The sequence below is a fragment of the Bidens hawaiensis genome, unplaced genomic scaffold (genome assembly GCF_021521415.1).
Source record: "Bidens hawaiensis isolate Kalapana, Puna unplaced genomic scaffold, B.hawaiensis_p1.1 tig00027059_1, whole genome shotgun sequence".
NCBI lineage: Eukaryota > Viridiplantae > Streptophyta > Magnoliopsida > Asterales > Asteraceae > Bidens > Bidens hawaiensis.
The window spans coordinates 247,207-310,793 of NW_027494357.1; the positions used below are offsets into that span (position 1 = coordinate 247,207).

Sequence of the window (63,587 nt, forward strand, 5' to 3'; positions counted from 1 at the left end):
CCTAATCATGGAAATTATGCCAACTTGGCCAACGTCTTTGTCCCCTTCAATTCGAATGGTTCGTTTATCAGTGGCTCGAAGTTCGACGATTTTGCTATTGCAAATGATACGAGCATGATTGTTGGATAACCAATCCATACCAAGTACAATGTCAAAACCAGCAAGAGTCATAGGTAGCAATTGAATAGGCAGAACGTAACCTGATAATAAGATTTTACCATTTTCTAGAGCTTCGGAGATTTAACAATTTCACCACTAGTGGTCTCGACGCTTAGAGTTTTATTTAATTTTGTTAAAGGTTCGTTTAATAGACTACAAAAGTTATAATCTATGAAAATTAAATTGGCACCTGAGTCAAACAAAACTATAGCATATGTGTCGTTAACTAGGAACGTACCGGTGATGGTTTCCAGCATGTCGGCAGCTTTCTTTGTATCGAGGACGAAGACTCTTGCGTTGTCTTTCTTTGTTTCATTTCTTTGACCACTTTCACCCGCACCACCGGCAGTGGGTTTGTTCTTGGGGCACTCGAAGCTGAGGTGTCCCATCTCCTTGCAATTGTAGCAAGTCATCATCTTCTTCCAACAATCGGCCATTCCGTGACCGGGTCTGTAACACGAGTTGCAGACAGTTGTGGTTGAAGACGGAGCAAAGTGGCATTTACCCTTGTGATATTTCTTGCACGTCTTACATTGGGTGTAGTTGTAATTGAATCCAGACTTGCGTTGATCTACATATTTGCCCTTGAATCGGGTACTTCCATTCTTCTTGTGATCGTTCGACGGCACGACCTTCTTGTCTTCTTCGTTGTTGCGGATAAGACCGTTTATCAGATAACCAGCCAACTCCATCGCAGAGTCGACGGTTTGTGGAAGGTGAGACCTTACCATGTCGTGGATTTCCCGCGGGAGTCCCCATATGTAGCGTGTTACTTTGCTGGACTCAAGGGTTACCAGCTGGGGCACAAGACGACAGTATTCATGGAACTTTGTGTTGTATTCTCGGAGATTTGTTCCTACGACCCTAAGATTAAGGAATTTCGATTGAATTTGGTTAGTTTCATGCATCGGGCAGAACGTTGCTAGCATCATCTCCTTGAACTCTTCCCACATCAAGTTATATAGAGTTTGCCTTCCCTTGCTCATTATCAACGTATTCCACCACTCCAGAGCCTCACCCTTGAACATTTGGGCCGAATATTGAATCTTCTCTTATTCAGAACACTTACTTATAATCACGATTGACTCCATCTCTTCAAGTCATCTCACAGTCGCAATGGCGGCCTTGTCGCCATATAATTCTTATGGACCAAAATTTTTGAAGTCCTTAAACGAACAGCTTTTGATTTTCATCTTCTTAAATTTCTATTAAACTCTCCTCCAGCATTTGATTCGTGAACACTCACTTCAATATGAGATGGTTTAGCTCGGGATTTCACGGATTTTCGAGATGGTTCAACGGAGTGGGATTGTCTAGTTTGGGTTCTAATTTGAGATTCAGCTCTTACAGCTTCCTTTATCATCTTTTGAATTTGGTTTATATATTTTTTGGGTATTTGCTCTTGTTCTTGGTCTTTTTCTTTATCTTTGTTTGCATGATTTTCTACTTTCTTTCGGGAAGCTTCAGCATTACTTTGGTTCGACATTCTGAAATTTAAATTACATTATTTTCTTAAACAAACATTTTATTCATTATATATCTTTTACACACACACACACACATATATATATATATCATAAAGGATATATGATATTTGTACATTGCATTTATATAAACATCATTACTTGATGTATATATTTCCATATCCACATAAACACATAACATTTCATAACTACTCTTGATTCACTACCGATTCTTCAATCCTTCATGTATTTCTTCACTAACTTGGTCATCGTGTTGCACTTTCGAATAAGCTTATCTCCTATCTTCTTCTTTTTGGCTCCATCAGCAGCTACCTTTTTTCTTAGATCATCAGTCTCGTGCAAGGCCCTATCAAGATGCTCTTCTTGAGATTGTCGAAACTCATTTGGATATCCATATCGAGGTGGCGGATCACGGTACCCCATCATAACGATGTCATAGTTGTTCTTAGGGTATGGTGACGAGGTAACGTCATACGGATAGTTGAAGAATGCTTCAACTGCTTCATTTTGTTGACGGATCTCTTTTGCTTGTTCTTCGACTGGCGGAATCTTCCCTTGATACGGCGGGAAACTTGGTGGTGACTTGTTCTTGAGTTCTTGAAGATATTGCATGTAGGGGTCTACCGATCCATAGCTTGGAATTTTGTGAAAGAATGGTTGTAAACATCCTTGATATGGCGGACAGTCACAACTTGTTGGTTCCTCCATTGGAGTCGTTACCGTTTCATTGATTTCCTCATCAAGTTCTTCCTCGGGGTCTTCCGGATCTTCCTCCTCTTCAGGTCTTCTTCCGCCATCAACTTGGCAGTCTCATTCATTATAGGATGTAGACGACAACTCTCGTATGGTAGCATAACTCTTATCTTCGGCCTTTGAGACGGTCCTTTGTAAGAGTTGGGGTGAGAGTCTACTGAGTTGAAGCAGAAGTTCCAGTATGACATCTTCTTTAGTCGGAGTGGCATTGCATCCAGTCAGATGAATCAGACTCAGGTTCCTCCTTGATTTGCTTGTTGGAGAGAAATGCATATGATGGATGAGGATTGGGATGTTGATATGCCGGGATGTTGGACGGGTGATACGTCGGGATGTCAGACGGATGATACGTCAGGATGTCGGACGGGTGATACATCGGTACGCTTGATGGATGATAACTTGAATGTCTTGGTGCTTCATACTCTTGTATTGGTGGATCATCAGGTATGTTGATTGGTAGTTGCTCAGTTCCAGGGAAGTACACCGGTGTGGGTCGTTCGATTGGGTGATCTTGATTGAAGAAGTCTTCACTCATGTTGTCTTTTGGCATCAGGTCAGGATTTCCAGCTCTTCTTGCTTATTGCATGAATCCTTCGATCACTTTCTTGAAAGACATCTAAGGGTGGTTTAGATTGAGGAGGGATAGAAAAGGTTTACCAGCCTCTCTTATCCCTATTTAAATTTAACAAGTAATAAAAATAAAACTTTCTTATTCACTTTGATCGAAGCTTAGGTATTATTAATTAATACCTAATTCGCTAAGATCGATGACTCTAATACCAACCTGTCACACCCCCATCTCGGCCTGGGCGTGCAACCAACAGTTGGTACCACATTTGTAAATAAATCAGAGTTACGTGTTTAAAGCGGAAGTTATAATTACAAAAACATTATATTTACATAACAAAAGACGGAATTATAAAATACTCGTTAATTGTTTACAAAAATTGCTTGTTCTTATAAAACCACCATTTCAAGGTTTAAAGTTTATCAAAAGGATCTGAGCCATCAGATCGCCTACTTCACTTCATCCTTCCAAGCTTCTAACCTTCATTACCTGTAAAATGTTTATAAAATACGTCAGCAACACATGCTGGTGAATAAGCTGACGCATAAAATATTTTCTTTTACTTGATTACCCCTCGAGACATAACTTAGGTTCGGCCAATCGTGGCTTTGGAAAAATCAGGTTCATAAAACAAAACACAATTATAAACTTAAGTTATACACAAACCCACTCAGCAAACACCGCAGCGTTCGACATTACTTAGGTACCATCAGTATACACATGATCACCCTCACTCGGATGTAACTTAGGTTCGGCCCATCATGGCGGAAGGCTCATGACCAGGTGTGGCGCGGTGTGCCCACCGACTTTTTACCACATATGTAAGGATCCAAACATACGTACACGACAGCCTGACGGCTAGAGATTACTTTTGTTTATGTTGGGATGAGGAAAGTGCTAAGTGAAGGAATCTTCTCAACCTGAAATCGGATAAGTATGGACACCGAGCACACTTAGGCCTCCGAGCAAGCTTTTATTTACCCTGGCAAGGTATTTTGCCTTCTGGGAAAGTTTATCTTCTTGAAGTCTTTTTAAGTGTCAATCCGAGCAGGGTTCACTTTGTCTAGAAAGGTTGTTCTTCAAGCCAAGCAAGATTTGTCTCCTAGCAAACTCTTGGCTAAACCAAGCTAAAGAAACCAAGTATTTTGGAAGATCTAGCGAGGTTTATTATTAATAAATAGTGGTCTGAGCATGCTTGAAGAAAGTTGATAATGAATATCTTAAGGACTTTGTCGAGCAAGGTTCAACTCCGAGCAACCTACAGTGCTACCAGCACAAGTCTATAGTGTTACCAGCAATTTGAGTTTGTTCAATAAATTGTTTAATAACAAAGAGTTGAAGGGATCTCTGAAGAACAAGTTTGCTCGTATGAACATATCGAGCAAAGTTTGCTATGGTCAAGAAGATTGATGTCTGCTAGGTGAATATTTTCTAAGGAAAATATTCTAAGTAAAGTCTACCCGGAGAACTGTTCCGAGCACACTTTGGTTACTAGGTCTGCTCGAAGAAGACAAAAGCTGCAAAGCTTACTCGAAGACCTATTTTACACTTAGAATATTTTGTAATATGTTTTTCTGATTATGTATTATTGATTAGGGTTTCTAGAAGGAATGACAGCTGTCAGGACAGGCCTATAAATAGAATAATTTAGGGCACGCCTAAGAAGAGACGAGAGATACGATTGAGACGGCCTGATAATATTTCTGACTTTGAGTGTGACGGCTGTTCTTTAATACGTACGGACAAAAACATTCCATTTCTGGAACCCTGATTGATTTTCGTTTGTATTAATCTTTCTATAAATGGAAATCTTTGAGTTACAGTTGTGTTTGTTACCTTAGTATTTATCAAGCAACATTTATTGTGTTAGTGTTTCCGTCATTAATACATTATTGTTCTTACCCTAAATAGCAAGTCGTTAACCTTTCTTGTCAACACTTAATCGTGTGGGTTGCGACATTGGTATTGTGATCGATATATATGGGACCGACAGTTTATAATGTTTTAGAGATACGTAATATCATGTAATTCATTTCATCTATTTGACTCGATTAAAAAAGTTTATAAAGTTGGGCGTATTCACCTTTCTTTGAAATGATCAGCTTCAATACATTGATCGGTTCTTCCTTGCTATCTCGCACCTATAGTACAAGTATAAGCTTTTATTAGTACCGGATCTTTAATCCGGCTTAAGACCTCTAGTCTCTTTTGTATAATCTTTACCTCGATTATATTTTCTTTTAAACCTTTAGTTTAAATATTCTTTCTTTCTTTTATAAGTTAAAATCTTTAATTTAACTTATTTACTTTTCTTTTCTTTTACAAGATAAACCTTTTAGTTTTACTTGTTTTACTTTTCTTAAAACACTACGTTTATTCTTCTTTAAGAAACATATACTTTTCTTTTACTTACTATTTAAGAATAATAATAATAACAAACCTAAATAACATTTGTAACAAAGAATCATATTATATTCACATTTCTTTCTTTGTTACATATTCTTTTGTTATTTTTTTTCGAGGTATCGAGTATACCCTTGACTTAGGGTTTTAAGTCTTTATTATTTTTTTATTATTTTATTATGGCATTATGCCTCCTTGGTTGGCTTATAGAAACCCTAATTACTTGAGCACCACTTCGACATCTCTTTGTTTCTCAAGCTTCTTGATCGACACCTTTTCTTTGGCACGCGAATCGAGGCACACCTATCTTCACAGCACGTCGGCACGCTTATCGAGGTGTGTCGTCGGGTCGTCTCGGCCTTTAATATAAGGTCTTCGGTGCTTCGGGATATTGTTGGTTTAATGGCACGGAACAAGAGGAATTGGGCACGGAACAAGAGGTGATCGGCACATTTTTCAAGGTTAGAGAGAGTGATTTTTAAAGAGAGAAAGAGCTGTGTGAAAGTTGGTGTGGTGAATGAGAGGGCTAGAGCCCCTATTTATAGGTTGTTTACGAGGACCCATCGTGATACGCGATGGTCCCATGGACATCGGTCGCGTATCGTGACGTAGGGTGATGATCTGCCATGTAGGCTTGTTACATGGCAGACGCGGTGCCACATGGTGACACGTGGCCAGACATAGTGTCATCCGGTGACACGTGGCGACACGTGCCTCGCTGTCAGAATGTGTCATCGCGATACACGATGGCTTTGGCTCTAAGGCCGTCGCGTATAGCGATCGGCCATGAATTCAGAATTTTCTTTTTGGTCCTTTTACTTAGAAACTTGGCACCTTTGGTCCGAAATTTTTATGATGTTACATGACTAACACAGGTGGGTGTTGGTCGCGTATACAAATTAACTCGTTCATCATCAATGTTGTACACATATGACTACATCAATATACCTTTTCTTCATTATTGATATTAATCAATAATATATTAATTACATTCAATGTTTGGTCATCTTATGGTATTGTGTTATCACTCTGTATATTAAACTAGAAAGGTTTTGTAGAAGTCTCATGCGTCGTATGTGTTTGTTCATGATTTTGGAAGTAATTAGTACAATTACTTTGACTTATATATTAAAAATATTCTTTATGATTATTTTCTGTTAGATAAATTTGCTCACCCCGAAAGCCCGTACAAGTTGATGTGTCAGAAAAATAAAATTAGGCCCTTAAATCAGGGTTGTTACAAATTATATGCTTAAAAGTTGATTCATTTTTTAAAAATAAATCCATTTATCTATTGGTTTTTTGTACATTGCCATATAAATTTATATATTATAAATATATGATTTAAATTTATTTATTTATTTTTTGGTTAATTTAGTAAACTAAACATATACGTGTTAAATTGTAAGGATAGTAATCACTTTCAAATATAATAAAGTTTATCATATTTAGTATCTTATGTTTTTTTTATCAATGATTGCTTCGGGTTTTTTGTGGAACTTAAATTTGATTGTTACGGGTTAAAAGTTGGTAAATATATTGTTTGGTACAAATTAACTACATTTGGCTCAAATTTGTTACGGGTAAAAAATGGTAATCTAAATATTTGTAAAAATCTGAGAATGCAAATAGATTTATCGTCAAACTTGTTACGGGTTCAAAGTTTTGACTTGCAAATGTAAAACAAATAAAAGTTAGAATTTTAAATGTTATTGAGTTTAGAATTTATTTTAATAACATTTTTGAAAATAGTAAAAGATTCGATCTTTTGCACATTGATTATTTTTCCCATGACAATTAAAATTTAAGAAAAAATGACAGACTTCTAACATGTCACCTCCAGGCCTATCAATACTATTATAAAATTAGAAACATTTGTGTCAGCATTAACTTTTCCTTGAATAATGATCAGAATGTTGTATGTGAAGCATGTTGTACAAAATTATGCCCAAGTGAAGCAAAACATTCACAAAGAACGGGTTAACCTGTTTTTTTTTTTTTTTTTTTTTTTTGTCAATTGCCAAAGTTGAGAAGACCCTCAAACTTATCAAAATATTTTTTTACGGTGTAACTCAAAACTATTATTATATGAGAAGTAGTCTTTGAAATTGGTTCATAACTAAATTTATTTATATTATACATATATGATACTGATAATAAATTTTCAATAAATAGAGTACTCTTAGGTATGTTTTTGCACGTGCATTATTTTTTTTATTAAGTTCATTTTTTTTTTGGAAAGATCATTGTGATATAAATAAAATTAGGACAAAATGGCAAAAGACGTCCTTTATGTTTGCATGATTTTTCAATGGACGTCCTTTGGCAAACTTAATGACAGAAAACATACCGAATGTTTTAAATTTCCTTCACTCTAAGTCCTTTAGCACTAACCCAGTTAAATCTTTCCGTTAAATCTGATCATGTGCGAAGCACATGAGGGTAGTTTAGTAATTATTACATATTTATTTAACATTAAATTTAAAAATACAATATAACCATACTACAGGGACAACCAACAATAATTAAGTCTTCAAAGTACCACCCCTGCAAGTTGTTACACCTGTGTTTCCAGAGACACATAATGATCACTAGTTCCGGCTACCGCGGAACCGACGACCACCAAGCACCACCCCCACCACCATACACAACAGCAACCACCACTCACTTGAACCGCTAGAAGCTTTGAAACTGTAGCTCTTCTGTTCAGCGCCATCCCCGACGGCTCTTCTCCGACGACCACAAAAAACGCCATCCCCGACGGCTCTCACTGTTTGAAAACCATCCCTGGCGCCTCTCTTGATTTTGAAAAACCCTAAATTGCAGGTCTTGTGTTTGTCTCCAACCATAGGGTTTCGAAATCTAGGGTTTATAGACGACATCGATTTTTCTTTGGCTTATCTTGTGGGTTTTGACCAATTAGCAGGTAGTGGGAGGTGGTAAGTGGTGATTGTAGTCAGTAATTAGCTGGAGATGGTGCCCAATTTGGGTTTTGACCAGTTTCTTCTCCGAATTTAGATGTTGGTTGCGAATAAAGGGGTAGCGGCTGTCGGCAACAGGTGGTGGCTGGTGATGGTGGTTTTGTACGATCGAGAGAGAAGGAATTTAAGGTGGGTGGTGATGGTGGATGCTTAGAGAGAAAGCGAAAAAGATGCAGCCTTTGTGCGAATTACGATGACGTAGACGGAGGTAGTGGATAGGTCTCTAATGTTTTCCTGATTTGTATTTTCCGGCGAAACTCTGGGTTTTCCAATTTGGTTTTACTAGTTAATATTGGCAACTGAAATGAAATCCTAATCAGTCGACGCTCTTACTATCACCATCTAGATCTGCGGAGGTTTCAAGTAATAGTGGTGGTGGGAACACGGTGGTGATGGTGGTTTTATGTGGTGGTGGTGGTGGTGGCACAAAGCAATGGAGCTATGCAGAAAAAAGAAAGTTCAGATAGAGAGAGAGAGAGGGTTTTTTTATTCTTAATTTTAATAAAATATATTTTAAATTTTAAATAAACATGATAAAAAGACCAATCTACCCTCATGTGTCATGCGCATGATTAGATTTAATGGAAAAATTTAACTGGGTTAGTTCTAAAGGACTTAAAGTGAAGGAAATTTAAAAACATTCGGTATGTTTTCTGTCATTAAGTTTGCCAAAGGACGTCCATTGAAAAATCGTGCAAACATAAAGGACGTCTTTTGCCATTTTGTCTAAAATCAATTTATGTATCATGATACAAACATAAATGTAACACATACATTATGTATTGTTTTATTTGTAAAATAATTATTTATATCGGCCTGCGTGTTAGTGTTATGAAAATAGCGGTATGTAAAAAAAGAAAAACAAATAAATATAAAATTCTGTTAAATAAATCTATAATATATATAAACGAAAACAATAAAATCCTACGTGTCGCGATGTGGTCGTCCCCCGTTTTTTGGAGTCACCTGATTTCCTTGATTTTTAAATGGAGGTTTTGTGACAATCGTCAATTTCAGGTTAACTCCGTTAACTCAACTCCGTCAATTCAAACTTAAGATCACTGAATCTATAACGCACACCTCATTACATTTAAACTAGGGTTTAAATGACGCTTAACACTTACTACATGTGTAGTCTTTCGGGAATTGCACCGAAACGCAAACGAGTTGACGCAAACGATTGGTGAATAAACGAAAAACGTCAAAACAGTAATTATGTGATAATTATGTGTTAGACTTATGTGTTATGTGATAACATGGTTATAAACGTTAACTCAAGATGTAAACAAGTTAGTTTAAGCTAGATAAGTAATACTTAGGAGTGGAGGGGCCAAAGTGTAACATAGATTATTATAAATAATAATAATACAAAACCCTAACTTATTATTCTTCTTCCCCCACAAGTCCCGATCGGAAACCCACCCCCCCCCCCCCTGGCTCCTTGGCTGCCGTCACCTATACACACACATACAACTAGGATTTCAAGCTTTTAATTGAAGATTAAGGTGCTAGGAAGGTATAATTGACTATCCTATGCATCCTTTATACTTGATTTTGATGTTTAATGGGTTAATTGAAAACCCTAGATGGCCGATTTTATGTGTGTATGAAATTAATATGATTGTTGTTGATTTGATGATGATTTGATAACGAGATTGGATATTGTTACATGTTAATTGTTGTGTCTTTGATTTGAGTTCAAACAAAAACCCTAATCATGTATGTAATGTGTAATTGATGTGCATGGATAGTTTTTATGGAGTCTAGAGTGTTATATGAATGCATGATGGTCCATAGATAGTTAATATGTTGAGTTTGGATGCAAACAGTTTCTGGACAGATTGTGTTATTGATGTTTAATTGACTGTAAAGAAGTGTAAATGTGAGAATTGGTTGCGATTATTGATACTACAGTGAACTAGGTTGAGTCTAGTTTCTAAAGAATATAAATTTGTAATTTTTGGACAAGTAAAGGTTAACTTTTATGATTTTACAAAAACGTTATGCAAAGCTGAGTTGTTAGACCTGCTGTTAGGTTGTTTTGTAAATATTATATCTCATGAACTACGAGACCAATTGGGTTGGTTCCACTTCTGGAAGTTGACTTGTTGAGTTAGGAACCTAACCCAAGTGTTCTTGCATTTATTGGATTTTTTCGTTTAACGGGAATTTCAAATAAAATTCTGTTGCGCATGAATTTGACTGTTATGAGTTTGCTATAATGATTTGATGATTGTGAGAAACCTATGTGGAATAAAAATATAATAAAATATGTTCTGGAAACCTAAGACATATATGCTTTTGTGATGATTTTTGGTAAATTAATTGAGATGCTATGATCGGTGAGATAGTACAATCTTTCAAGTAGAATTTCTGTCTCGTTGAAACTAGCTGCTGAATTTTGTGAAAATGCATGAAACATGATACTTGCTATATAGTTGTTATGTTTTGACCAAATTGCCCTTGCGGGGAATAATTGCTAATTGATTGTCATGATTTGACCAAATTGCCCTCATGGGGAATAATGGATAGTTAATTGTTATGTGTTGACCAAATTGCCCTTACGGGGAGTAATTGCTAGTGATGTACTTTATGAATACATGACATGTATATAATTGCTTACACATGTAACGTATCACAAATACATTGGTTAGAGTCACACACGATTCACAAACGAAACACGAAACATGTTATGTGCATAGGTATTATGTGCCGGGTCTAGAGACTCGATAATATTCCGACACTTAGAAGAATCTCTTTATTGTTTTAGAACGCTAAAGAGAGTATTTCTGTGACGCGCATCTTGGTGAATTATTTTGGGAATACTTCGCAAACAGTGAGTTTCACTTTCCTCTTTTAAACTTTTTAAACGCTTTTCACTTGGGGGAGATAACATACTCCGAAACGCATTTAAGATTTTGTTAATATAGATTATATATCACTTGTAAAGACTAAGTGGCAAACGCAATAACTAAAGTCCTTCATAACATCGAACCGGTTAATATTTGGATAATAGCGACTCATTTTTAAGTAGTACTACTGGGTTTGACAAACCCCACCCAACGCTAAACTCGACTGGAGGTCGAGTGGGTGGAATCTTGGCTAAACACATACCATGGTCTGGATGACCTGGTGGCAAGGCAAATGATAAACAGTAAGCTTCGGTGTCGAACACTTAGTGATACTTGTTTTATAGGCTAGCTACCTATAGATATATAATTGACATAACAATATCTGGTAACGCTTAACGCAAAACGCTGTAACGCTTAACGCAAAACGCTGAACGCAAACGCTAAACACTTTATTTTATATAAACTTGTGAACTCACCAACCTTGTGTTGACACTTTTAGTATGTTATTCTCAGGTAGCCGAGGCGGGCGCGCGGTTTAGGAACATGCATTGCTTGAAAAATTTTTAATTATGCAAACTTATTTTAAACTGTTATCATTGGGTTTTAAGTCGTCCTGCGTGACGCAACATTGGTTTCTATGGTTTTACGCTTCCGCATTTAATTACTCGTAAACGTTTTCATGGTTTTGAAACTTTGTTTTTATGGTTAGATTATAACTAATGATTCCGATCCTGTTAGTTCACACCCTCTGACGGTAAAACTCCGTTAGTGGATTTTGAGGGTGTGACAGATTGGTATCAGAGCCATTGGTTATAGCGAACTAGAGGCTGCATGCATACTAGACTATAACCGCGACGACCCATTAGTTATAATGATACGCACTGCATAGATTTGTGTAGTCTTTGATATCCTATCTCTTTACCTCTTTCACTCATACGCGCGCGCATACACGGCTTACCTGTAGAGATGTCGACGCCACCCTCATCATCATCCGATCCGATGACTCATGCTCACGGGAAGGAACCGCAGTTACCTACCGCATCGCCACCCCATGTAGTCCCGGAACTCGAAGCTCCCGCACCGAAGAGGTACCGCTTATCCGGAGGCATGTTCGAAAACGAAGTTATCTGGGATTGGTACCCTAATATGATCAGACGTATGGTCTATCGCGAACAAGTTCCCCCGTTACCTCACCCGAACCACCCTGCTTATCCCAACACCCTACCACCCATAACCGAACCTGTAGAGCGAGTTCTCGCAGCTGTCGTTTATTATTTGGAGCGTGATGTGGGTTACATGCGCTATACGAGAGCCAACGTTTCCGGACTGTTAAAAGACGGAACCGAGACTAAGGAGGAGATTGCCCGCATGGCAGCGGCAATGAAGGAAATGCAAGAGGCTAGTGATCAACAGATGAAGATTATGAGAAAAATGCAAGCCGAGATGATAGACTTGCAAGAGCAACTCCAAGTAGCAAGGACCCGAACCGAGATAGCTTTAGAGCGTTGCGATGTCCTACAAACGCAAATTGCTCAGAACGCAGCGGAACCTGAGGCAGAGCCTGAAGGGGAAACCGAGGAAAATCCCGAGGAGGAACCGGAGGAAGAATCGGCTGAGCCAAAGGCACACTCGAACGTGTCCTCAGGCGACGACATCTTGGGATGATAATACCTAGATGGCTGGAAGAAACGCTGGACACGGACGTGGTAACATCAACCTGACTGCAGCAGAACTCCAAACTCTGCTGAATGACCACGCGGCGGCCGCTCTAGCCGCACATGTCCGAAACCAAGCTGGAGGTCCAAGTGGAACGTGTACCTTCAAGAATTACCTTGACTGCAAGCCCAGTACGTTTAAGGGCACTGAGGGAGCTATAGGCTTCCTGCGTTGGGCTGAGAAGGCCGAGTCGGCATTTGAGATGTGTAATTGTCCCCCTGCCAGTAGGGTCAAATTCGCTGCTGGAACACTTGAGGATTCTGCCCTCACTTGGTGGAATTCAAACGTGCAGATCCTCATCCTCGAACCTCCCACAGCAACAACACTACCGCAAGCCCGAATTCACTCGAAGCTTCAACAATCAGAATCACAACAACAATAACAACGGTAGCGGGCAAGGTTCGAGTGGATATGCTGGGAAATATCCGAAGTGCAATAGGTGCAACTATCATCATGTTGGCCGTGTGACCGTGTCAAGTGTCAAAGATGCGGAGAGATGGGTCACCAGGCGAAGGAATGTAGAGGAGACCTTGCGGCAAAGGGTGCTCCTAAGCCACCTATGACGACGAAGGGATGTTTAGAATGTGGGCAGGAAGGTCATTTCAGGAAAGATTGTCCCAAGCTAAAACAGAACGACAACAACGGAGGTAATGGAAGTGGCAGTAGTGGTGGAAGCAATGGCAAAGGAAGAGCTTTTGTAATTGGGTCAGGTCAAGCCCGCAATGATCCGTACGTGCTGACTGGTAAGTTCCCTGTGAACGATTGTTTTGCTTCTGTATTGTTTGACACTGGAGCTGATAGGAGTTTTGTGTCGAAAGCCTTTAGCCAACTCTTAGACTTAACTCCAACTCCGTTAGATGCTAAGTTTCCTGTTGAATTAGCTGACGGTAAGACTATAGTAACGACTCATGTACTTGCGGGATGTAAGTTAAAACTGTCAGGTCATGTCTTTGATATCGACCTTATTCCTTTTACGCTTAGTAGTTTCGATGTCGTTGTCGGCATGGACTGGTTATCCGAGAACCGAGCGGAGATTATATGTCACGACAAGATAGTTCACATTACTACCCCTTCCGGCGAGATCATTTCGATCCGAGGTGAGAGAAGCGGCATGACCACCAGCGTCATTACCCTCATGAAGGCGTAGAAGTATCTACGAAAGGGTCACCCGGCAATTTTGGCGCAGATTGTTGAGAAACCCGCGGAGGAGAAGCGAATTGAAGATATACCGATTGTGCGAGATTTTCCGGAAGTTTTCCCGGAGGATTTGCCTGGACTCCCTCCTATACGACAAGTCGAATTCCAAATCGAGTTGACACCCGGTGCAGCACCCATAGCACGAGCCCCGTATCGGCTCGCACCGGCGGAGCTTCAGGAACTGTCCACTCAGTTGCAAGATTTGTTGGATAAGGGTTTTATCCGACCTAGCTCATCGCCATGGGGAGCCCCTGTCTTATTTGTCAGAAAGAAGGACGGGACTTTCCGCATGTGTATCGACTACCGGGAGTTGAACAAGGTGACGGTCAAGAACCGTTATCCTTTACCCCGAATTGATGATTTGTTTGACCAGCTTCAAGGATCGAGTTACTACTCGAAGATCGATCTGCGATCTGGTTATCACCAACTAAGAGTGCGCGAAGAAGATATCTCAAAGACGGCTTTCAGAACACGGTATGGTCACTACGAGTTTTCGGTTATGCCTTTTGGACTAACCAACGCACCAGCCGTATTTATGGATCTCATGAATCGAGTATGCAAGGCGTATCTCGACAAGTTTGTGATTGTTTTCATTGATGATATTCTCGTCTACTCCAAGAACGAAGCTGACCATGAAGAACACTTAAGGGTAATTCTGGAATTATTGAGGAAGGAACAGCTGTATGCTAAACTCTCGAAATGTGAGTTTTGGCTTCGCGAGGTTCACTTTTTAGGACATGTGATCAACGAGAATGGTATCCATGTCGATCCCGGTAAGGTAGAGGCCATCAAAAACTGGGAAGCACCTAAGACTCCGACTGAGGTGCGGCAATTCCTTGGACTGGCCGGCTACTACCGGCGTTTCATCGAGGGATTTTCAAAGATTGCTCAACCCCTCACCGCTTTGACTCACAAAGGCACTAAGTACAATTGGGGTGACGCACAAGAATACGCTTTTCAACTGTTGAAAACCAAACTCTGTAGCGCCCCTATTCTAGCCCTCCCCGAGGGAATGGAAAATTTTGAGGTACACTGTGACGCATCTATACAAGGTCTTGGTTGTGTGCTGATGCAACTCGAGAAGGTTATAGCCTATGCCTCTCGACAACTAAGGGTTCACGAGAAGAACTACACGACCCATGATTTGGAACTCGGAGCTGTGGTGTTTGCCCTTAAGATATGGAGGCATTACTTGTACGGTACCAAGTTTACCATTTACACCGACCACAAGAGTCTCCAACATATCTAAGATCAGAAGGAGCTGAACATGCGACAGCGTCGTTGGGTCGAGCTGCTTAAGGATTATGATTGTGCCATCAAGTATCACCCTGGCAAGGCCAATGTGGTGGCCGACGCTCTCAGCAGAAAAGAAACAGATAAACCCAGACGAGTGCGAGCATTGCAACTCACGATTCATGCCAACTTACCTGACCAGATTCGCGAGGCGCAACTTGAAGCTTTGAAAGATGATAATCTTCCATCGGAACTCATGCGGGGCATGAGCAAGCAACTTGAAACCAGATCGGACGGGGTCCGATATTTTGAGAACCGGATTTGGGTTCCACGGTACGGAGAGTTGAGAACTCTGGTGATGGACGAAGCCCACAAGTCCCGATATTCTATCCACCCTGGCGCAGATAAAATGTATCATGATTTAAAGGCACTTTACTGGTGGCCGAACATGAAAGCCGACATTGCCACCTACGTGAGCAAATGCTTGACTTGTGCCAGAGTCAAAATAGAATACCAGAAACCATCTGGTCTACTGCAACAACCGGAACTCCCAATGTGGAAATGGGAGCACATTTCAATGGATTTTATTACGGGTTTACCTAAGACACCGACGGGATGCGATACCATCTGGGTGATCGTTGACCGGTTGACTAAGTCTGCACACTTCTTAGCGATTAAGGAATCGGACAAAATGGAGAGACTGACTCGCGTCTACATGAAAGAAGTAGTGTCTAGACACGGAGTGCCTGTCTCAATCATTTCTGATCGAGATTCTCCTTTCACTTCACACTTTTGGAAGTCGCTGCAAAGCGCACTAGGCACCCGTCTTGATATGAGCACAGCATACCATCCTCAGACGGATGGGCAAAGTGAACGAACTATTCAGACCCTGGAGGATATGTTGCGTGCATGCGTGTTGGATTTCGGAAAAAGTTGGGAACCTCACTTACCTTTGGTAGAGTATTCGTATAATAACAGCTACCACGCAAGTATTAAAGCAGCGCCGTTTGAAGCGCTGTACAGACGAAAGTGTCGATCACCACTATGCTGGGCAGAGGTGGGTGACAGCCAAATCACAGGTCCAGAACTGGTACTCGAAACTTCGGAAAAGATTGTTCAAATCAGAAACCGCATGGCAGCAGCACGAGATCGTCAAAAGAGTTACGCCGACAAGCGCCGAAAGCCTCTCGAATTTCAAGTGAACGACCAAGTATTACTCAAAGTCTCACCTTAGAAAGGTGTGGTTCGCTTTGGGAAGCGAAACAAACTCAACCCACGATACGTTGGTCCCTATCGAATAACTGAGCGCATTGGTCCGGTGGCGTACCGACTGGACCTACCAACGGAACTCAGTGGCGTACACAATGTATTCCACGTGTCCAATTTGAAGAAATGCCTATCTGATGAAACCCATGTAGTCCCTTTGGAGGAACTGCAAGTTGATGAACAGTTACGTTTCATTGAGGAACCAGTCGAGGTTTTGGATTGGGAAACCAAAACGCTCAAGCACAGCAAAATTCCAATCTTTAAGGTTCGTTGGAACTCAAGACGTGGACCGGAGTTCACGTGGGAACGCGAGGATCAAATGATGAAAAAGTATCCTCACCTTTTTGAAGGGCTAACGAAACACAGAAAACCGCGAAACCCGGCAAACCGTCAGAAATCACCGGAGGTATGAATTAAATTTCGGGACGAAATTTCTTTCTACTAGGGGATGATATGACAAACTGAAAATTTTTCTTACTTTTTCAGACACTCATCACGACTTGACTCAAATTTTCGGGACGAAAATTCTTTAACATGGGAATGATGTGACAATCGTCAATTTCAGGTTAACTCCGTTAACTCAACTCCGTCAATTCAAACTTAAGATCACTGAATCTATAACGCACACCTCATTACATTTAAACTAGAGTTTAAATAACGCTTAACACTTACTACATGTGTAGTCTTTCGGGAATTGCACCGAAACGCAAACGAGTTGACGCAAACGATTGGTGAATAAACGAAAAACGCCAAAACAGTAATTATGTGATAATTATGAGTTAGACTTATGTGTTATGTGATAACATGGTTATAAACGTTAACTCAAGATGTAAACAAGTTAGTTTAAGCTAGATAAGTAATACTTAGAAGTGGAGGGGCCAAAGTGTAACATAGATTATTATAAATAATAATAATACAAAACCCTAACTTATTATTCTTCTTCCCCCACAAGTCTCGATCGGAAACCCACCCCCCCCCCCCCCTTGGCTCCTTGGCTGCCGTCACCTATACACACACATACAACTAGGATTTCAAGCTTTTGATTGAAGATTAAGGTGCTAGGAAGGTATAATCGACTATCCTATGCATCCTTTATACTTGATTTTGATGTTTAATGGGTTAATTGAAAACCCTAGATGGCCGATTTTATGTGTGTATGAAATTAATATGATTGTTGTTGATTTGATGATGATTTGATAACGAGATTGGATATTGTTACATGTTAATTGTTGTGTCTTTGATTTGAGTTCAAACAAAAACCCTAATCATGTATGTAATGTGTAATTGATGTGCATGGATAGTGTTTATGGAGTCTAGAGTGTTATATGAATGCATGATGGTCCATAGATAGTTAATATGTTGAGTTTGGATGCAAACAGTTTCTGGACAGATTGTGTTATTGATGTTTAATTGACTGTAACGAAGTGTAAATGTGAGAATTGGTTGAGATTATTGATACTACAGTGAACTAGGTTGAGTCTAGTTTCTAAAGAATATAAATTTGTAATTTTTGGACAAGTAAAGGTTAACTTTTATGATTTTACAAAAACGTTGTGCAAAGCTGAGTTGTTAGACCTGCTGTTAGGTTGTTTTGTAAATATTATATCTCATGAACTACGAGACCAATTGGGTTGGTTCCACTTCTGGAAGTTGACTTGTTGAGTTAGGAACCTAACCCAAGTGGTCTTGCATTTATTGGATTTTTCGTTTAACGGGAATTTCAAATAAAATTCTGTTGCGCATGAATTTGACTGTTATGAGTTTGCTGTAATGATTTGATGATTGTGAGAAACCTATGTGGAATAAAAATATAATAAAATATGTTCTGGAAACCTAAGACATATATGCTTTTATGATGATTTTTGGTAAATTAATTGAGATGCTATGATCGGTGAGATAGTACAATCTTTCAAGTAGAATTTCTGTCTCGTTGAAACTAGCTGCTGAATTTTGTGAAAATGCATGAAACATGATACTTGCTATATAGTTGTTATGTTTTGACCAAATTGCCCTTGCGGGGAATAATTGCTAATTGATTGTCATGATTTGACCAAATTGCCCTCATGGGGAATAATGGATAGTTAATTGTTATGTGTTGACCAAATTGCCCTTACGGGGAGTAATTGCTAGTGATGTACTTTATGAATACATGACATGTATATAATTGCTTACACATGTAACGTATCACAAATACATTGGTTAGAGTCACACACGATTCACAAACGAAACACGAAACATGTTATGTGCATAGGTATTATGTGCCGGGTCTAGAGACTCGATAATATTCCGACACTTAGAAGAATCTCTTTATTGTTTTAGAACGCTAGAGAGAGTTTTTCTGTGACGCGCATCTTGGTGAATTATTTTGGGAATACTTCGCAAACAGTGAGTTTCACTTTCCTCTTTTAAACTTTTTAAACGCTTTTCACTTGGGGGAGATAACATACTCCGAAACGCATTTAAGATTTTGTTAATATAGATTATATATCACTTGTAAAGACTAAGTGGCAAACGCAATAACTAAAGTCCTTCATAACATCGAACCGGTTAATATTTGGATAATAGCGAGTCATTGTTGAGTAGTACTACTGGGTTTGACAAACCCCACCCAACGCTAAACTCGACTGGAGGTCGAGTGGGTGGAATCTTGGCTAAACACATACCATGGTCTGGATGACCTGGTGGCAAGGCAAATGATAAACAGTCAGCTTCGGTGTCGAACACTTAGTGATACTTGTTTTATAGGCTAGCTACCTATAGATATATAATTGACATAACACTATCTGGTAACGCTTAACGCAAAACGCTTAACGCAAAACGCTTAACGCAAAACGCTGAACGCAAACGCTAAACACTTTATTTTATATAAACTTGTGAACTCACCAACCTTGTGTTGACACTTTTAATATGTTATTCTCAGGTAGCCGAGGCGGGCGCGCGGTTTAGGAACATGCATTGCTTGAAACATTTTTAATTATGCAAACTTATTTTAAACTGTTATCATTGGGTTTTAAGTCGTCCTGCGTGACGCAACATTGGTTTCTATGATTTTACGCTTCCGCATTTAATTACTCGTAAACGTTTTCATGGTTTTGAAACTTTGTTTTTATGGTTAGATTATAACTAATGATTCCGATCCTGTTAGTTCACACCCTCTGACGGTAAAACTCCGTTAGTGGATTTTGAGGGTGTGACAGGTTTCTCATGCATTTGACCCGAATTCATGGGTATGGATCTAATCAAACCCATATATTTTTTAAACGGGTTATAACATCTCATTAAATTAAAAACTAATCCCACCAAATATTTGATATAAAATCCTATAAAGTAGGGATATATACTAAAAATTAATATATTATTTATTTAATATATATATATATTATTTACAATTAAAAAACCAATTTTATAGTAAAAAAAATAAACAGGTCTTAGGTATCATCAAGCCATATAGCTTTTAAATCGGGTTATAACATCTCATTTATTTGTGAAACAATTTATCTTCAAAACATAAGTATATTATTAACTTTCATAAAATAAAAAAATAAAAATTCAAAACATAAATAAATATTAAAAACAAGTTATATAAAAATAAAAACTAGCAAGTACATAAGAATGTAAACATACACCCTTGAAGAAGAAGCAAGGTCAAAGGAAAGCCGCCAAGAGATGTTGGAAGCACCCACCCTCACTTACTAGTTATTAGTAGTCAGATCAGAGAGAGTTGTGTTTTGTTGTTGGTTATTGTCGGGGCATCTGATTTCAAAACATGTCCGATCCTTACTGGAAGTACGCTGCCGCTGAACAACAACAACAACAGCCACCGCCTCATTCACTAAAACGCCCACGCTCAGATTACGCTGGTAACACCCCGACCTCCTTTATTATTATTATTATTATTATTATTATTATCTGATGACCCTGGAATCCAGAATTATTATTACCAGATATCTCAAAACCCTAATTACAGTTCTGCAATATGTAATCCTTTTTTTTGTTTCTTAATAATTAACTCGTAACAAACTTTTTGCGTTGTAATGTTAATAATAATAAAATCAATTGCCCTCTCTGTAGGGTTTTTTTATATAATTTAGTAGTGATTAAATTTGTTTACTTGACCTCGGTCTTATATGTTCATCCAATTGGGGTATATTTATTACATTTTGTTTATTAGTTTACTTAAGTAGGCCACCTAATTCTTTCGCTTCATCAGAAATGTATATGTCAAGTCAGAAACTTGTTACTTTAGTAGAAAAAATAAGTTATCTGCTGCATTAAAGATTACAACTTGCAGGATTTGATATTTGCGGCTTCTTTGAGATTCTATAGGCAAGTATTTCTTACTTTGTGTACATTTATTTAATATCTCCGTGTGAAAGTCTTTGTCTGTAAATGTTTGTGTTAAAACCGATTTGAACCATCTATCTTTATTTTGCTTTGTTTGTTGAAGAGCACTCACTGAAAAACGCTTTCTTGACTGATAGTTGTTTTTAAATGTTTTGGAGGCTTACAATTAAATTTTTATCCAGTAGTGTGCTTGGTTTGAATGGAAGAGTTTAGAATCGAAAAATAGGTGTGTAAGTACTAAGTAGATGTTAGTGAGGGCTTGATTTTAAAAAGCTTGAGGCACAAAGAGGTGATAAGGTCCTAAGGCGCAAAACGCAAAAGTATATCGCTTCACGTGCACGAGGTGCTAAATTTTAACAACTTTTTATGTATCGCATACATTTCTATCATCATGTACCCAACACTTAGATATAAATAAGCTTTATACGTGATTTTGTGCATAAATAACCTACATATACAACCTAAAGAAGCACAAAAGCTCTATGATATACTCAATGTACAACTAACCAAAGCTATAGAGACGATAAATAAAACTTAAGATATATTAGACATTTAGACTAATTATGTAGTTATAGACTAGAGGGCATCTATGTGTAATTACCTACTATATATGTAGAGGTCTATGTAACTCTATTATGATTACAATCAAAACACGATACAATTCATGGTTTGTCTGTACATAGAAACCAAAAGTAAACAAATTAGAAAAAGTTTACCGTCAAATTTAATAAAAAGTTGTAGCATTTAGGTTGAAAATGTAATTTAGTTAAAAAGAAAAAAGGGATGTGAATGGTGGTCTAAGCTTGTAAATCCTAAAGTCCTAACTACCACTTTCATTTCTTTCTAGTCACTGTAAATCAACACGTACATAGAGTCCTTAAGCGATCGCCTTTCGCCTCCCTGAAATTTGCTATTTTAAACCAAGATCATGAGTTAAAGTGCTTTTTCTTTGTTCGTCTGATCAAATAGAAAATCTTTACAATGATCGAAATAGATCTCATAAGGTAGAAGCCATGTCCGCATTCTCACTAGACGTTTATCTCTAAATCAACATAGTTGTTTGAGGAAAATAGAACTACTATTTTTTTTGTGTGCAATCATTGTCATTATTGTGCTGGTGTCCTGGAGATTGACTACGTCTATCTTAAAAACAGGAAAATGTTTCTAAAGAAACAAAAATATTACATTTCCTCTAGGGGCTGCTAGTAACTGTAGAAACTGACATGGAGAAAGCTAAGCAGTTGATGCGGGAAAATATTGGATATCGGTTGTGGATCGATATTTGAAACATCGGTTATCGCGGTGGGGTATTGGTAATTTTAATATGGTGCAGAATTTATATATAGATAGCACTTTAAACACTAAAAGTTCAGTATACTTTATTAACAAATTATCCTTTTGCGACTTGCAAAACACTAACAATTGTATTTGTAGCAAGTTGGAACTGATTAAGACTCAAAACACTAACATTAAACACTAAAAGTTGAAATTTAAGACTTAAAACACTGATATCAGGAATATCGGTGATATATTGGTCAATATCGCCGATATTATCGGTACTGACATTCTGACTGATATTTCACATGAGGACCGATAACCGAGACGCCACCGATATTGACTGCATAGTCTGTGAGAAAGTATGGAATATTTTGGCATCAGCTTCGGCGTTGGTCATTGTTACCATTAGTTTCATTTTTTTAAGAGAGAATTAAGCATGCATAAGATGTTTTCCACAAAGTCTGAAGCTACTGAATTTAACTTAACCATGGTAGTTCATATTGGTCATTATTAGACTGACTTTCAGGAAAAAAGAAATATATAATGGCAACAAGCATTTTAAACCGAGTGGTATCTTGTTTGGAAAGTCTCTGACAAATCAGGAAGATATAATAAACCACGGAAAACTTCTGTTAGATGTACTGTACTTAGCTTTTATAAATTTATCAAGGTGGATTGCTCTTATCTAGGGAAGAGTCATACACACTTCTATAATTTGTAAAAAATAACTAAATAAGTGAAACTCATAAATAGTAACTGTTTTAATACAAACTCCAAAACGTGGTTCAAAAACCATAACACTACATTAAAATAAGTTTTTTTTAGTTTATTATGTGTATACGATCTGTTGTAGACTTTCCAAACAAGATAACTTTTTTAAAATCTTTGTAGCCACTGTTTACTTTTTCAGGTTGGTATGATGGTATCTTTTCCTTAAAAGTGAGTCTCGTAAGAGGTAAAATATGAACTACATAGTTAGGTTATTTTTAGTAGCTTCAAATTTTGTGGTAAAAGATATTATCTTTATAATATCTCTTTGCAAGACAACTGATGGTAACATCGACTAACACCAAATTTGATGCAAGACATCGCTCACTTTCTTCATGCTTATCTCCACTTACCGTAAAAACTTTGTGGCCGCTGTAAATGTTTTTACTTTCTAATAAAAAATCAAGTTGTTATATTTTTTTGGTCATCATGGTTTAGCCTCATTAGTTTTTTATGAAAGGCTCAAGCATATAGCGATATACAAGGGACTGTATTATGCTTTTACACAAATAGAGCATTCATCTGTGTCATCATTTCATTTTTATAGAAATTGATACTAGTTGTTCTGACAAAACCACTATAAAAGACTCAAAACAGACTATATGCAACAAGCTGAGCATATATGATCAAATCGAAGGGTTTTTGAAGTCTCCAGTTAGCGTACATATTAAGAGTGTTTGCCCTTTTAGATTTTTTGTTCTAGTTTATAAGGGACATGTAACTATGGATTTTATTCTTGGTTAATAATATATGCTTCAATTTTATCTGTGGATCATATATCTTGACATTGTTTTTGCGGATTTGGTTTGTATGATAGATGTTCCTGGTGGTCATGACTTGTCGCGCTATGCTGCTCATCAGGACACAAGAGGAACTCCGCTGGTGGTTAAAGATTCTGATACAATCGGTGCATCATATGACCGTTACCTACGTGGCACGGTACATCTTTATGCACTACCAACTGTATGTCATTACGATAGTTACATATAATATGTATTCTTACATGATAATCTGTTACATCAGCAGCAGCAGCAACAACTTCCACCATACAGTGGGGGCAGTGAGCCTCCTAGACTCATGGGATCGGGTCTTGGTGTCGGTGGTTATCATGAAGATCCTCGCATGATGGGTATGGGCCTGTTGGGGAGTATGGATCCTGCAATTGCAAAAGTTCGGGAACCTGGGTTGTTAGGTGTAAGGCCTGAAATTGCTTTGCCTCCTGATGCTAGCAATACTCTCTTTGTAGAGGGTTTGCCTAAAGATTGTTCACGCCGAGAAGTGGCTCGTATCCTTCTGATTTTATTTCTTTTTTTTATTTCGGTTGCAAGGCGGCTATTATGTGTTTTTTGGTTCCTTTACTTGAGTTTGACAGATATATTTCGTCCTTTTGTGGGCTACAAAGAAGTGCGACTTGTGACCAAGGAATCCAGACATGTAAGAACAAATCTCTAAGAAGTGTTAGTTTATTTTAGTATACTAAAATATAGTTTTTTTTTTTGGTTTTACAGTCGAGTGGGGATCCTTTGGTGCTTTGTTTTGTTGATTTCGAGAGTCCAGCTGAGGCAGCTACTGCTAAAGATGCATTACAAGGTACATTTGTGTTTTTTGTAACCGCTAGTATAAGTTTTTTTGCTTTGCAAGGGTTGGTTGGCTCTTACATTATTAAAGTAATGCAAAAATTATACATAAATGAGGTTACTTGCTCAGAGTTATGGGGGGTTTATTTGAATATGTTTTTTTTTTCTTTTTTTCGCATTTTGCAATCAGCAATTTTTAATTGCTAGTGTATTGTTTTTTTATTCATCTTAAATGCTCCTAACCCTTGAAAAGGGTTCCCATCTGTTGTGCGCTACTCACTATTTCTTCAAGCTAAGTGGCAATACTAGATCCAGGATGATGCGATTATAAAATATTTTATTTAGTTGAGGATGGGTTTGGTTCAGAGGATGACGGCATTGGAATTTAAGATTCCATTCCAAGGTGTGTTTGGTTGGAAAAGAGCGTGGAATTCAGTTTGAATGGAATTTGTAAATTCCATTAGATGAAGTGTTTCAACTTCTCTTGCAAACTTGTGTGAATCTCTAGGATTTGAGTGGAAACGTTACGTTATCGTTTGATGAATATACCCTTTGCGTCTAAGCAATCAAATCTGATTCTGATGTCAAACGCCCATTCTTCTTCTGCTTTGTTTTTCTGCTGTATTCAATCATCAATATTGTGAGGTTCGAGTGTTTGATTTATAATCAATTTAAACGTATCATAAATCCATTAAGTCGGCTTTGAAAAGTTAAACAGCGAGATTTTATAGTGCGCTGCCTATTTCTTTGATGAAAAGGGATTTACTAGAGCGAACCACTAAATTCATTTAGATCAGTACTTCAAAATTATTGTTGAGCTTACTAATATGAATGAATGCCAGTTTTAATCTTTAAAACCATGCTTCTTGCATATTCACGACCTCCATCTTTAAAATGGCTGACAGAGAACTTCAGGTTTAGTTGTGTAGTGTAAAATAGTCAAACTCGATTTTGCAGGTTATAAGTTTGATGAGCATGACCGTGACTCAGTCACCTTAAGGATGCAGTTTGCTCGCTATCCTGGTGCGAGGACAGGTGGCGCAGCAAGACCAGGCGGCAGTATGCGTGGAAGGCGTTAAATAAGCGACTTTACAGATTACAGGTGATAAAATCTATATAACCATGCGATCGAACAACCTCTGCTAATAATAAACGCCGCGTATACTTAATATGAATAATATCTATATACAATCGGACTTAATTGTGGGACCGCGCTTGTATGTAGGATCAATGTGTTTCGAAAAATATCTGAATCGGGTGCGTTACAACGTTGCGGGTTGCCAGTTTCTTTAGGATCAGTTGCGTTGGATGGGTTTCGGTTTCCAACCGATGATTGCAAACATTCGATGCTTTGTTATGTGCTACCAAATATCGTTTCGTTTCATTCTGAGAGCACTGTTTTATTATATTTTATTAAAAACGTAGCTTTGTGCGTTGTAGATTGTGGTACTATGTTTTGGGTTTTACCTATGGTTCTTCAGAACTGACCGTCTTTCGCTTATTTGGGGTTTGTTAGCTATTCTATTGTACGTGAGGGTTCACTCTATACGATGTACTTTATGCAACTGTTGTATAGTTAAGTGAAGTGATTATAATGCTAGCCTTGTTTTCAAGAGAGAAGAAGCGGCTTCAGCTACACAATAAGACTTATGCTCTTATAGGCTCTCATTAGTGTACCGGGTTGCGCCTTTGCCTATCGATGGGTCAGGTCTTAGCTCAGATCCTGTCTGTCTGCTTATACGTTCCGTCGGATCAAGAACATGAACCACTGATTCAATAGATCTAGAGTAGGTAAATGCTGGGATGATTGGTCGGTCAATCCATTTAAATATGAAGTATTATTTTCTTATATAATTATTGTTGTTTGTTATTTAATTAAATCTACCAGTACACTGGCGAATTTGATCATACCTTTATGCTGCAAATGGAGGATAAAGTAAATTAAATACATAACTTGATGCTGCAACTGGGCAAAGAAACATGCAAGAGTGATATTGGTTCGGCTCATGTGCTGCTGCTGGTGGAAAAGGGAGAAGCCGAGCATAGGAGCCACGCCAGTATCACGCTTGCTTGTTTCTTTGTTTTATGGCAGTTAGAGAGATGATCTACAGGTGGTCCTTCCTCCCACTCTATATAGTTGGTTAGCTTGAATAGTGTCATAGATAAACATACAAACTTTTGCCAGTTATAATATGTTTGGCAGCCAATTGATCATCTAGAAGCACATAAATTATATATTATATCTAGATATTGTTTGATCATGTACAAGATTACATTACATTAATATATATACACACACACACAGAGGGGAGGGGGAGGGAGAGAGAGAGAGAGATGATTACCCATTTTAAAGTAATGTATAAACAATTGTACCTAATATTTTAACTATGATAAATGACCGTCTCTTGTTCTCCCTCCCAAATGTTTATGTGATTGTTGCTCTATGCATAAACTTTTATGTGTTGAACAGAGCGCAAGCACGTGCACATGTATATACGTGAGTGTGTGTATGTAGGTATGTATGCATATTAGTATATACAGAGAGGGAATGAAGTTGTACATAACGTTTTGAATATGATACACGAGACAAGACTCTTATATGAATACATTTAGAATCTGGAAAATATAATAGGATTTTAATAGGGGCAGCAGGTATTTGGGGGTATTTGTCATGTTGTGTGGAATTGGTCTTTAGAGATACATATAATTTTGGACGGTTAAGTTTATAATATGTGTGTAGGTATCCTATGAAGGGGTGCCCACAGATTCCCTCATTGTTGAGTTTTGTACGTGTTTGTGTATATTATAATACCATAAGGAAAACGTTATATGGTCTAGCTGATGCTTACGTTATAAGAGATTAGAGAATGGAAAAGATCTTGTTTGTTTGTTTGTTACTTTCCTTCAATAATAAACTAAGTAAATTACACTTAAGTACGCTATTGATCACCTACTTTACAATTTTTAAGTCATCTTATTAGAGCGTGACATATTCGTGTTTCACTTAGTTTGTAGGCTGATAAAAAGCCTTTTTTACGTTGCCTTGTCACTCCTAACTGAACTAGCTTAGAAAGTCATGTATCGTCTTACATAAGGCAAAATGGATGTATTTTTCGTAAATGTAGAAATACATAATGTATAAGCTTGACAAGTATACATTTGTGTATATATATACTCAAGAACATGCATGATATAGAAGTGAATATTATAAATGTATAAAAGTGTACTGTATTGCCTGAAAGTGATTTTTATATAAAGTTAAGGATGTTGTGTAACAAAGTGGAAACAATTGTCACTGGGATAAGTGTTGTTATTTGTTAATACAAGAGAGATTAAAAAATTTAGTTAATTGATCGAGTCAAGTTGTTAATTACAAGCATTAGACTTCTGAGTTCTGACTACATTTGTTAATTAACCAACCATGATCCACTTTTTAATTAAAAAAAGAGAAAAGAATTGATTCGGGTTAACTTAAAATATGTAATGGGCCACTCTTAAATCATATTTAAAACAAGATCTTTTCCCATTTGCCTTTGATACATTTGGTTTTCTGGCTCCAGAGGCTGTGAAATTTTTGAGTAGGGTTCAGCGCGTCGTACACGGAACCTCTTCAGCTTCTAGGTCCCAAAGCTTCGTTTTTAGCAGGATTGGCTTTGCTGTTCAAAGGGGGGTTGCGGCGCAGCTTGTTGCCCGTTTGCCTGCCACTTTATTGTAATCGTTTTATAGTAAATTATATAAAACTTCGATTAATATTTAAAAAAAAAAAAAAAAAAAAACTTCAATTTTCTTTCTAAAATGACTTGTTCACATGATCCTTGCCAAAGCTGTTTTGATCTAAGCAGTTAATGCGAAAAAATATCGGATATCGGTTATCGCAGTGAGATGTCGGTGGGATATCGGTAATTTTACTATCAGGTAAAATTCATATATATATATATATATATATATATAACAATCTAACACTAACAATTCATTATAGTCTCATACCATTAACAAATTAACCTTTTACAAATTGCATAACACTAACAATCGTAGCTAGTAATAAATGATTAAGACTTAAAACACTAACATTGAACACTAAAAGTTGACAATTAAGACTTAAAACACTGATATTGTGAATATCGGTGATGTATCAATCAAATATTAGTCAAATATCGGTCAATATCGTCGATATTATCGGTACCGATATTCTGAACCGATATTTTGATTTATATATCGCCAAGGACCGATAACCGATATATCATTGATACACCGGTGATATATCGGCGATATCGACTGCATAGGTTTTGATAACACAGGGTGGAATTAAATGGTTATACATAAGAACTGCATCAATAATTTTGTGGTAATTCAACACGAGTTTTTTTAATATTGTTAAGAATGAAAACAACACAAAATACAATAACTAAACAACTTTTTTTATAGGGTAAAGTTAAAATACAAAGGAAAACAAAAATGAGAAGAGTGAGAAGGAATTCAGTCCATTGATCTTAGATTTGAATAACTGAGATTAATTTAATAAATAAAAATTGATGAAAAGGGCATGAAGGTAATAACCCACCTTTGTTGACTTTCTCTCTCCAAATGCAAGGCATATGTCAATTCCTCGATCATTTTAAAATGTCCATAACTTTTTCATACGACATTATTTTTTTAAAAAAAATTCACCACAATAATAAGCGTTTTTTATCTTTAATATGAGTATCATATTGTTATATAAAAGTATAAAAAAAATTAATGGGTTTTTTAATTGTGTTTTTTTTGTTGTTCATTGTGTCTTTTAGTTGAGTTTTCATATAAATTGTATTATAGATTTTGATCATTATATTTTTCAATTGGTACTCATATTAAAGACAAAAATTAAAACAAAGATTACGTCATTGTGTCGTTTTGTTCGTCATTAACTTTTAGTCATTGTGTAACACGTTCATTTTCTTTTATTCGGATTGACATATGACAAATTCATTTAATTTGAGAAAAATAGCATTGCGTTCATTGTATATTACGTTCAAGTCATTGTGTAATATGTTGTTTCCATTGTGTTTTACGTTTCAAGTCATTGTGTTATATATATTCACCATTGTGTCTTACGTTTTAGATCATTGTGTTATACGTATTCACCATTGTGTCTTACGTTTTAGGTCATTATGTTATACGTATTCACCATTGTGTTTTATGTTTCAAGTTATTGTGTAACATGTATTAATCATTGTGTTTTATGCATTAGATAATTTGTTGTTATTTTATCATTATTTTTACATATTATTATTACACAACAGTGTTATTATTATTTAAAAAAAAACATAATGATGAGTTGAAAGACACAATGACGAAAAAACACAATGACGAAAAAAGACACAATGATAAGCGAAAAGATATAATGGTGTGCGAAAAGACACAATGATAAGCGAAAAAGCACAATGGTGTGCGAAAAAAAACAATGACGAAAAAAGATACAGATAAGCGAAAAGACACAATGGTGTGTGAAAAGACACAATGGTATGCGGAAAGACATAATGATGTAATTTTTGTTTTAAATTTTATATAACAAAAAGTCATACTCATATTAAAGATAAAAAAACGCTTGTTATTATGAAGAATTTTTTTTTTTAAAAAATATCATACGAAAAAGTTATAGACGTTCTAAAATGATAATGATAGGGGTATTAACATGTGTCTTGCATGTGAAGAGAGAAAATGTGTACAATTACCTCTATACCTTTTTTCTTTTGGTCCCCACTTGACACATGTCAATTATTTATAATTTTTCACACTTCTCATTTTAATTACTATTTGTAGAACTTTGACCCTTATTTATATTAACCTTAACTTATTTCCTACTCCGATACTAATTCCTAATAATACTCAAATGTATAATAAATAAACTCCAACTCTAACTCAAATGATTATAATACAAACATCAATCATTATTTCTTATTTTATTTTGATTCATTTCTACTCATAATTTTAAAGAAAATTCTAAAAATGTCCTACTTAGGCTATGTGTAGTGGAGCGGCTACAAATAGGGGCGAATTGTGACACGTGGCGCCCAATCAGCAAAGGAGGCGAATTTGTTTTTGGAGTGTAATGGTGTAGGGGCTACAAGTTGGGCTCACAATATCTTTTTTTATTATTTTCTTTTTATAATTAAACTAATTAAATAAAAAACCTATTTCTTCAAATAATTAAATAAAAATGCATTAAAATTAAAAAGAAATACAAAAAAATACATAACTAAAAATATAAAAAAACATATAGCTCGGTTGGCGTACATGTTTAGGTTCGGGTCGGGAAATTGAAACGGATAGCTCGGTTGGTTTAGGTTCATCGGGTTCCATTGTAAATTCACGTTCGGTTGGTTTTGCGAACCATGGTGTTGACCGAAAGGAGGGAATGGGTGGTTCGGTTGGTTCGGGTTGTTTCTAGGATTCATTTTGCATATACATACACACACACACACAACATATATACATATACATATACATACATATATATATATATCACACACACAACATATATACATATATATATATATATCACACACAACATATATACATATAGATATACATATATATACACACACAACATATAATATAATAATAATATTATTTTCTTCACCCAGGAAATAATAACACCCCACCCCCGCCTTATTTCGCCCACTTATCGCTGGGGGGGGGGGGGGGGGGCTGTGTTCGCGCCCAACGTCGCCTCAAATCATCCAAACCCAAGCCACACTACATATGACCTTATGAAAAGAATTCACTTTTATCTCTCAATTTCCCAAACTCATGATTCCAAAAATGTCCACATAATTTTTCTTGGTTTTCACTTTTCATCCTTTAGTTTTTTTTATTTACTTTAGTTTTTTTTCTAAATATACAAATGGAGCATACTTTACATGAGTTTTTTTTCCAAGACGGTGTTGGTGAAAAAAATATTTATTAAAATGGTGTTGCTTTTAAAATATTTATCAAAATAGTGTTATAGTTATTTGATGGTTTCTCACTCCTAATATTATTGGTTAACTTCAATTAATTAAATAACTTTTGACTTAATCATCTTAATAACTACTACCTTTCTAGCCAATTTTGTTATTTATAATTAGAAAGTAAATCAAATTATTATTTATATCATGAAATTCATAATACTAAACTTGGAACAAAATAGTATTATTTTTAGAATCAATAATATTTGTATCGAATGATTTGTTTCACGCGTTAAATCAAGATTCAAGATACATTAAACTTGTTTAATAAATGTATAATATTATATAAGTAAAAAATTGTTAGTATACTTAATTTCCTACTTTGTAATAATATGGTAGCTTTGTAGAAATATTAAAAATCATTATTAATTTAAGTAATGTTTCAGTTATTTTAAGTAATGTTTAAAATTGTCTTTTAAGTAAAATTCAAAAAAGAAATTAAGTTATATATCCAAGAAATGGCTAGTCACTTGAGTACGAGCAAGATTATAAGGATAAAAATTTAAGTAATGTTTTTGGTAAAGTTTGGGGATACGATGCAGCTTAATAAACTCAAATGTTGTTCATATTCAAGATTACTAAATTAAGTATTTTTTTTTATAAAAATGGAAAGAATTTAAAGTAAATTAGGGGGTTTGAATCAAAACTACGTAGTTTTGATTGTTTTTTCGTGTAAAGTTACACGTCTAACAACACCGTATTCACTTTCCTCATATATTAAATACTTTGTATATTACAATATCTCTTGATAAATATTCTAACTACAATGATGTAGGATACAATGTGCACATCAAATATGATGAACCTAACTAGCTAGTAGTGCGTGCTCATGACACTATATCTTTTATATTTCACTTTAAAATTAAAAGAAAAATGTGTTTTATGTCCAAGTATACATGCGATGGTGAAATATAGCTGAAAAGAGATATTAGAACCATCTTTTATTAAGCTTAAATGTAGTTGTTTATGAACATTCGTATAAATCTTATCATTTTAAAAGAATATAAATTTATTTCTAACTATTAACTTTAATTATTTAGTAATTATAAGACATTCATTATTTTTTTTTTATTCAAACTACATATGTGTGATAAGAAAAATATGAACATATAATATTATTATTAAATAAATGATATTTTTTTCTTTGATGATCAGTAAAAGTTACTCATTGATAAAAAAGTTGTATTATAAATAATATTTTTTTATTACCTTTTTTAATTAAATAAATGAAGTGGTTAGAAAAATATAAGTATAGTTATAAGGATAATCAAGTCAATAAATATTTAATTAATTAATGTAATCCAATAAGATCAAAAGTGAGAAATCAACAAGCAATTAAAACACTACTTTAGTAAATATTTTAAAATCAACACTATTTTGATAAATACGTTTTTCACTAACACTACTTTAAGAAAAAACTCTACTTTACATTAAATAAAAAAGGTGATTAATTATTGTAAGCATACAGTTTTTTTTAATATTCAATAGGTATCCATGTGCTCATTTAAAATTGTTTAAAAACAATGTACCTTTAAGAATGTAGAAAAGCTTATTTATCATTTTCTGTTACCCATGAAGAATTTAATTTGCTCTTTAGACTATTCACTTTTAAAGTGCTTGGTATATTGAACAATTGATAGTGCATAACTTCGATGATCTAAAGTAACTTTTCATATGGTATGGAATTAAAATGACGGTAGTACACAATATACAACACGGCACGTAGTTTGACTTAGTAAAGTCAATATAGGTTTTTTTAATCCAAAATAATACATCATTATACTAAATTTATCACGTAGAATTTGCAAAACTTGCATAATAAAGTTTTAATGCATACAATAATAGAATAATACTCCGCATTATTAAATAACAATATAATTTCTTTGATAAAACAATCTTATGATGTTATAAACACCACATAGATCGTCTTAAATTTATTTATTTATTTATTTTTTTTTTTTTTTTGAAAATTGACTTTCATTAAAAAAAGACACAACCAACGACTATCACCAAGACGGAGAAAGACGCTGAAATCCAAAAACCAAAACCAACAATCACGTTACATCAAATAAACACCAACTTTTCCAATCCACCACCCCTATCTTAGATCTATTTTTGTACCAAAGAAAACCCTTTGATTTTATATCCGCAACCATTTCTGCCACGTTAGTGCTCTTGCCCGAAAAAATCTTTTCATTCCTAGCCCGCCAAATCCTCCAACAAGTAATGATGACTATTCCATGAATAATCAACCTTTTATTCCCCGTCGCACCACAAACCTTATGCACTTCCACCAAATCATTGACATGAAAAACAAATAGTCTAGGGATGTTGCACCATGAACCAATCGCATTCCAAACGTCCATAGAAATGGAACACCCGGTTAACAAGTGCTCGAGCGATTCCTCATTACTCTCACATAAAGCGCAACTATGATCATCACAATACAAATGACGTCTAGCTAAAGCCTGCTTGGTTGGAAGGCTATCCTGAACGGCCCTCCACATAAAAATATTACAATTTTTCGGGACCCAATCGCTCCATTGGAAACTGGAACTCCCAGCGTCCACAACGGACCGCACCATCCATCTTTTAATCGCCGAAACCTCAAACTCTTTGCAGCTACCAACCGCCCAAGACCATGAATCTTCACGGTCAACCATCACCACCCCTTGAAGGAGATCTTCCAACTCCTGCTTCTCGCTCACCTCCTGATGGGAGCAAGGAGCTCTAAGCCAATCCCACACAATGCGACGAGAAGATCCAGTGACCACCAACCGATCAGCTAACAAGACATTTTTATGTTTTTCTACCGCATATAAGGACGGATACTTGTCCATAACCGGCGCCGAACCCAACCACAAATCCGTCCAAAACCTAACTTGGCGACCATTCCCGACTGTGGCCCGGATCACTCTATTAAAACCCACACCATCAACCTTAAATTTGTTCCAGAACATAACACAATTCTTCCAAACCCCGGGAACCCCATTATTAACCGGAGCAAGCCCCCAACAGCGCGAGGTCCCGTGAATAGACAACACTACTCTTCTCCACATCGCGTGCTGGTCATTTAGAAATCTCCCAAGCCATTTAGTAATCAGCGCTTGATTATTAACCTCTAAACGAGCGATACCTAAACCCCCTTCTTTTATAGGTTTGGTGACTACCTCCCAAGCCACCCAAGACATCTTCCTCACTTCATCCGAACCTCCCCATAAGAACCTTCTCATCAAAGCTTCTAAATCATTGGTAACCTTCTTGGGTGCCTTAAAAAGCGAAAAATAATAAGTGGGAAGACTATCCAGCACCGATTTAATAAGGGTTAACCGACCAGCAATAGATAACGAATTAACTTTCCATTTAGAAAGCCTCTTCTTGAACTTGGACACAACCGGTTCCCAATTAACCACCCTATTCATGTTAGCTCCAACCATAATCCCAAGATAAGTAAACGGGATTCTACCCGGCTTACAACCCATGAAACCGGCTTGGATATCGATCTCACCATCTTCTACACCTACTCCAAATAACACTGATTTATGGAGATTAATCTTTAGCCCCGAACACAAGTAAAATATGCGAAGAATACGTTTCAAGTTATCAAAATTAAAAGAAGACCACTCTCCCATAATCATAGCATCATCCGCATAAAAGAGATGGGATAAAGTAGGACCTTCGTTAGGAAGAGTAATACCATGAAACGCACCTATATCACAGGCTTGTTTCAACATACCTGAAAAAGCCTCCATCATAATAATAAAAAGAAAAGGCGATAGCGGGTCACCTTGACGAATGCCTTTATGACATCCAAATTCGAAAGTAGGAGATCCATTAACAAGAACAGACGATCTGCTCGCCAACAAGATACCACTAATCCAATCGCACCAGACCGAAGGAAAACCCATCTGAGAAAGAACCGACAACAAGAACTCCCAATTCACATTATCAAAGGCTTTATCGAAGTCAATCTTGAACATAAAAATTCTTCTTTCCCTCTTTTTAGCCCAAGCAATAACCTCACTAGCCACCAAAGGGCCATCAAGAATATATCTCCCGGATAAGAAAGCCGACTGATGCTCTGAGACAATCTTATTCATAACCGTTTTGAGTCGATTCACTAACACCTTCGACACACATAGATCGTCTTAAATAAGTTGACCCACATCAAGTTAACCCTATGTTTACAATTATCCGATTGGTTGGAGATAAATAAAACTCAAATCGAGTTGTTTGATTTTAAAGACTTTACATTAGGTGAAGTGAAGATTTAGACTAGAAATCTGAAGTTCAATCCGATCTCATCTAGGTTTTATAGCAGTGAGTCATTTGGCAGCAGGATTTTCCAAAAACAAGATATGGCGAGCTTGGCTAACAAGCGCTATCTGTGATTGCTGACCTATGGGGTCACCTTTTGCCATTAAGATAAACTGGATTTTATTCATTGGTTATCAAATAAATTGTGTATTGGTTTTCATTAATCCCAACTATTATATTTTTTGGTCGCTATTGGTCCCAACTCACAAGTTTGTTGCGGACGATCCCATCTTTTAATGTATTTGTTTCCAACGGTTAGGGAATAATAGAGCCCTAACGCCGTTACTTGTATGCTGTCAAAAAATAGCTTTTGCCAGGAAAAGTCATATTTTTTGCTGGAAATCTTAACCTAAACACCAACTGCACCACTGACCAACCACCACCGGCCGATTTTGACGATGGTTCTAGGGTTCCGACGACCTCAATAATTTTGGAGGGGGGGGGGTTACTACAAAAAAATTATGAAGATCCGATCTAAGGTTACAAAGATGTTTTGAATGAAAATGAGTATCCTGGAAAAAAATATGATAAAAGGTCGCGGATCGTTGAGAACAAATATAATAAAATTTGGACTTGTTATCAGCTAATTCGTTAGTTAAAACCAACAAAGAACACAAGATAATAGTTGAGAACTTGAAATTAATAAAAACAATACACCTAAAATTTTTTTCGATAAAACAGTTGAGATGGCAATTGGTTAGCCTGGGGATGAAACAAGATCTTAAATAAATGCACCATCACCACAAACTCAGATTGTGAGGGGAACCAAAATATCCACATGAGCTCAACCATACCCCACCAACAATTATCCTCTTGTCACTACATTTAAAATCTCACTTCTCATCTTTAATGGCAACTCCATTGCTGATTATTATAAAAATTAAAAAAAAAAAAAAAGATTAAACAAAATCATAATTTAGAAAAAAATGGTTGCTCTCACTTTAATCACTCCACACTCATCTCTACAATCAAAACTTTATCCTCCTCAGTTTGCATCTTATTCAAATTCTGTAATTGAAAGCACTACCTGCACCATTTCACTTAAGCCATCCACAAGGAGAACAAGGTTCACAATCCAAAGTGCAGAAACCAAACCTGCTAAATCACCTGGTAATTTCTTTTCTTTCTTTCTTTATTTGTTTATGTAGTTAATATTATTATACCCAAATCTCAATTATTTTGGATTTGTATTGTTCAGCTGAAGAAGAGTGGAAGATAAAAAGAGAGCTCCTACTTGAGAAAAAGGTAAACCTTCATCATAATTCATTAACTTCTAAAAATACAAACAAATTAAATAATACAAATTGCAGGTCCGAAGTGTGGATGTAAAAGAAGCGTTACGACTTCAGCAAGAAAATAACTTTGTGATTCTTGACGTGAGACCAGAAGCAGAGTTTAAAGAGGTTACTTATATTTTCTCCAAATGAAATAACTAAAAAGTAATAAACTCAATGTATGAATTGTGAATGCGTAGGCTCATCCTCCGGGTGCAATCAATGTGCAAATATATAGGCTGATTAAGTAATGGACAGCATGGGATATTGCTAGACGAGTTGCATTTGCCTTTTTGGGGATCTTTGCTGGCACAGAAGAAAATCCTGAATTTTTACGAAGTATGGTATGAAACCTGAAGCAAGTTAAGTCTTCAATTCATTTTAGGATAAGTTATTTATTTCTTCACATGAATTGAACAGGTGTTGAATCAAAGTTAGATAAAACATCAAAGATTATAGTGGCTTGCTCATCTGGAGGTACAATGAAACCTACACAAAATCTTCCTGAAGGCCAACAATCAAGGTTGCTTACAATTTCTAGAGACTTTATAAGACTACAAATAATTGGATTAGATAAATAGTTAAATACTTAGTAATGCTTGTTGCAGGTCTCTTATAGCTGCCTACTTGCTAGTTCTAAATGGTTACAAGAATGTCTTCCACTTGGAGGGAGGATTGTATCAGTGGTTCAAAGAAGACCTACCATTAGAGTCAGAAGAGTAAAGTTTTTTTATAGAAACTTTCTTGTGATTTGGCATAGCTTTAGTTCAAAACTTTCGATTTAACAGTTATGATTTCATAGTATTTATTACATGGTATTCTTATCATCTTTCAATTGGGTGTCTAATGCTTCTGTGGCCTGAATCCTATTAAACGTCTAGCTGACTACCACAGTGTTTAAGTCAAAGTTTACACCTAATAATATTTGTTATAATTACACTATAGCTTTAAGTCAATAAAGAAGCTCTTGCCATCGCGAGTGCACCGTCGTAAGTCTTGTTTGCACCAATAAAACCACTTGAATGAACAAAAACACAACCAGGTATTCCTGCCACGTCAGACAGATGATCGTCTGTCAACCCCCTCCAATAAGATGACAAAGCCTTTCTACTTTCAAAACTATCTGCTGACACTGCTACCGCCTGTACTCGCCATCTATTATTCCTATCATCCTTCACAGGATATACAAAAAAAAAAAAAAAAAAAAAACCAAAGAGATTAGTCTTATAACGTACAACTTTTGCAAACTTTTAGTGACTTAAAGTAGCACCTGATAAATAACATATTTCAAGACCGGATCAATCTTCATTTCCACCTCAAGCTCAAATATATGAAGCTTCCACTATTGAATAAACAAAAATTGAAGTGAGATTTTGTAACATGAAACATAAATGACAGTTTAATAACAATAAACAGTTGTCACTTACAGGACAAGACCTAGTCAATAACATGATTTCTCCACTCGGGTCAATGTTCTTTCTTGCTGCAAGACATTCCATTACAACTGCTCTTGCTGGCAGCCATGATTTTGCATGAAAGTGGATACACTGGTGCATAAATGTGGCAAACAGACTCATTACTTCAACATATCAGTTTTAAAATAATAAGATGCGAACAAACTCCTTATTAAAAGTTAAAACTCACATCACTACCGACTAGTGTCATTGCATGTTGAAAGGCTTGATCTTCTTTCTCAGGTGATTGATCATCATCATACCAGTTCAAATTTAATCTAGAGATTCTTGAAGACAGAGTCGTAGTGTTCACATATTTGGGAGACTGATCTGTCTCATACTGATTGATTCCATTGTCAATAGCATCAACCGCCTGGAACAATGCACAGTCAAATTTTGTAACAAATTACAGAAGAATTTAGTGACAAAGAGGTAGGTATCCTTAAAAGTTTTCAAATGACCTCTATGAAATTCTTGTAAACAGCTAAAAACAGTCTGTGTACATCAGGATGCTCTTCATCCAGCTTCATTGTTTTTGCAATTATCTCAACTCCATAATGCTACATAAATTAAGTCTGTTATTAGCTGTGCAGTTAATATCGGTTGGTGATGAAGATGAAAAACAAGTAATTTAGTGAGAAACCCATTCCCAAGAGTTTGATAAAATCCTTTCTGGTGATGATCAAACCGGTGGGTGGTCGGATCATATCATATAGTCCTCCAACATCAAGTGTCCTTAAACTAGCCGCAGTGGAAGGTGCCGTTGTGAGTGCCCACACGCTTTAACGCTGAAGCGGAAGCAGTAGAGAAAGGTAATCGAGAAGATGTTGAGGAGGTGATTGGGAGACAGTGGCGTGTAATGGAGGTACGGAAGCCTACAACAAGAGATTTTAACGCCATTCTCATCTTCAAGGTTCAAACTAACGCTGGGGATTTTCTATAAAATTTTCATAACTTTTGATTGGTTGCAAAACTATCTCTCACTTGCTTTTTCCTTTTTTCTTTTTCTTTTTTTAACGGCCACAAACATACCCTTAACCGTCCCCAAGTTATCTTCAACTCCCTCGTCCGAAGGCTCACTGATGGTAAAACCCGGATGCCCTCAGGATTGAACTGAAAGATGCCAGTCTTCCTTTATTGAGCCACCATGTCCCACAAAATGTTGTAAATGAGAATTGAACTTGAGTCTCAGTTAAGAAACTCAAATTCCCTACCAGTACATCACATTAGGAAAGACAAAACTATCACTTGCTAACTCACATATGGGAAAATTCCAAAAATAAGCATTTATGTAAATAAATCGGGAAAATTCCAAAAATAAACATTTATGAAAAGAAATTTCAAGTTTTAGGTGTCATTTGTAACAAATTCCATAAGTAAGTATTACACACTAGTCGCGACGAGTAGTTTGTAGAACCAATTAAAACTTACCACGTGTCCTTAAACTAGCCGTAACGAGCACGTTCACTAATCATTTACGTCACGACTAAATAAGTTTCATGTCTTGCAATCACATAAAATAAAGACATGGCGCTTCCTCAGATGGTTAATCCATGTTCATGTCGAGAACATGATGATGGTCGGATGTAAATCATGTATTTTTAGGTTTTATTTTAGTAGTTTTACTTGGTTTTTATTTAGAATTTCAGTACTTCAAGTATGCTTTTGATTTGTAGGTCGGTGAGAGTTAAAGATACTATTTGAAGGCATTTACGAGCATGATTTGAAGTCTAGGGAAGATCGGAGCCGTTACACAAGTGTTGGAAACACAAAGAAACAAATTCGTTGAAATTCATCTCCAAGAGCAAGCTACTCTCGGGTCAAAGTAGCCTACTTCGAATGCCAAATTAACTTAGAGTAAGACACTCAGATTCATAGTAAGGTAGTCAGATTTTAGAGTAAGGGATTTCCACCCAGAGTAAGCTACGCCAGGGGTCAGAGTTGCTTACGTTGGGTCATGAAATTCAGTTTTAAAGCACGGGCCCAACTGCTATATAAGCCATAAAACCCTAGATCATAAGGCACTTCATTCGAACCATTTTTGGGACGTACTTTGGCCATTTTGGGAGCTCCATAACACCTCTAATTATTACAAAATCCATGTTACATCATCCCAAATCAAGAATTGAAGATCATATTGTAACACCCCGGCTAAAGCGGAATACGCCCGAGTGTGATGTACAGATTGCTCAAAACACATGTGACACTATTAAGTGACAATATTATCATTAATTAATTTAAACATCAAGTACACAAGTTTGTAACAAGAAATACAAGAAAAATACAAGAACAATTAACAAGTTGTCCATTTATTAATATAACCTAAGTTCTAGTGTCTTCTCCATTTCATCATCTAATAATTGTACATGTAGCATATATATATATATATATATATATATATATATATATATATATATATATATATATATATATATATATATATAAAGTCAACTAAATGAATAGCTGGTGAGTTCACACAAGTTTTTATATAAGTACATAAAAATCATACAATTCCATGAACAAGTGTAAATGAGCAAGTAATGTCCTTTCCAGCTGGGATTGTGCACTAGCGTACTCTGATAAGCGCAAGTAAGGTCCTTGAAAGGTGGGATTGTGCACCAACATACTCGGATAATGAGGCCCTTTTCCACTCATAACAACAAATGTCTTGAGCGCAAAGGGGGGCGTATGATCATACTATCTTGAAGTAATCCATGCACGTAATCTTTGAGCAAGTAAGCAAATAAACACACAAGTCCATGTAACGAATTGTAGTTTGTAAATAATGAATAATCGAAATTGTAATTTGGATAAGATATATATGCTACTCCTAAAGGTAGTAAAAGAGTAAATATGAGGTGTGAGAAACTCACCTTGAAGTTGAAGTCAAACTTGAAATAAAACTGAAAACGCGTAAAAGAAACCGAAGCCATTGAACTTCACGAACTAGAATTAAAAGTAAAAAAGAAAATATTAACTTAACTTATAGAAGTAAATAAATCGGTTTGTTGGAAATTAGAAGTGTATATTTTATTATTATTTTATGAAGTTTGATTTTATAATATTATTATATTTTAATGGAATTTTAACGAATTATTAAAGCTAATATTATTTTAATTAGGAGGTTAATACGTAAGTTTGAATATTATATCGTTACAGAATCTTGGATGTTATTGGTGTATTTTATTTTGAAAGCAAATATGTTAATGAATTTTAAAGTTTGACGAACAAAAATATAACTATTTATATTTAACGAGTTTCACGAAAATAGTGGTTATTAATATATTTTAATCGGGTTTTTAACGAAACTTAACGGAAACGAAAGTCGGGTTTTTAGTTGAAAAGAGATTAAAAATAATTTTTACTAAACTTAAAATAATTTTTATTGATTTAATATAGTTTTTAATAATTTAATTTGATCCGTATATATAATAAGATATATAATAAGATATCTTTATAATAAAAGGTTTTAAAAAATAAAAACAAGAAAATTCTCTGACCCGGGTTCGAAACCCGGGACCCCTTATTGACAATTTCATGAACTAACTAGTTAGACTAGGTTTGTTTGTTGTTAAAAGGATGGAAACAAATATATATATAAACGCATACAAGATCATCTTCTTCATTCAAAACCCTAGTTTTCTAATATGTTAATCCGTTCCATATTTGATCAAATTAGTGTAGGGATATTGATTTACGGCTTGAAACAATCACAAATCATATTTAAATTACCTGAAAATGTTATTGATTGAAGGTGAGCCACCGGTTGGCCGGAATCGGACTTGGGCGGGCAAAACGCGATTACAGCGGGTAGGTTAGATTAGTTTGATGTTAGGGGCAAGTCTAGGTGAAGATTAGAAGTCTATTTATAAGATCAATTGGAGCGTATGACGTTAAATGCGAGTTATTAAGATTTTAAGTATAATCCGAGGAGTTAGTGATTAATACGAGTTAATGGGTTGTTAAATGATGAAATAAATCGTATATTATTGCTTAACGTTAGTGGAGATAACATTTAGGACGGGTTAACGAATTGATTGGTGATTAAAAACGTCTTTTGGGTTTTCTTCGGCGAAAGTTCCGGCCGCCGGGCATGGCTGCCGAAAAAACGGGTTAGGGAAGAGGAAGGGGGCTGGGTATATACTAATAATATTATTATTTTTAAATAATTTACATAATCATCCCCTTGACTTTCATTTTATATTAAAACATAATAAAACTATAATTACCATTAAAACCTTATACTTTTAGATATCATATAAAGGTGATAAAAGTTACCAAGTGGATTATTTTCGTATTATACCCGGATAGTTCGGGTCTCGTTTAAGTATGCAGGTTTGAACTTGGAGTTTCGTTATTGAACCACACGAAATAGAAAACGAACGAATAGTGATTAAACGTCGTAATTGTTATTAAACAAATGAACGATAATTATATATGTAGTATACGAATGATATGAATACCTCGAAACATCAAATCAAGTCGGTTAACGAACATAATAAAAATACATGAGACGAAACTTGAAATATATATTTATATTTATACAATTATTTACAAATTAAAACCGAAAATTTAAAAGTGGTCGGATTTTCAGGTTTGAAAGTAACGAATGTTACACATATGATGGCCATGAACCGCTAATCTCCTCGAATCATACCCGGTATGTAGAGTATTGTATTTTACAGTTTTTCTCATGTGTTAAGAATGAATGATTTGTAATTGTTATGATTAATCTATGAGTATTGATGTTTGGCATTATTGTGCATTTATTCGGTTTAGTTTTATTTCGATCAGAATGATTAGTTTGCCATTGCTATGATAATTGCTTACAGGGTTGCTTGATTAGCTTAAATGTGATGAAACATACAATTGCCCTTAATTGAGTCACATTGGTAACCAGTGTCGTGTGCTAGCGATTGTTGATGGCTAAGGTTTAACTCGTTAATCAATATGATTTGATCTTTGACAATTAATCTGTTAAATGAACATGAGAATACTGTTTTATTACATACTTTAAACCTTGGTGTGATTTGTATTGTTTATTGATTGAGCTTTGCTTAATCTGTTTGCTTATTATTAAATCAACTCTTTGCTAGTGTGATCAGCACTCTTGTTAGCTACTTCATAATTCTAAGAATTGATTGCACGTTACATTGACCGTATACTCCTGGTGGATACGATACTTGACTTACCTTAGCTACTTAGGTTAATTAGGTTTTTGCATGACTCAAACGACGGTCATCACATGACTTGTGAAACCTTCCATGTTATTTGAAAAGTTTTCTGACTCGAATGTTATTGTTTTTTTGATGACGTTCCAACACCAAAAGTACCTTTGCCCATAAAAGGAATCTCATTTAGGATGGATACAAGCTATTTTCTAACACTCCAAGTGGTTGAAATGCTCTCTTTCACTTAGCCTTGTGCTCATTTAAAGCGTTTGTGATTACTATAACATATGTTGTCTCACTTCCTTGACGTTAGTTATGTATATTTTTAGACACACATACATGTAAGTGGAAACCGTTGAATTAGGTAATTAATTTTTCCATTGATGTCCTTAGACTTCCAACCGGCTTAGAGGCTCCAAGTAACCATCGAAATGCTTAACTTAAGTCACTGCAATCTCCTGATTCGTGGTTCATGCTTTCCTTGGCAACTCTATTTGTAGTTTCTCTCTCATTTAGACTTGCCACGAACTTGAACTTGCATATTCTCAAGTTCTTCTTCAAAAACTCATGGATTGTGTTCGGTTCACAATAAACTAACCCTCTCTCTCTCTCGGTTTATCAGTAACTGAATTTTGAACTATTTCATTGATATTATTATTATTATGTTATTCTTGATTGCAAATCTACAGATAATTAATTGATCCTAAAACTTAGGGTTTAGTACCACAAGACAAAGTATATATGAAATGGAGCTCAGCTCGTTTATTATTTATTAATTAAACTATATATGTTTTTAATTGGTTTTATAATTTATTTTATATATTTTGAGAAAAACCTTATATGAGCCTAAGCTCGGCTCGAGCATATGTAGTACCTTAAATGAGCCAAAGCTCGGCTCAAGCTCATATAGTACCCTTAAACGAGCCAAAACTCGGTTGTGCAGTGTGAAATTAATACATAAATGCCCAAAAGAGGTAAAACTTAAAAATACACAAGGCTCGTTAAGGCTCAATGAGCCTAAACGAGCTCCCTATACAACGCTCGAGCTCGAGCTTGAAAAGGCGTGGCTCGTTTTGAGCTTTTTATCGATCCAAGCTCAAGTAGTTCGTGAGCAACTCGGCTCGTTTGCATCTCTAGATGGGTGTGGGTGAATACATGATTAGTTTTATACCAACTATGCACTTTATGCCACAATTTGCATGAGTTAAAAAAGTAGCTAAATATTATCATTCAATCATATAAAGTTTTAGACAACCGAATATATATAAATATGATGAGAAAAATAACATAATACAATATCACGAAGATGATGTATATACAACCAAAGAACTTCCATGTGGTTTGTAGCTTCATGTGCTGCATAAACGAAGAAAGAGCATCAGAATACTTCATCTACCTTTGAATAGTAAAATTAGAGATTGCCAAAACGGGCGGGTCATGCAGGTAGCGGGTCAAAATGGGTCACTTTATGTCTAAAGGTACCACTTACTTTGCAACTAATTAGTGTCAAGTGCCTAATACAAAGATTATATTATTAACATATATATCAGTTTTTAATGCATAAATGATTTATGTATTAAAATACTTAGATCTCTTTTGACTTGTCTCTTTTAAACATGGCTTTTTATAGTTTGGGATTGATTATTTAGGTGGTCATGTGAATTAAAATAAACATATACTTAAAATAAACAGATTTTAAGAACTCACATGAATCCTAAGTGGATTGCTTGATTGTGAGAGACGTGTACTTGGATTTTCTTTTCTTGATTCCGGCCACAAACTCATCAGACATGTCTGTTAATATTAGTTCCTCTAAAAACTTCTGTTTCTGCAGTACCCTACACGGGATGTTGCTCAACTTATGACAAGTTCTAACTTCCACTTCTTTAAGCATATCCATTGCTTCTTCCTCCACATCCCACTCTTAATAATTCTCTAGTTTCCACAACTTCAGCACTCCCAGTTTCTTAAACCCGCCTCGATGACAAAACATTCTTGTCCCCGTGAATGACTACCCCAACAACCTCAACACGATCAGACAAGGCAGCTGTCCTAATGCCTGCATTGGATCATTATCTAGCTTAGAAAGGGACAATGTAAGAACCTTAACGGATGGTGGGAATTCATTCAGCACAGGGAGTTTTTGTAACCTTCAGTAAAGATTAAGATGAGAGAGTTTGCTTAAGCTTGTCAGCGACTTCAAAACTAGATCCAAAGGCTGACCCATGCCATCGACTGAAGTCAACCTCAAAGACTGAAGTTTGACCAGCTCCACAATCCTATCAAGCAACACACTTTAACTTTTGTGTAAGCTAAACTTAATACCCAGCTCTTGAAGCTCATCCAACTTTTCCAAACCTTGAGTAACGGATATCTGGGCGGCATGGATAGCCGGATGTTGTTGAGATTGAGATGTCGGAGGCGTTAGCTTCCAAATGGAGTCGGGTAGATTATCGACACTCGTGTGCTTTACATCTAAGGTTTCTAGATACGATAGATCTCCCACATATTCAGGGAGACACTCCAAGAAAGTCCACCTCAGTCCTATGTATCTCAAATGACACAAGTGATGAAGTTTATTGGGCATTCTCGTTTTTCCCACCCCTTCGAGATCAAGCACCCTAAGCAATGCAAAATCTCTTCTAATAATTCTACCCAAAATAGTCCCTACTTGCTTTTCCAACATGTCTTTTTGTTGGAAGTTAAACAACACATATGTCCTTAACAAAGACGGCTCAACCTTATATTGAACCTATGTCGCTCCTATGGTGCTCATGTGATGAACCATGCGCCGTACACTAAACGAACCTGTTGCATCGTTGGAATTCTCTGATTTCTGTTGGATGTAGAACATGCTGATATCTCCTGCTTTTGGTAACAAAAAGCCATGAAAAAACGAAACTAAACGACATCGTCTTGGGCTGTTGTCGGATCTTAATTTGGTTATTTGAATTATATTATGACCCACCAGTTTTTCAAAACATTATTGTGCCAAATCCTCCAGAAACCGGTCTTTGTGTTCTCTTTTAACAAAACCTTCGGCTAGCCATAACCGGAGCAACCGCCATACAGGGATGTCATAATCTTTAGGGAAAAGAGCCAGCTTCAACAAGCAAATCTTCAATCCGCTTGTCATGTTGCTATAACATATCCTCAGAACGTCATTGTAACACCCCGACCAAAGGCGGATTATACATCGGGGCGCCACATATTGTTTCATTACTCGTGACACTATTGGGTGTCAATATTTAATAAATACATTCATTCGCGCACGCGCAAAGTAAACACAAGATAACATAAATCAATATATTATAAGGCAAAATATTAGAACAACAAATAACTTGTCTTGATACATTTTAATCTAGGTCCAAAATAAAGAAAACTTCCTATGTGTCCACAAGCTCCAAAACAGCTACTGCAAACCTGAACATGTGTTAAAATAAACGTCAAACACTTGCGTGTTGGTGAGAAATCAAGTTTAATACAGTACATAGATAACAATAAATCTGCGCGCAACATGTGTATGTCTGGTTTTCAACAAGGGTGTAATCTGATCGGGACCAACTCTAAGATTCATAGACTGCCAGTGCTCACAATTGAGCTCACAAACAAGACAAACTGTGCATGTGTAAACAAAAGAGAAAATCATAAACGATAGTTCTCCCGTGTTCATCTAATGGTACCATGAGAACTGCGGAATAGACCGACAAGACGGTTAATGATCCACACATACAAATAAACAGCCAAGTCTACGTCCTCAACACATGGGATACTGCGCGACTAAAGTTCATAAACAAGTTTAAGACTCTAAGTTTGTATGAACACATGAACATCCCAAAACATTAAAAGCAAAAAGGGATTAGGTACGAGATTACTCACTTGATAAACGATGCGGTGTAAGATAAAGCAAGAACCAACTTTAAACAAGCACGAGTTAACCTATAATTAAAGATTATTGTTTTAACGATCTGTTTTAAGTCTTGATTATAAGTTTGCACAAGTAAATTATTATATATATATATTACCGGAAGAGCAGGACAGAACAGGGAGGAAGACGGAGGCAGAGAGGGAGGCGGCAGAGAGAGCAAGGAGAACATGAGAGATTAAGTGTTTTGTGTGTGTAGTGTTAGGAAAAATAATACTATTATTTATAGAGAAACCCTAGGGAACACAATCCCTAGAAAAAGGGGAAAAGATCTCAAAAAGTAAAAGATTCCAAAAGCAAAAGATATGGAAAGATATGGCAGCTGCAGAGGCAAGATAAAGCTGTCAGGGAACAGTAAAAAGGCATGGGCGGTTCAGATAAAGGTACTGGTCAAGCAAGGAAAAAGCAGATCTCCAAAGATAATGTCAGTCACTTTTTCTGCCAACCAATGGGGTTGGTGCGCATGCTGCGCCGAAAGTAACCTTTCAGACATAAAGCAGATTAGGTCAACAGCACAAAAGATAAGACAACACAAAAGCAACGGCTAGATTAAACAGAAGAAAACTCAAAGGGTTTAGCGCGAGAAGGCTGACACAGAAGGTCAAGAGAGCGCGAGCGCGAAGGCAGACAGAAACAACCTTAACGCGTCGCGGAAAGAACTTCATTTCTAAGCGCGCCGCGGGAAGAATCACATTTCTTAGCGCGCCGCGGGAGGAACTAAAATTCCTAGCGCGCCGCGGGAAGAACTATAATTCTTCGCGCGTCGAGGGATGAACTACGATCCTTAGCGCGCTGCGAGAAGAACTACAAATCCTTAGCGCGTCGCGGGAAGAACTACCGTCCTTCGCGCGCTGCGAGAAGAATTACAATTCTTAGCGCGCTGCGAGAAGAGTTCATTTCGCGTATCGCTGGAACAGATGGTCTTCACGCAGGCTTCCTTGTAAGGAGCCTGGCGTGTGGAGCTGCGCAGACAACCTTAGGTGGGAAGGAACAAAGGACAAGCAAAGAGTTAGAAGAAAAAAGAGGGAAACAAGGCTTAAGGGCGGGACGGCGACAAGAGGGAAAAGAAGGCGGAAAGAGAGAAGGAGAGGGACGGGACGGCGGAAAGAAAGAGAGAGAAAGAGGCGGGAAGGAAAATATATTATTATTATTAAAAGAAAAATATAAGTATAAATAAATATTAAATCACAAAAGGAAGAGATCGGGTCAGAGAAACGGGTACCTGGGTCGGGTCGGATCGGGGCAGATGTTACAGTCTCCCCTACTTTAAGAAATTTCGTCCCGAAATTTATCTCGAAGTAGGTTGCGCAGAGAACAGGTGCGGGTACTTGATCTTCATTTGATCTTCCCTTTCCCATGTAAACTCGGCTCCGCGCTTGGACTCCCAACGAACTTTCACGATAGGGATACGACTGCGCTTGGTTTGCTTAACCTCGCGATCCATAATCTCAACAGGCTTCTCAACGAAATGCATAGTTTCATCAACTTGAACTTCATCAAGCGGAATGTGAAGGTTCTCGTCAGCTAAACACTTCTTGAGATTGGATACATGGAACGTTGGATGCACATTACTGAGCGCGGGCGGCAGGTCTAGTCTGTAGGCAACTTTTCCTACACGCGCGAGAATCTTGAATGGACCAACATAACGAGGAGCAAGCTTACCTTTCTTCCCAAAGCGGACAACACCCTTCCAGGGCGACACTTTGAGGAGAACAAGATCACCAACTTGAAATTCGAGAGGCTTCCGCCTACGATCTGCGTAACTCTTCTGTCGGCTTCTGGCAGTCAGCAGATGATCACGGATCTTGGCGATTTTATCGGTTGTCTCTTGAACAAGTTCGGGTCCTGTGATTTGAGTTTCTCCCACATCGCTCCAACAAATCGGGGAGCGGCACTTACGACCGTAAAGTGCTTCAAATGGGGCCATACCGATACTGGAATGATAGCTGTTATTATAAGAGAACTCAATCAAAGGCAGGTGTGAATCCCAATTACCTCCAAAATCAAGAACACAAGATCGGAGCATATCCTCAAGAGTTTGAATAGTTCGCTCAGACTGACCGTCAGTCTGAGGATGATATGCCGTACTCATGTCCAAGCGAGTTCCTAGCGCAGATTGGAGAGATTTCCAAAAGCGAGATATAAAACGGCCATCGCGATCGGATATGATGCTCAAAGGAGTACCATGACGGCAGACAATTTCCTTGACATAAAGCTGCGCGAGTTGCTCAACACGGTAGTTTTCACGAATGGGCAGAAAGTGAGCAGACTTAGTCAAACGATCCACTATTACCCAAATGCTATCATGTTTGCTTGCTGTCAAAGGTAACTTGGTAATAAAGTCCATCGCTATACCTTTCCATTTCCACGTAGGAATTTCTGGTTGTTCGAGCAAACCAGATGGGCGTTGGTGTTCAGCTTTTACTTTAGAACAAGTCAGGCATCTAGCTACGAACACAGCAATATCCTTTTTCATACCGGGCCACCAATAAGTAATGCGCAAATCCTTGTACATCTTATCAGCGCCAGGATGAATAGAATACCGAGATTTGTGCGCTTCACTCAGGATATCAGCGCGAAGATTCTCATCAAAGGGAATCCAGATGCGACTGAGATAGCAGAGAATTCCACTCAGATTAGGGACAAAATGCGCTTCCGCGCCACACGCTAACTCGGCGCGAAGGTTACCATTACTGATGGATATGCGCGCTGCGCGTCACGAATACGCGATTCAAGGTTGCTTTGAATCGGCGCAAAGTGAAGCTGGGTGCGCGACAAGATACAGTTAAGCTGGTAGGGTTTTCGGCTGAGCGCATCGGCTACCACATTAGCCTTACCAGGATGATACCGGATCTCACAATCGTAATCGCTGATGAGTTCGTTCCATCGGCGTTGCCTCATGTTAAGTTCCTTCTGATCAAAGATATGCTGAAGGCTTTATGGTCAGTGTAAAGGATACACTTAGTACCATAAAGGTAGTGTCTCCAGATCTTCAAGGCAAAAACAACTGCACCAAGTTCGAGGTCGTGAGTTGTATAATTCTTTTCATGAACCTTAAGTTGCCTTGATGCGTAAGCGATAACCTTGCCTCGTTGCATAAGAACACAACCGAGACCTTGGTTGGAAGCATCGCAGTACACGACAAAATCATCATTACCCTCAGGTAGCGCAAGAACAGGAGCTTCACACAACAAACGCTTGAGCGATAGAAAGGCTTCTTCTTGCTTCGAGCCCCAAATATATGGTTTACCTTTGTGCGTTAGAGCTGTTAAAGGCAAAGTGATCTTCGAGAAGTTCGAAATAAATCGCCGGTAATAACCAGCTAAGCCCAAAAAGGAACGGATTTCGGAAGGAGAGGATGGCGTAATCCAGTTCTTGATTGCTTCAATCTTGGATGGGTCGACATGAATACCCATCTTGTTTACAACATGACCAAGAAACTGTACTTCATCAGACCAGAATTCACACTTGGAAAGCTTAGCATAGAGCTGCTCGGTTCGAAGCTTTTGCAACACCAACCGAAGATGTTGCTCATGCTCGGCCTTGGTCTTAGAATACACCAGAACATCATCGATAAACACAATCACGAATTTATCCAAGAAAGGCCTACACACCCGATTCATTAGATCCATGAAAACGGCGGGTGCGTTGGTTAAACCGAAGGACATGACCAAGAATTCAAAATGGCCATAACGAGTTCGAAAAGCAGTCTTCGGAACATCTTCATCGCGGATGCGCAACTGGTGATAGCCAGAGCGGAGATCAATCTTCGAGAAACAAGAGGCACCTTGGAGTTGATCAAAGAGGTCGTCAATACGTGGTAAGGGATACCGGTTCTAATGGTGAGTTTGTTCAACTCGCGGTAATCTATACACATGCGAAACGATCCATCTTTCTTTTTAACGAACAACACCGGAGCACCCCAGGGCGAGAGCTAGGGCGAATGAATCCTTTAGCAGTCAACTCTTGAAGTTGGCTTGCCAATTCTTGCATCTCAGCGGGCGCAAGACGGTAAGGAGATTTAGCTACGGGGGAAGCACCAGGGACAAGATCAATACGGAACTCGACTTCACGAGCGGGAGGGATACCAGGAAGATCATCAGGAAAAACTTCAGGGAAATCACGCACAACAGGGATATCGCGAAGCTTCTTTTCTTCAGCAGGTTTAACCATATGGGCTAAGAATGCAATACACCTTTTCCGCATGAGCCTTCGGGCTTCGGCGCAAGACATAAGTTTAAGACCACTGGAGGGTTTTTCGCCGTAGATATGAAGATCACCATTTTCTCGAGGTATGCGAATCATCTTCTTGGCGCAAATAACTTCGGCGCGATTATTCGAGAGCCAGTCCATACCAATAATAACATCGAAACTTCCAAGAGGCATGGGGATGAGATCGATCAGAAAATCGTTTTCGTTAAGGTTAAGCGTGCAATCTTTAATCACAGAGTTAATTAAAACAGTTTCGCCATTAGCCAATTCAACTGAAAAATCTTCTTTTAAGTTATCGCGCGGTCGCGCAAGCTTCAGCTCAAAGGCACGAGAGATAAAACTTCGATCGGCGCCAGTATCAAAACGTACAGAAGCATAAAATCCGTTAAGTAAAAATGTACCATTAACTACGTCATTATTCGCTTGCGCTTGGTGCGCGGTTATATTAAAAGCTCGTCCGCGTGTCACTTGGTTCGAAATCTGGTTCACCGGATTCGCTTGCGTAATCTGAACTTGTAGTCTCGGGCACGCGTTCCGGAAATGACTGGGATCACCGCAGTTAAAGCACGATCTGGGTCGTGGGTTTTGGTAGGTTGGTTGTGGGTTCTGCGGGTAGACTGGTGGTGTTGGCGCAATTGGGTTGGGCGAGAGGGACTCTACAGTTTTCTGCAAGGTGACCAGCGCGGCCACATCGGGTACAAAGTCGACATGGGACTTGAGGTGGGTGGTGGAGTCTACAGGTTGGGCAAAAGGGGTGGTTCCCTGTGTAAGGTTTCTTAGTTGGCGGGGCAGGGAGTGCTGGATTGGTTAAGGCATAGTTGTGGACTACAGGAGGTGTTGGGTTGGCTGACAGAGGGTTAGGCACATAAACTGGGGGTTGGTAGATGGGTTGCTGGACAATGGGCGGGTTGGTAAGCGCATAGGCCTTGCGCCTGCGCTTGAGGTTGTTACGGTTTGAGGGTTCAGGTTTGGTTTCTGTTGGTTCAGGGGCAGTCTTGGTGAGTTTGGTCTTTTCTGTTCCCCCGCAGGAACAGGGTTCCTGCTCCGACATGGTTGTCGCTGAGCACAGCGGCCAACTCGATGGCGTCAGAGAGGGTTACTGGGTTTCTGGCCCATACAGAATCTTGAATTTCCATGGGGAGACCCCCAAGGAATTTCTCTATGGCTCGGCGGGAAGGGGTAACAAGGTGAGGGACAAGCAGGCTTAGTTCATGGAAGCGCGTCGCGTACTCGCGCGCTTCACCGCTGTACTGCTTCAAGTTCCAAAATTCCTCCTCCAGGCGCTTAACTTCGTTGGGAGGGCAGAATTCTCGCGTAAGAATTTCCTTGAATTCCTCCCATGTCATGCTAGAAGCAGCCTCTGCGCCACGCGCATGAGCTACTCCATTCCACCATGTAAGCGCTCTGGATTCCAGGACACTGGAAGCATATAGGGTTCGTCTGTCTGAGGGGCATTGGGTGTGGAGGAAAGTGTTTTCTATTTTCTCAAGCCACTGGAGCATCACGGTGGCTCCTTCAAGACCTGTGAACTTTGGAGGGTTACCCGCGTTAAAGGACTTAATGTTGTAACCAGAGGTGTTGGTATTGTTTTGGCTCAAAGCTTGGGCTATTGCGGTGGCCATTTCCTGGGAACGTTGCTGCGAGCGTCTGCGCGCGGCTTCTTTCTTCTTGAGATGGCGACGAGATAGCGGAGGCATTCTATACAAATTTTAATTTTAGTTAATATCTTGGTTATAGCGCAAAGTTTTAATCTTATAAAGCTTGGTTTCGCGGAGTCAGTTACTGTCAAAAGTTAAAGTAAAATAAATGATCCTAAATGCAGACTTAATAAAGGTAACAAATTCGAATCAGAAATCGACAATTCATGTATTACCATGACTTTCCGAATTCCCAATTTAAAATATACGAGCAAACGAGTATTGGAGATCGACGATTCATGTATCACCATGACTTTTCAATCTTCAATATAAAACATACAAGAAAATGAGTATTGGAGGTTGACAATTCATGTATCACCATGACTTTTCAAGTCTCCAACCTCGAACATAATCGTAAATGGAAATTGAAAATCAACTATTCATGTATCACCATGACTTTTCGGATTTTCAAATCCAACAAACGAATATGTAAGTAAAATCAATAAAAATCGAAATATCGCGAAATAGAACATAAAATCATACACTGCGCAAGCGCGAGCATATTCATAAATAACGAGTAATTAACAATAAGCGCGCAAACATGAGATTTCTCTCATGCGCGAGAAGGGACTCTTAGGTATTCTAGGCCGTTACGTCTAACCACCTATCCTAAAGTCAACGAGCTCTGATACCAATCTGTAACACCCCGACCAAAGGCGATTATACATCGGGGCGCCACATATTGTTTCATTACTCGTGACACTATTGGGTGTCAATATTTAATAAATACATTCATTCGCGCACAGCGCAAAGTAAACACAAGATAACATAAATCAATATATTATAAGGCAAAATATTAGAACAACAAATAACTTGTCTTGATACATTTTAATCTAGGTCCAAAATAAAGAAAACTTCCTATGTGTCCACAAGCTCCAAAACAGCTACTGCAAACCTGAACATGTGTTAAAATAAACGTCAAACACTTGCGTGTTGGTGAGAAATCAAGTTTAATACAGTACATAGATAACAATAAATCTGCGCGCAACATGTGTATGTCTGGTTTTCAACAAGGGTGTAATCTGATCGGGACCAACTCTAAGATTCATAGACTGCCAGTGCTCACAATTGAGCTCACAAACAAGACAAACTGTGCATGTGTAAACAAAAGAGAAAATCATAAACGATAGTTCTCCCGTGTTCATCTAATGGTACCATGAGAACTGCGGAATAGACGACAAGACGGTTAATGATCCACACATACAAATAAACAGCCAAGTCTACGTCCTCAACACATGGATACTGCGCGACTAAAGTTCATAAACAAGTTTAAGACTCTAAGTTTGTATGAACACATGAACATCCCAAAACATTAAAAGCAAAAAGGGATTAGGTACGAGATTACTCACTTGATAAACGATGCGGTGTAAGATAAAGCAGAACCAACTTTAAACAAGCACGAGTTAACCTATAATTAAAGATTATTGTTTTAAACGATCTGTTTTAAGTCTTGATTATAAGTTTGCACAAGTAAATTATTATATATATATATTACCGGAAGAGCAGGACAGAACAGGGAGGAAGACGGAGGCAGAGAGGGAGGCGGCAGAGAGAGCAAGGAGAACATGAGAGATTAAGTGTTTTGTGTGTGTAGTGTTAGGAAAAATAATACTATTATTTATAAAGAAACCCTAGGGAACACAATCCCTAGAAAAAGGGGAAAAGATCTCAAAAAGTAAAAGATTCCAAAAGCAAAAGATATGGAAAGATATGGCAGCTGCAGAGGCAAGATAAAGCTGTCAGGGAACAGTAAAAAGGCATGGGCGGTTCAGATAAAGGTACTGGTCAAGCAAGGAAAAAGCAGATCTCCAAAGATAATGTCAGTCACTTTTTTCTGCCAACCAATGGGGTTGGTGCGCATGCTGCGCCGAAAGTAACCTTTCAGACATAAAGCAGATTAGGTCAACAGCACAAAAGATAAGACAACACAAAAGCAACGGCTAGATTAAACAGAAGAAAACTCAAAGGGTTTAGCGCGAGAAGGCTGACACAGAAGGTCAAGAGAGCGCGAGCGCGAAGGCAGACAGAAACAACCTTAACGCGTCGCGGAAAGAACTTCATTTATAAGCGCGCCGCGGGAAGAATCACATTTCTTAGCGCACCGCGGGAGGAACTAAAATTCCTAGCGCGCCGCGGGAAGAACTATAATTCTTCGCGCGTCGAGGGATGAACTACGATCCTTAGCGCGCTGCGAGAAAAACTACAAATCCTTAGCGCGTCGCGGGAAGAACTACCGTCCTTCGCGCGCTGCGAGAAGAATTACAATTCTTAGCGCGCTGCGAGAAGAGTTCATTTCGCGTATCGCTGGAACAGATGGTCTTCACGCAGGCTTCCTTGTAAGGAGCCTGGCGTGTGGAGCTGCGCAGACAACCTTAGGCGGGAAGGAACAAAGGACAAGCAAAGAGTTAGAAGAAAAAAGAGGGAAACAAGGCTTAAGGGCGGGACGGCGACAAGAGGGAAAAGAAGGCGGAAAGAGAGAAGGAGAGGGACGGGACGGCGGAAAGAAAGAGAGAGAAAGAGACGGGAAGGAAAATATATTATTATTATTAAAAGAAAATATAAGTATAAATAAATATTAAATCACAAAAGGAAGAGATCGGGTCAGAGAAACGGGTACCTGGGTCGGGTCGGATCGGGGCAGATGTTACAGTCATCGGGACTTTGACCATTGCCAATCACCAATGACCATTTTTGTATTCCATTATTCGAGAGCAGCCCCACCATAAGGACAATGTTTTGAGGCGAACCTTTACATATGCGCAAGATCTTACATTTCAACGTAGCTGTGATTCGGTTAGGATGTTTTTCCTTTCCTACCTTGTCCACAAAAGTTGTCCAGCTTTCCTCATCATTTAGTTGTTCAAAAGATGTGGCTTAAACTACTTCTTCTCTGGAATTGAACGGGACGTGAGATTACTTTACCTCCATTTTTCTCATCTGGAAATGCGTCTTTTAGATCTTGAAGAACGCTATAACTCCCAACGCCGTCAACTACAATCAGTAGCTCTTACCCTTCATTTTATCCATACCTGTAACACCCCGTAACCGCAGCGGAAACGTACACGGGATGCAACAGACACATCTGATATCAACAGCATTGCTTATAAGGAAAACACCACTACATTAATTTATAACATATTACATTGTTGCGAGTTTCGTTACTGTCTAGGTGTTACACACATATTTTACCGATAAGACATTAATAAATTCATTACAAAACATAGAGCAGCAAGCTTCCAACAGGTAGCACAGATAGTTAAGCACATATCAATCATTCCAACTTGGGCATACCTAGAAAACATGTAAAGAAAACGGGTCAACTACGAATAGTTGGTGAGTTTCACTAATTTAAATAAATACTGACAAATCATTTTAATAGTCATTTATTAGCAATATAATCATGCTGGGAACTATGTTACCCCAGAACATTTCCATTAACTTTCTGGGAACTATGTTACCCCAGAACAATAATAACCCCTGGGAACTATGTTACCCCAGAACAATAAATACCCCTGGGAACTATGTACCCCAGAACAATAATAACCCCTGGGAACTATGTTACCCCAGAACAATAATAACCCCTGGGAACTATGTTACCCCAGAACAATAATAACCCCTGGGAACTATGTTACCCCAGAACAATAATAACCCCTGGGAACTATGTTACCCCCAGAACAATAATACATGATAAACATTTTATATATTCTGTGCATCAGACCATATATATATATAAATATACAAGTATTTCCATACGATCGGTATGTACTTAAATACTTTAAATAAGACATGTTTTCCGCCCCGGGAAAATATAATTGAAACAATTCATTAAAAGGGGCTCGTGAAAACTCACCTTTTTGTGAGTCGGTGGGTAATATAATGAACAGCTACGTGCCTGGATCTGTAATATAATATCTAGTCGTTACTATATAATTCCCATAACTTAAATACGTATCAATCGGTACATCTGGGAACACTGTTAACCCAGTACTGTACTCGATTCGGGGACAACGTTAACCCCGTGACACTTCTAAGAACTCAGATTGTGACATTGCTTAGAGTCTGACGGTCAAAATTATCATTTTTATGATTTCCTTGATTTGCGTGCCTAGCACAGTTATCCGTTTTTAGTTTCAAAAATGAGTTTGGGCCACACCCGACCCAAAATGGTGTTTGGATGCTATTTTAGTTAAAGTGATGAAATTAGAGCTCGGTTTGACACCCCGTTTGGCCGCGGGGCCCGTTTCCCGTCATTTAGGTGCCGGAAACAGTAAAATCGGGTAAAATTACCCAAATCATCCGAATTATTTTCGGATGATTTATTTTTACTTAATTTACTTAGATTTATGAAAATAGTCCATTTTTAGGTTTTTATATGCCAGTCAGCTCGCTTATGCGAGTTTTGCCGGTTTACCACGTTTTAAGCTTTAAAAATTTGTTTTTATGTTCCTTTTAGTACAAATAATTACCCGTTTAGTCTCGGGTCTTGAAATTTTGCACAAAACTTATTTTGACAGAAAGAAAATTTTACAAAATTTTTCCAGATTTATTTTCCTATATTTACATTTATTTATCTATTTTTAAATCTTATTAAAACACTAAATATGTCAAAAATACCAAAACACTTTAGAAAAATCCCAAATTTTTCTGGGATGATCTCTGTCATCCTCATAACTTCCTGGAAATTTCCCAGAATTTAAAACTCATTTTTCAAGCCATTTTCACCCAAAAACCGAGCTAGAAAGCCCTAGAACTCGTTTCACCGAAAAGCCTACTTAGACTTTTCCAACTGAGCTCAAATTTTGTGGGTGACTTTTATATGTTATAAAAAGCTTATCTTAAATTTTCCTGAATTTTTCATCATGTTTAGCTATTTTTCACTATTTTTGGCCAAAACCGAGCATTAAATTCACCAAATATTCATCTTTTATCCAAAAATTACCAAAAATTCACAGATCTCATATTTTCATGTGTAGATCATCTCTGTGAAATTTCGTGACCCAACTCTAAGCACACAACAATCTGTCCATTTTACACATAACACACGAAAACCGAACTATCTTGTGTTTTCTAGCGTTAGATCGCAAAGATCTCGGTTTCTAGCCTTTGCTAGCCGCTAGATACAACACTTACAAGCACACTAACACTATACCAAGCAAACTATACCAACAATCAAACCATTTCTTTCATAGTGTCGGTTTTTAAGTAAAAACAAAGGTTTTAACCGTAAAAATCCGTTCTCGACTCTTTTTACTCATTTCTTGGACCAAGATCCCTTGTATAACATGTATACATCTCTTGATCATGCAAGAGTCGGTTTCATCTCGGTTTTTCACCCATATTTCACTTGGAAATCCATTTTAACAAGATTTTAACCGTAAAATTTTATTCTAAACACTTTTAGCTCATTACTTGGATCAAGATCCTTTGTATAACTTGTATACATCCCTTGATCATACAAGAACCGGTTCCATCTCGGGTTTTCACCCATATTTCACTTGGAACCTCTTGTTCTTGCAAAACAACTCAAAATAAAGAAATCAACACCAAAGATCATGTATTATAACATGTTTATACATTGTGTTCTTGATTAGAATGGATGGATTTGATGAATACTTGAAAGAGTTAGAGATTTGAGAGAGTTTATGAGTGAAATGTGTTGTAAAAAAAAAGAAAAGAATGGAATTGTGTGTGTGTATACATGGCCGGCCAAAGAGGTGGGGTGGGAGGGCCCCACAAGTTCAATATTAGCCACACATTTGGATTACACAATCCGGATAATGTTGTGGATAATCTGGTTCAGTTCGTTCTCGTTTAAACTCGTAATTCGGCTTAAAACGAGCCTAAAATGGTCGTTTTTTCGGGTTAAAATAAAATTTACATAAAACTGATTTGAAAACTTTAAAAACTTAACCCATGACATTAAAACATCATATTATTAATAATTACGCATCTTTTTCGGCTTGATTGATCGTCTCTTGCTTGGTTTGGTGTTAAAGGTTTCGTTTAGCGTACCGACGTACCATTAAATCGAAATCCTTTTTCTGTGCTATAATTCACCTATCCCGAAGCATTAATACTTCGTAAACATCACTAAACATTATATACTTCGTCTATAATGTAATTCCCGATTCGTTCGGGTTCAATAATCGTTCATTGGTTAATTGTAATTCCAATACGATTCACTATATAATCGAGTATGATTCGTACTATGAATCATATATACTCGTATAAACGTACTATAACTCATATAATCAGTATTAAATAACACGTAAATAGCATATTCCGGCTAGGGTATACCTGGATTTGCCGGAATCGTTACAATACCTTTTAAAACATTGGATTTGATCCGGTCTGCTGTATACTCCTCTGCCACTGAAATCCACGACTGGAATTCAAAGTGGTCCTTCGTCTTCCTATTCTTATAAACCGCACGAGAAGTGTTGTCTTCCCGGAACCTTCTTCACCGACAATCGGGACAAACAATTCGGTTTGGTAAGTCAGCCGTCTCACGAGGCTTTTGATGTCATCATTCAGCCCAAACACGCCCAGTTATTCTTCTTGGTAGCAGAAGCTAGACAACTGATGTTTTGGGCACTGAATGTTGAAACCGACTATGTTCATCTCGTCTTCCTTTTAAGAATAGCTGAAGGTCGGTTTTTTCCGTTGTTGCATATGCTCCTGATGGTGTGGGATTGTGCTCAATGACCGTGCCAAAGCATGTTTAGGATTCGGGGTGTCCGGATCTCTACAATTGGCCAAACAGCAGATGAGCTCTTCCGTGGTAGCTCATTATTAAAGTTAACTTCATCCTCATCATCGTGTTCATCTTCATCATGATCGTTCAGGGATTTCAGGGATTAAATTTTGTGACTGCTGGGAGGAGGAGTAGCATGTTGATGGGAAGTTGAAATGATGGTTTGAATTTTCTTTATTTTGCGTTTTAGCCTTCGACATGAGTTGAGATTGTTGAAGAAGAAGGCTTGTTTCATCAAGAATCCAAACCTCTTTCTCTGTCCAGCAACTTGGAAGGTGAATTTTTCAATTTCATCTTCAACTTTCAAGAAAATGAAAAACAAAAATAAATAAATGTTTTGATTATTAAAACTAGAAATGGAATAATAACTAACCAACATGCATAAATAAAATAAATAATAAACTCGATCATAATAGACACGATAAAGAAGTTGAAGATGGCCCCTCGAAATCTTGGATATGTCTGAGACATAACCATCATCCTGTGGATTCTGATTCGAGAAGCTTTGCAGCTTCAAAAGAGACTTCTTGACACCCTTCAACTGAAGTTTCATCACCTTTTTATCTGCTATCGGTTCCTCATTCAAGGCACCAGTTAGTTTCTGTGTCACCACAACGACTACTGGTTTTTACCTCCATTCACAAATTAAGACAAATTCAATGGAATTTTCTTTATTATTTTTTTAACAAAATTATGTTTGATTCTTGATTTGCATCACATAATCAAAAATTGATTCTGTATTTATGGTTGCAGTTCTTGTTAAATCTTTGATGTTTCCACGTAGTTGCATGGAAGCTGACTGTTGAAGTTGGTAATTTGAGTTTAAAATCTGGAATTTTTGTTATATTTTCGTGGATTGACTTGACTGTTGACTAATATTCTTTCGGAATATATGGAAAAGTTTAGAATAGACCAAAGCATTACTTATGACTTTACTAAACAAGGTTTCAAATTTTCTTAGAATCTTCGTGATGTTTATCATTGATTTTTGGGAAAATTTCCTAAATAACCATTTTGAGGTGAGAGAAAATAAGAAATAGTCTAAAATCCCTACACGTTCTCAAAATAACCCGTTAATTTTGGACTGAGGCAATGAGATCTGGCGAAATCTTTAAACCAATAGAAGTCTGACAAGTGTAACCTTTTTTGATAATCCGACGATTTATTTGAAAGTCTTGGGGACCAGTCCATATTTTTCACTAAATATTCTTATAAAAAACAGTCTTGTCCGACGGTTTAATAATGTTTCCTACCAGATCCCTTCAAATTCCAAAAATTTGGGAAAATGTGCTTTCAAACTCAGTCTTTCAAGATGCATTTCGGGTGAATTTGTACCAAGAAGACCATAATTCTGTAAATATTGAGGGACCCGTCTATATTTTTTCACTAAATCTTATTCTCAAAAGCTATCTTGCCAGACGGTTTATTTATGTTTCCTATCTGACCCCTACAAGTTTTAACACATGGAAAAATGTGCCTTTTAATTTTGTCTTTCAAGACAGTTATTTGGTAAATTTGTACTAAGGGGATCATAATTTTGAAAATATTGAGGGACCCGTTCATATTCCTCTACGAAGTTGAGCTTATCATTTATTTGAACACCCTCTAAGGGTAACACCGATGTCTCATCCGCCAGACATCTTTTCAAATTTGACACATGAAACACGTTATGAACTGCACTTAGTTCCTCAGGCAGTTCTAATCGGTAAGCTACCGGACCGATTTTCGCAGTAATAATGAATGGTCCAATATATCTAGGGGCCAACTTCCCGCCTTTCCAAATCTGACCACTCCCTTTCCAGGGTGATACTTTCAGATATACTTTTTCACCCTTCTCAAATGACAAACGGTTTCCGAGGGGTATCGGCATAACTCTTCTGCCGATCCCGCGCCGGCTTTCAGGTTGTTCTTAATTTCAAGAATCTTGCTGGTCGTCTCCGGACCAGATCCGATCTAATGACCTGCGGGTCCCCCACTTCAGACCAGCAAAGTGGTGATCGGCACTTCCGCCCATACAATGCTTCATAAGGTGCTGCCTTTATACTGCTATGGTAACTGTTATTATAGGAAAATTCAACGAGTGGGAGATGTTGATCCCAATTTTCCTTAAAGTCCAGTACGCAGGCACGAAGCATATCCTCCAAAGTTTGAATGGTCCTCTCAGACTGACCATCGGTCTGAGGGTGGTAAGCTGTGCTTAGGTCAATACGTGTTCCCCAACGCTTCTTGGACAGCTTGCCAAAGTTTGGAGGTGAAATGGCTATCCCTATCGGAGATGATCGAGATGGGGATGTCATGACGAGACACTATTTCATTTATATAAATTTGCGCAAGTCTCTCGGTGTTATAATTATTTCTAATTGGAATAAAATGTGCCGATTTGGTTAATCGATCCACGATTACCCAAATTGCATCATGACCTCGGGGCGTCTTGGGGAGATGCGTCACAAAATCCATTGTGATTTGCTCCCATTTCCATTCGGGAATCTCCGGTTGTTGTAACATCCCCGAGGGTTTCTGGTGTTCCGCCTTAACCCTCGCACACGTCGTACACTTGCCGACGTAGGTGGCTATATCCTTTTTCATACCAGGCCACCAGTAAAATTCTTTCACATCCTTGTACATTTTATCTGATCCCGGATGTATGGAATATTTCGATTTATGCGCTTCATCCATGATCAAATCACGAAGGTCATGGAGGGTCGGAATCCAAATCCGACTTTTGAAATAGAGAATTTCGTCCACACGCTGTTCGAAATTCTTCTCATTCCCGTAAAGTCCTTCTTTATCCAATTGGTCCTCTTTCGACGCCTCGCGTTGAGCGACTCGAATCAAATCCGAAAGGCTCGATTGGACTACTATTCCCAACGCTCGCACGCGTAGTGGCTTAACTCGATCTTTCCTACTCAAGGCATCGGCTACAACGTTAGCCTTGCCGGGGTGATATCGGATGTCACAGTCATAGTCACTTAGTAACTCGACCCACCTTCGTTGTCTCATATTCAGTTCTTTCTGATCGAATATGTGCTGCAAACTTTTATGATCAGTGAAGATGGTGCACTTTGTACCGTAGAGGTAGTGTCTCCAGATTTTAAGTGCAAAGATGACTGCTCCCAGTTCCAAGTCATGAGTAGTGTAGTTTTTCTCATGAACTTTCAACTGTCGAGACGCATAGGCTATGACCTTTTTATTTTGCATCAACACGCATCCTAACCCTT

The 63,587-nt window shown here is 37.6% G+C and overlaps 2 protein-coding genes and 2 pseudogenes across 5 annotated transcripts; 2 read left to right on the forward strand and 2 right to left on the reverse strand.

Annotated features, from left to right (window-relative positions):
* Positions 1-20,376: 20,376 nt before the first annotated feature.
* On the forward strand, positions 20,377-26,143 carry LOC143574584 (RNA-binding protein 1-like). 3 transcript variants are annotated; one of them, XM_077059171.1, is made up of 7 exons: positions 20,377-20,472; positions 23,820-23,941; positions 24,026-24,287; positions 24,375-24,436; positions 24,511-24,592; positions 25,537-25,681; positions 25,805-26,143. In XM_077059171.1, exons 1-6 carry the CDS (start codon positions 20,379-20,381, stop codon positions 25,656-25,658), a joined length of 744 nt encoding a protein of 247 aa, XP_076915286.1. In that variant the 5' UTR covers positions 20,377-20,378; the 3' UTR covers positions 25,659-25,681; positions 25,805-26,143. The 3 variants fall into 3 exon arrangements, with proteins under 3 accessions (XP_076915286.1, XP_076915288.1, XP_076915287.1); XM_077059173.1 differs by having other exon boundaries at positions 24,032-24,287; XM_077059172.1 differs by having other exon boundaries at positions 24,029-24,287; positions 25,805-26,142.
* Positions 26,144-36,589: 10,446 nt separating this feature from the next.
* LOC143574586 (rhodanese-like domain-containing protein 14, chloroplastic) lies at positions 36,590-38,375 on the forward strand (annotated as a pseudogene). The gene is made up of 7 exons (XR_013142623.1): positions 36,590-36,992; positions 37,081-37,127; positions 37,193-37,285; positions 37,357-37,495; positions 37,577-37,679; positions 37,765-37,866; positions 38,102-38,375. The product of XR_013142623.1 is annotated as a rhodanese-like domain-containing protein 14, chloroplastic (transcript).
* A 39-nt stretch (positions 38,376-38,414) lies between these two features.
* Positions 38,415-39,140, reverse strand: LOC143574582 (uncharacterized). The gene is made up of 4 exons (XM_077059170.1): positions 39,072-39,140; positions 38,801-38,983; positions 38,584-38,703; positions 38,415-38,498 (listed from the first exon to the last, which is right to left on the reverse strand). The coding sequence occupies exons 1-4, from the start codon at positions 39,138-39,140 to the stop codon at positions 38,415-38,417; spliced, it is 456 nt and encodes a 151-aa protein (XP_076915285.1).
* A 6,002-nt stretch (positions 39,141-45,142) lies between these two features.
* Positions 45,143-56,619, reverse strand: LOC143574583 (putative disease resistance RPP13-like protein 2; annotated as a pseudogene).
* Between the last annotated feature and the right edge of the window lie 6,968 nt (positions 56,620-63,587).

Excerpts from the sequence above, each read along its gene's own strand:
- LOC143574582 (XM_077059170.1), bottom strand. The coding sequence starts at position 39,140 with ATGAAGCTGGATGAAGAGCATCCTGATGTACACAGACTGTTTTTAGCT. Across the intron at positions 38,704-38,800 it reads TGACACTAGTCGGTAGTGAT|TGTATCCACTTTCATGCAAA; the intron begins GTGAGTTTTAAC and ends TTTATGCACCAG. Across the intron at positions 38,499-38,583 it reads TATTGACTAGGTCTTGTCCT|TGGAAGCTTCATATATTTGA; the intron begins GTAAGTGACAAC and ends TTTATTCAATAG.
- LOC143574584 (XM_077059171.1), top strand. The coding sequence starts at position 20,379 with ATGTCCGATCCTTACTGGAAGTACGCTGCCGCTGAACAACAACAACAA. Across the intron at positions 20,473-23,819 it reads CCCACGCTCAGATTACGCTG|ATGTTCCTGGTGGTCATGAC; the intron begins GTAACACCCCGA and ends TTTGTATGATAG. Across the intron at positions 24,288-24,374 it reads TTCACGCCGAGAAGTGGCTC|ATATATTTCGTCCTTTTGTG; the intron begins GTATCCTTCTGA and ends TGAGTTTGACAG.